The sequence below is a fragment of the Periophthalmus magnuspinnatus genome, chromosome 20 (genome assembly GCF_009829125.3).
Source record: "Periophthalmus magnuspinnatus isolate fPerMag1 chromosome 20, fPerMag1.2.pri, whole genome shotgun sequence".
Taxonomy (NCBI): domain Eukaryota; kingdom Metazoa; phylum Chordata; class Actinopteri; order Gobiiformes; family Gobiidae; genus Periophthalmus; species Periophthalmus magnuspinnatus.
In genome coordinates, this window is record NC_047145.1 from 2,264,254 (window position 1) to 2,336,342 (window position 72,089).

Consider the following 72,089-nt stretch of genomic DNA (forward strand, 5'->3'; position numbering starts at 1 on the left):
TTTAAAGTCCTGCCTGGAGGCGATAATGACAAAAATGAATATCTTGACTATTGCAATAATGAACTTTGATTATAATTGTGTGATCCATCAGTAGTAAGCAAAAACATCTCAACCTCAGTTTTGACACCAGGAAAACATTAGATATGTGACACAAATGTTGGAACCGCTATTATTAAAAAAATTAAAAAGAAAAAAAGAAAAATTCATCTTTGGAAAATGTTGGCAGACTTTATATTGTCAGCGTGTGTTCAAAACGAAGTGCTACCTCTACTTGAACTTGGGGTCGGTGTTAGATCAAAAGTCCAGGTTTCATGACGCTAGATTCTACTTCATAACATTTTGCTTGAATAAGATGAAACTTAAAGTGGGATTTCATGCAGTTTTTTTCAGGGACGACAGTACTGGCACAAAACTGCAGCACTTTACCCAAAGACTGTAGACTTGGCAGGACAACGTGCCTAACTTCTCATGGCATTTTTCCACTCTCCACAACATGGGATAAATGTCAAACCTTATTTGTCAACAAAGCAGATTTTTCCTTTTTCTACTCTAGCTTTGGATATGAGAATACGGTCACAAGTGTTTGGCTTTATACAAAAATACTTTAATCTTATTTGCAGTTATTTGTGTACAATTGAAGTGGGAGTGTGAGCGACAGTAGCTCAGTAGATAGTGACAGTGTTCATCTTCTGATATGGTTTGAATCCCGCTCTTGACATTTAAAAAAAAGCAAAACAAAACATCATTGGTAAAGCGGTCAAATCCACTGACCCACAGGTTAGCGGTGTGAATCTAGCTCCCACAGATGAATGCTGTTGACGTGTCCTTGGGCAAGAGACTTAACCTACCTCGCCCTTAGTGTCTGTGTGCACTGGTGTATGAATGGATAAGTGGTTCCTTGATGTAAAGCGCTTTGAGTGACTTGAAGGTGGAAAAGTGCTATATAAAAATGTGACCATTGACCAAATATGAGTAAAATATAAGTGTCTGACTCTCGAGCAGATTAAGTATTTGAAATATAGAGTCACCTTCAGGCATTTTTAATTATAATCTGCAAATTATCACTGCTAAATAAATGTCAAGTTTTAAACATTTTTATAATTAGTGGGCAGTATTTCTAACGGAGATGCTGCTTGCTTGTTATCATAAAGATGTCATCGCTTTGCCTGAAATGTTCCACAGAATGGCATTGAGCTTATCTATCTACATGGAGACAAGCAGATGCCACCATGCTAGGGTGCAGATCAGATCTATGAAGACGCGACTCTGCTAACAGTAATGAAGTGCATGTTTTTCAAGGTATTTTAGAGCAAAAGAAACAACTTTTAACCAATATGAAAAAGCAACCCCCAACCCCCAACTAGAAAAGTTCCATAGTGCACCTTTAAGCTACAGGTATCATTTCAATTGTTGTTCAACCTTCACTCAGTCACTCAGAGCATGACAGAGGCTGGCCCATAGGAGAAGTAGGTGGGGCAAAGTAGATTGTTGAAGGTGTGCTTTGTAACATTTCTGGTAGTGAGTCCGCCACCTGCTTGTATCCATAGAGATGTAAATACTTTTGCCATGAATGTTTCACAGTATTGCAGTAAACAAATTTATTTTTATCTTGCATTTAATCAATTGCATGTATTTTTATTGGGGATACACAGAAATGGATATGTTTAATGAAAATACCAGGTGGCAGACTGTCCATCAGATTCCAGTGCAGCATCATTTTATTTCCTTTAAACAATAATTCAATAAGACAGAGCTGATCGAAATGTGTTATGTAACTGTTATTTATATCTTAATCAACTGCTGAACAACTTTGTATAAATAAACATTCAATCATGAGACTTTCTGGGCTGACTACGATCAGTATATGGTCTTATTACATCAGTTTATATGTCCAACCAGGATATCGACAAGACCGATATCTGATTCAGCATTTTTCAGTATCTGCGACAATATCTGATATCAGTATCGTATCGCTGCATCTATAAAAAGTTCCACAGTGTATGTTTAAACCTGTCATAGTCTAATAACTTCCTTTAGTGCAGGTTTTTGATGGAGGTCAAATATGCATGAAATTTGAAGCAGCAGGGCTTCAATGACAGGACCTTTTCATCTGAAGCAGGCAGAAGCAGTGGGGTTTCTGTGGCACTTCAACAGGGGCCTGCTGAGAGCACAAGGAAAACATGCAATTTATGTAATTTATCTGAGAATTATTATGCAAAAAGTAGAGGCCGGATATGGCAGGAGGATAAAAGAAAATATTGTTTTTTCATTTTGCCCAGTAATTACATATCCATTGGGGGCACAACCTTTTTTTTTAATTTCATCCACTCAAAACAATTTTAATTTTAATTCAAGTACCCTCGTTGATAAATGTATGCATTAGGGATGCACCAATACTACTATTTCCTAAATGAGTACGAGTACTTCATTTTGAGTGGGTTCTGTTACAACTGTGAATCTAATTTGTTTCATAGTTTTATAGTAGTCTTCAGCCTACCTTTTCACTAGAATACTTATTTGAGGAGCTGTTTTAAATTTCTACTAAAATCACCATGTGATTCCAATATAATTTAGAGAAGTACCTTTAGAATTTACTACTTCGTCTTTGCATATTGCATTCTGTGTCACATACGATTAAAGATGAGCTTAATGTGCACCACATTGAATGTGCTTCTTTATGTTCACCTCCTCTCTGCTCAGGACTCACCACTCAGAGCTCAGAGCTCACTGTTCAGAGGTCACTTTTCAGAGCTCACTGTTCAGAGCTGACAGGCGAGTTGTGAGTGTCAAATTTAGACACAGTGCAGATATAGAGGTATTAGACACATAAGAGTACTAGCACCTGGTATTGGTCGAAGTTGGTAAAGTTTTCAGACATTGTGACCTATGTTGATCAGAAACACTGTATACATTAAATATAAAATGTGGTCTTTTAATGTTTTTATTTTGCCCTTGTCTGCAACTGCATTTCTTACATAGTGAATTCATTTATAGTCATTTCAGATGTTTTTTTTTTGTGTTTTTTTTTTTTATAGTTAGTTAGATGCCTTACATCAATTGACAGAACATTCAGAAACAAACAATTTTGCAAATGGCTGTAAAAATCCAATTATAATTGTTATTGTAAACAAACAAAGCCTTTATGTCCATCCTGATGGCGCTGTCCTCTCAAACCTGGAACAATGTCTCTCATCCACAGCGGCTTTCAAACATGAATCACAAAACATTACAGATACATGATAATAAGTCTATTCTTCCTCAGGTCAGCGCTCAACAGAAATAATGTTTTTCAAATCATTACAATTTTGGGCTTAGAAATCACAATTATTTGAAAACGGTTTCATTTTCCTTCATGCGTACTTTCAGTGTGTATTAGTGTTGTCAAGAATCAATACCAACATTTGAAACTCAATTTTGATACTACAGAATAGACTCGATATTTGTTACAGATTTTGATAACCATATTTAAAAAAAGCTCTTTTTTTAGACAATATTGTACTTTTCAACACAAAATAATAGTATTTGTATATTACACCACATTTTAGCGGAAAAACTAAGTCCAGAGGCATGAAATATCTCTTAAATAGTGAAACAAATATGATTCCTGCTGTGACACTCCTCTGTGAGTTTATGGATTAAACAACAGTGTGGAGCAGCGAGGACAACAGGAGACGAGGCTTAAAACTTCTGTCTGTCACAGTCCAACTGAAGGTGAGCGTGGAGTTGTGCAGCAGAGTTCATTCACTTGTCCTCTTATCCTCTATTCTCTCTGCACGCAAGACAGGGCTCGTAAACACAAATCATGTGTGTACATGAGCAACCGTGCCGTGCTTTGGCCCATCTGCTCCAACCGGGGTGAGTCCCACTCACACTGGACAAACGTACTGTGCTTTAGGGACTATCTGTGCTTGGGCATGGTTCGATTGGGCCACTGAGCACAGTCTTGGAAGTGATGTGCTCTTTGTGTGTGTTTGTAACTCAATAAAAAGCAGAGGAGTTTAGCACAGGGCCAGAGCAGACTTTGAAATCAGTGGCATCAAATTAAATGTGAAAGTGTAAATCATGTCTTTTTCCCCCACATCATCTACAAGTTTAATGTAACAACACTGTTATGTTTAGTTTATCTTATTCATAAAATGGAGATGGTTTTCCCCCGATGGCCACTGAGTTAAATATCACCACTTTTCATTACAATATAACATCACAGTCTTTAGCTGTTTGTAGTTAAAAGGAGTTTACTATTCACTACACTTGCCTGTAGTTTGCAGAACATTTTTAGTAGAGAGGGGGAAAATATCGAAAATAGAGTTGTTGTTTTTTTAGAAAAATGTCATGAGGCACGTATTATCTGCCTCTCTTGTGTCTCCCTGTGTGTTTTCCCCCTCCCACACCTGCCTGAGTCCGGAGCGGGGCGGAGTTGCTGGCTCCTCCTGCGCACCTGGAGTGCATCAGCGCAATCACCTCCACCTGCTGTGGAGCTTAAGATGGAAGAGCACTCGGTGCCAGACCGTCCGTGTGTCAACGTATATGCCTCAGTCTAGCTTTGTATTGGTGTTGCCTGTCCGCCCGTTACTTACCAGATTTCTGCTACCTTCCAGATTCCTGCTCTCGCTCGTCCCTGCTCCTGCTTCCACGCTCCAGCCCCGGTACAGTCCTCCTCACTGCCTTCCTCCTGCCCCGTCTTGGTCTCCGGCTTGCTTCCCGTCTCCGGCCCTGTCTCCCGCTCTCTGGACTATCCCTGCTGGATCTTCCCTGGCCCTGCTCCTGGTCCCCTCGTGCTCCGGCCCTGGCTGTCTTCGTGCCCGCTCTGGACATCTCTGCCTAGCGTGCTCTGCTCTCACCCTGAACCTGTCCTCGTCTCGGTCCTGGTTTCCCATCCCTGCTCGGCACCACTCCCGTCTGGTTTGCCTCCCGCTCCCCGCTCCCTGTGTGTGTGTTACATGAACTATTAAGACTGAACCTTTCACTAACTGTAAATAAATCACTGTAAACCTGTCCCGAGTCCTGCACGTCTTTGGTCTGCTACACCCACCGTTACGACAGAACGGTCCGGCCAAAAATGGACCAAGCAGACTCAGGACCGGATCAGGCGCTGCGCTACGCCTTTACCCACCACAAAGTGATTATTGGGCAGCACGACCAGTCCCTCCGGACTCTGTTGGACTATAACCAGATTCTTACTCAACAAGTGTCCCAGCTGACCGGTCAAGTCGCGGCTCTGCCCGCCACCTCGCCTCCGACCCCGCCTCCCGCTGCTGCCGCCGTCGGAACTGTGCCGCTGCCACGTTCCCCGGAGTCGAGGGGCACGGACCCTGACCCCTACTCTGGTCAGCCCGGCCTATTCCGGCGATTTTTATTCCAGTGTACGTTTTTGTTCCAGCAGTGCCCTGCCTGTTTTGACTCTGACGCCGCTAAAATACGATACATACGATGTCGCCGGCTGGCGGGGGAGTGTCTCTACTGTGGTGAGCGGGGACATTTCATTGCTGGTTGCCCGGTTCGGCCAAAAGGGGGAGCCCGCCAGTAGCACTGGGAGTACTGGTGGGTCAGTCTCACATCCCAGAAAGGAACAATAGACTTTTGTTGAACGCCTGTTGTAGCCCTCTTTGATTCTGGGTCCGAGGAGGATTTTATTGACAAACAGCTTGCGGAGCAGTGTGGAATTAAACTGGAGGTCCTGGAACACCCCCTCGATGCACGGGCACTAGATGGACGCTTCCTCGCCCGCGTGACTCAGGTCACCGTGCCTATAACACTCGTCTTATCTGGGAATCACCGCGAGGTTTGCCTGGAGCCCCACTTGCCACGCCCAGTGTCTGCACTCAGCCCTGTCACCCGGAGGGAGGGCCAACTCTACTTCCAGTCCCGCCTCGGACGTCCCAAATCTCTCAGCTGTTCCAGTGGAGTACCATGACCTCCAGGAGGTGTTTAGTAAAAGTAGGGCGCTCTCGTTGCCTCCACACCGGCCTTATGACTGTTCTATTGATCTCCTGCCAGGTGCCCCCTTACCGTCTAGTCGCCTATATAATTTGTCCAAACCCGAACGCAAAACTATGGAAGAATATATACGGAATTCACTGGCCGCTGGTATCATCCGCCCATCCTCCTCCCCCAACTAAAAAGGACAAGACACTACGTCCTTGCATAGACTATAGGGGGCTTAACAACATCACAGTAAAAAACAAATGCCCACTTCCTCTCTTGGACGCCGCATTCACACCCGTCCACGGAGCAACCATCTTTTCCAAGCTCGACCTACGGAATGCGTATCACCTGGTGCGCATAAGAGAGGGGGATGAGTGGATGACTGCTTTTAAGACCCCCCTCGGCCACTTGGAATATCTAGTCATGCCCTTCGGCCTAAGTAACGCCCCTGCTGTATTCCAGGCCCTCATTAATGACGTGCTCCGGGACTTTCTTAACCAGTTTGTTTTTGTATATCTTGATGATATTTTAATCTTTTCTAAATCTCCGCAGGAACACCGGCATCATGTCCGCCAGGTCCTCCAACGCCTACTGGAAAATAAACTGTATGTTAAGGCTGAGAAATGCGAATTCCATTCTGAGGAGGTTAGTTTTTTGGGGTTCATCGTGGGGCGAGGCCAGGTGAAAGTGGACACTGAGAAGATCCAGGCTGTCGCTAATTGGCCTATTCCCGCCAACCGCAAGCAACTACAACGGTTCATCGGCTTTGCCAATTTCTATAGACAGTTCATCTGCGACTTCAGCTGAGTCGTCTCCCGTCCCTGCTCGGCACCACTCCCGTCTGGTTCGCCTCCCGCTCCCCGCTCCCTGTGTGTGTGTTACATGAACTATTAAGACTGAACCTTTCACTAACTGTAAATAAAACACTGTAAACCTGTCCCGAGTCCTGCACGTCTTTGGTCCGCTACACCCACCGTTACGACAAAAAAATCATCAGTTTTATTTTCAAGTCTTTTAGTATTGATTATTATCTGATATTTTATACTTTTGACAACCTTATTTTGTAAGTTTGTACTAAGATTAGGACAAAATCCACCTATTTGTTAAGTGAGAAAACCAGGAAGCAGATATGAAATACACAAGTTTTCAGTTTCAAAAGTAATACAATAGGCCACATTTACACAGGCAACATGTACAAGAGAATACATTCTTTTAATTACCTCCTCCAAAGGCAGGGCACCCCGCTGCTTGTGTTTACACTGCACCACTCACTATTATCTACAATCCAACCCCCCTTTGTTATGTAAATAAATAAAACATGAATCCACTACCTTATAAAAGGGACGTGGTTTTCATATCTGCATTTCAGACAGTCCTCTATCACAGACAGAAGAGCAGATCTCCAGGTTCCTGACAGTTACAGCCAAATGGACTCAAATTCTTCTGATTAAACCTGCTGACACCTGCAGTAATGAAATATAAGGCAATGCTGTTTGAAAAATGGCTTTGAATTTTTTCCAAAGGATTTTTATAGAACGTTTCAAGTGAGCTACTGCAGCGGAAAAGACTTAGCTGGCACAGAACGCATTATTAGTGTTTCTTCTTCTAAACGTCATAGTTCTACAAAGAGGGAAAAAGACATCCTTTTCTTAGACTACAGTTTAAAGGAGCACTTTGTAACTTTATTGGTGGAGCAGCCAGTACCTGCTTAGCCTGGAATGTTCCACAGTGAGATTATCTTTAGTGCATTCATTCAATAATATGTTTTTATTGCTCAAACCTTGTGCAAATCATCAGTTTTTAGGCAAAGTCCTTGAAAAAGTTGTTTACCAACAGCTTACAGACTTTCTCCAAATGAAGAACTCTTTTGATGTTTTCCAGTCAGGTTTCAGACTGATAAGAGCACTGAGACTGCTCTTAAGTGACAAATGACATCCGCATGAACACTGATGAAAGTCTCAGTCTTGATCCTGTTAGATCTGAGTGCTGCTTTTGACACTGTGGATCATGGGATCCTCTTACAAAGACTAGAGGACTGGGAGGGCATCTCTGGTACGGCACTAAACTGGTTCATGTCCTATCTAGAAAACAGGGAGTTCTTTGTTGAAATTGGAAAATGTGTCTCAGATAAAATGTTCCTGACCTGTGGGGTGCCCCAGGGGTCAATGCTGGGACCCCTTGAACACCTTCAATCTCTACATCAGGGGTCTCAGACTCGCGGCCCGGACTTCTCTTCCGTGCCTGGCTGGCTGCCTCGTTTCTATTGGGCACACGCGGACATTTGTCCCAGCATGCTGCATTTACAACACTTTTTTTTAAAAATTGTTTTAAGTTGCTGCCGAGCGGGACATTATACATATATAAATGTATATAAATATATACATATATTTATACACACACGTCAGTGGCACTTAGAATCAGAATCAGAAGACTTTTATTGCCATCGTCTATGAACATAGTTCACAAACTAGGAACTTGCTTCGGTGATAAAGTGCAACATAAAGCACACTGAATAAATACAAATACAAATAAGGGCATGCACAAAGTTATAAAAAGATATTCTTACAAAAAATAAAATACTTTTAGGTAGAAAATATATACAACAGTGCAAACATGACTTATTAAAGTGACCGGTATTACATAGTGTCCAGTTTTGTGCAAATAATATAAAGTGTTCATGAGACAAACAGCAGAGGGGAAGAAACTGTTCTTATGATGAGAGGTTCTGGTCCTAATGGACCGTAGCCTCCTGCCAGAGGGAAGTGGCTCAAATAGTCCATGTCCAGGGTGAGAAGTGTCAGCTGCTATACGGCCTGCTCACCCTCGAGTCTTGGAGACGTACAGGTCCTGTAGAGATGGAAGGAGGCAGCCAATCACCTTCTCAGCAGAGCACACAATGCGCTGCAGTCTCTGTCTGTCCCTGGCAGTGGCCCCAGCGAACCACACAGTGATGGAGGAGGTGAGGGTGGACTCAATGATGGCCGTGTAAAACTGCACCATCATCTGGACCGGCAGCTTGTGTTTCCTCAGCTGCCGCAGGTAGAACATCCTGTTCTGGACTTTCTTGATGAGGGAGCTGATGGTCGGCTCCCACTTGAGATCCTGGGTGATGCAGGTGCCCAGGAAGCGGAAAGAGTCCACAGTGGTGATGGGGGAGTCCGTCAGGGTGAGGGGAGGCAGGGGGGCTGTGACTTTCCTGAAGTCCACGATCATCTCCACTGTCTTCTGGGCATTAAGCTCCAGGTTGTTGCTGCTGCACCAAGACACCAGCTGGGCCACCTCCTGTAGGCAGATTGTAGGCAGAGAGTTAATATGAGGTAATGAACTCAATGCAGCCTAATGTAGTCCAAAGTCACATAGTGACACCTGTCCATCGGCAATAACAGTCCCCGGTAACCCGGGACAATTATAAGGTCGCACTGTTAGTTGTGGATTATTGGCCGTGTCCCAATTCATCAAATGAACGTTCAAAGCTCTCTTCGATGTACCGTTTGAAGTGCCATTCAAAGTACCCGACCGACGAAGGGTAATCCTCTGCCTTCGTGCCGAAATGGAACACAGAGGTAGTCTGCAGTCACATAGCGAGACCTATCCTTTGGCAATAACAGTCCCCCGTAACCCGGACCCAAAGCCATATGTGGTTCGGTTATGTGACAGGAAGCGCTGCCAGGTCTCTAACAGCAAGGAGAGGGAAAGAGAAGCCATATCCAGAACAGTTCATGTTCCATTCATGTTCAGGACAATTCATGTTATTTATTACTGATTGATTGATTTGTTTTCTTATTCATTCTTAATTTGTTTATTTATTTAAAAAAAATAATAATAAAGAGATTTGAGAAGGTTGGATTTTTTTTTAACAAAGCTTTTCTTGTTGAAAACTTGAGGCAGCCCAGTCTCACCCAGACTCTGCCTTCTGCAGCCCCCAGGTAAATTGAGTTTGAGACCCCTGCTCTACATGCTGCTGTTAGGCCAGTTAATACGCAGCAGTAATGTGTCCTACCACAACTATGCAAATAACACTATATGATCTATGTCTCACTGGTAGCCGGTGAATATGGACCAGTGGATTCACTCTGCCACTGCATCCAACAGATCAGTGTGTGGATGCAAAACAACTTTCTCCAGCTAAACTCAGACAAGACTGAAGTCATCATCTTTGGTCCACGGAAACAAAGAGAAATTGTCAGCAGTCACCTCCAGTCTCTCTCTCTAAAACTTTCAAATCAGGAGGGATATAATGGTAATAATTGATTTAGATTTGACCTTTAACAGTCACATCAAATCAATAAGATCTGCAGCTTTTTACCATTTAAAAAAAACATAGAAATATCAAAGGTATACTGTCAAATCCAGACTTAGAGAGACTTATCCTGCATTTTTTCTCCAGTAGGTTAGACAACTGTAACGTCCTGCACACTGGCCTCTCCAAATGAGCCTTAACTTGTACAAACATCCACAGTGTCCTCGGTCGCGTACTTCTTTTGTTTTGTCCGTTTCGTCATATTTAAAACGCAAAACTGCTGCAAAACAGTGCGTAACAGTGCGCCCGAGGGCGGGCCGTCGGAACGTTAAGGGGATAAACACTTAGCATCATTAGCATCATTAGCGAGTCTTCACTCCACATCGGCTAAAACTCTGGTAGCGGGACATGAGGAGCCTGTCAATGACGTGGATAAGCTGCGCAAATACGTGTGTGAATCACATAATTGGCTGGAGCAGCTCGTCCCCGGTCACACTCACTGAATCACATTTAAAAATAGCGCAGAATGAATCGTTGTGTGTTTATTTTATTTTCAATTCCGGTTCGATTTGTTTGTGCGCAGCACAGATTTTCTGTGCGAGGAGACCGTGTCAGCAGTGCGCCATTGCGCACGCGCGCAGTTTAGAGGGAACAGTGGTCACAGCTCTAATCCTCTTATCATTCACTCTATGGTACTATTATTCCTGATTTATGTTTATTTATTATCCTTATTATATTTATTCCATTCTAGGGCATGTATCTGCGCCACTTTCACTTGGGCCTACTGGAGCAAAGAGCAGTAGTCTAGATGAAAGTGGACTAGAAGCAGTTAGTAGTGACAGTAATCCTGTGATAACTAAATGAAATCTTAGTTTGGTTAAAAAAAACAAAAACCGCTAAATCGCTAGATCATATTTTACAGGCTGTTATAGATGATGCAAAGATGCGCGCGTGCTGACGTCAGTGCGCACATGCGTGTTGTTGTTGCCAAGCACGTGTTTCTAACACTCTCGTATCTATGCAAACATTGCAAACCGGCTGCGACCAGAAAACTGTTTTTACGAACTTTTTTCGACATTTTCTTCGGAAAGAGAGATAACTTTTGAACATTTTCACCTACACTTCTGAACATTTTCACCTAGACTTCTAGACTACAAGACTTCTGGGAGAAAAAAACGTGAGGTTTGTGACTTTCCACATTCACGTTCGGGGTAGTTATTTCACAGTGCTTTTCTAGCAGCATACTTTTACTTTTACTTTACCTATTATTGAAGTAACAGTACTCTTACTTGAGTGAAAGTTTTGGCTACTTTATCTTCTCACTGTGAGTAAGATTACAAGCTTTTGTTGACAGTACTACATTATTTGAACATTTGTGTTTCTTGCAGTACTCTTTAAGATATGATTTCGTTGTGCTATTTTTGTGGTCTGTCATTTGAAAATACCACTTTTTATGCATTATTCAGTATTTTATCTTTTAAAAAAACAAACAAAACTATTAACCTTCTGGATTTAACCTTAGACTACCAGAAGACTATATGTTTTCACCTACTGCTTTTTGCATTGTTGCCTTTCAGCAGCTGAGAATACAGTGTTGTACAGGACACTTTAGAGCAGGGGTCACCAACACTGTGCCCGCGGGCGCCATGTCGCCCCCAAGCCCCACATGAGTCGCCCACAGACCGGTTCTAAAAATAGCACAACTCACTAATGAGCTGCATCTAAAATTTAATTTTATTCTGTTGCTATTTTTTTAATCACCCTTGCGTTTATATAGATTTAAAAATGACAATATCTTAAACATATGTTCATTATACGTGAAGTTTAGATAAGTTAAGGTGAACTTTGACCTACTCACTTCAAAGGTCAGTATTGTGCACGTGACAAAACCAGTGCTCCGCTCGCGAGCGCTGTGAGGATGCGCTGAATGCAGTTTCTTTGCAGGTACTGGGTACCCCTGTGCATAAAAGCACTGTAACATGTCTTCACTCTGCAAATATAGTTGACCTAAAACATGACAAATTCACTATATTAGTTCAGGGTAATACATTAGAGTTAGATAAATAATCAAAATACTGTTGATCAAAATCACTGTTGATCTAGTACTGCAGACATGTTAGACACTGAGAGGCCAGAATAACTGGGTTAAGCCAACTACCAATGTATTATTTCAAAACATTCACATGCATTTGGGTTTATTAAAACATAACAAAACAGTATCTTCTAATTTAACATGTATGCAAAGAGCTCAACAATTGCTGTTTTGCCATGTGCGTTCAGCTTTTGGCATAAACTGAAATTTTAGAAACGAACATGAGAAGCGTTTTGGTCTCTACAGTTTTGTCATTTTGGTTCCTTCTGTTGGGTTTGCTGTATTCTTGTATGTTTGTAGCATCAGTGTCTGACACAAATGTTTCTCTCCACAGATCTGTGTGAGACAAAGCCCAGCTCTGCTCCGGACGTCCAGACCTCCTGCACACGTCCTCACATCAGGAGCTAAGTCCTCACACACTCTTGCACATACAGACATACACATTTACACAAATACACACACACGCCTCCGCCTTGCCTACCCCCGCCGTGTCCCTCCTTGCTACCCTCGCTATGCCCCTACCCGCCACTTCCGCTATGACCCTCCCCGCTACCCCCGCCATGCCCACCTCTGCTGCCCCCGCCATGCCCCTTCCCACCGCTACGGCTACGCCCCTCCGTGCTGCTCGTGCTATGCGCCTCTCTACTCGTGCTAAGCTGCGCCGTATACGTCTTGCTGAGGCCCGCGTTGCTCCACATGCTAAGATCCACCCTGCTCCTTCTGCGATGCCCCTCCCTGCTCATCTTGCTAAGCTGCTCCGTATTCGTCTTGCTAAGGCCCCCGTTGCTCCTCCTGCTAAGGTCCTCCCTGCTCATCGTGCTAAGATATTCTCTGCTCATTGTGCTAAGGTCCTTTCTGCTCATCGTGATATGGTCCTCTCTGCTCATTGTGCTATGCCCCTCCCTGCTGCTCAGGTGATCCGTATTCATGTTGCTAAACCCCGTGTTGCTCCCCCTCCTGAGGTCTTCCCTGTTAGTCCTGCTATGCTCCTCCCCGCCGCTCCCGCCATGCCCACCTCTGCTGCCCCCGCCATGCCCCTTCCCACCGCTACGGCTACGCCCCTCCGTGCTGCTCGTGCTATGCGCCTCTCTACTCGTGCTAAGCTGCGCCGTATACGTCTTGCTGAGGCCCGCGTTGCTCCACATGCTAAGAGCCACCCTGCTCCTTCTGCGATGCCCCTCCCTGCTCATCTTGCTAAGCTGCTCCGTATTCGTCTTGCTAAGGCCCCCGTTGCTCCTCCTGCTAAGGTCCTCCTTGCTCATCATGCTAAGATCTTCTCTGCTCATTGTGCTAAGGTCCTCTCTGCTCATCGTGATATGGTCCTCTCTGCTCATTGTGCCACACCCCTCCCCGCTGCTCCCGCCATGCCCACCCCGTCCGCTCCCGCCATGCCCACCCCCATTGCCCCTGCCATGCCCTTCCCTGCTGCCCCCTCCATTCCCCTCCCTGCTCCTCCCTCTAAGCCCCTCCGTATTCGTCTTTGTGAGGCCCGCCCTGTTCCTTATGCTAAACCCCGCGTTGCTCCTCCTGCTAAGGCCCTCTCTGCTCCTCCTGCTAAGGCTCTCCTTGCTCCCTTTGCTACGCTTGCGGCTGCTACTGCAGGGGCCCTCAGATCATCCATGTCCCGTTTTCTGTCATTTCTGACTCCACAGATGCCAACTAACTATGACATATGACTGACTAACTATGACACTGTATCATAATATACATAAGTGTTTTGTTGTAAATAGTGTGATTCTTGTGTTCCGTGTGAAACAAAAAAAAAAAAAAATAATTAAGAAATCTGCAAAAATATGCCTGATGTTAAATTAAGTATAGTGTTGTGTGTATTACTGATCATTCTGTGATTTATGTTGTAAATAGCATGTAAATAGTGTGTGTTTAGTTCTTGTGTTTTAGTGTGAAGCAATCAAACAAAAAACATATAAATAAAATGTTAGGTATAAGATATTTTGTTTTCTGCTCCCCCTCTTCTTGTGTCGTGTGTTTGTTCCCACAGAGCTGGTGGTGACGAGGGCTCCTCCTGCAGCAGACCAGACCAACCCCTCTTCTCTGTTTTTGTGTTTTTGTGTTTGGGCAGCACGGTGGCAACTCTCATGCCTCACAGGAAGGCCTGTGTGGAATTTATCATGTTTCTCCCCGTGTCTGGATGGGTTTCCTCCGGGTACTCCGGTTTCCCCCATCAACTAAAACATGACACCCCCCCCCACCCCCCTTTCAAATCTTTCAAATAATATAATATTCTTAAAGCATACATGTTGTTTTTGTGATTCTTGTCAAATGCCAATTGAGTGTTTTTGTCCTTTGTGTTCAATGCACTTTGTTCAGTGGAATAGTTCTTGTGAAATATATATAACAGTTACAAACTAATAATACATTAACTTCCAGTACCTGGTTTTCATGATTAAGAGGTCACTATTGTAGCATTTGTGTACACTGCACATAGAGCTTTTATGTGTGGAGTTTGCATGTTTCTGCCTGTGTCTTGGTGGATTTCAATGAGCAACACACTAAACTTTGAGGTGAGAGAATTTTCCTTGTGTTCAAATTGATAGGTGACCAATGAGCAACTTTGTTTCAAGCATCACTAAAATAAACAAATCTGATTGCACAGTAGCCTACTGTTTGGCTCGAGACATAACAAGGGAGTGGTGCCAGGTAGAGACCGATATCCTGTTTAAAAATACAGAGGTATTTAGTGTGGATTTGCCAGGTGACTAGTTAATAGTAATTCCATAGTTTCCATAGTCCCCCCCTGTGTGTGTGTGTGTTTGTTTGGGTGTGTGGGTGTGTGTGTGGGTGGGAGGTCTGCACAACATCTTCATGAGTTCAGGTGCATTCCATAGGTGTGCGCCCCCTGGTGGCATGTGTCATTTACCTTCGCATTAGTAAATCAAGCTTGATTTACTAAGTTTGATGTAGTGCTGTACTGCTAGAAAATACCTTACAAAAATAAAATGAAATAAACTGGCACGGCATAGAAGGTAAACAGCGCCCACTACTGGTATTAAAGTGGTTTAGCCACAGATCAAATTGAACCTTCCCAAATACCGAATCATAAACTACAATATCCCACTTTATGTACAACTAATCAGTGTTCTCTGGTTTATAGACTATGAATGTAAAAATGACATTGTTACCTCTGTCTCTGTTATTACGTTTTCACAAGGTATATTTTGTTAAAGTTATGAAGTAGCTACAATTGAGAAAAACTCACCTTGAATGTTATATTTGCCTATTGATATTCAATCTAAACAGAAATAAACGGCTGTGACGAAAAAATAAAAAATAACGTACGTAATGCACGTAACGAACGCGCAAAAACACCGATGGAAGTATGGTCCGTGGTGTAGGCATGTCCCATTTCGACAAGATACACTACACTGAGGAGTACACATTTTTGACCGGGTACTTCGATTGGTACTTAGGGGAGTACTTCGAAGGGTACCTTTGAACGGTGCATTTGGCGAATTGAGACACAGCCTCTGACACAACTCTCTTCACCTGTACCCCTGTTTACCATGCACCTGGCAGTCTAAACCCAGGACTCATTGTCACACAGTTCTCCTCACCTGTGCCCTGTTTTTTTGACCAATCACCTGGCAGTCCAAACTCAGGGCACACTCTGACACAGCTCTCCTCACCTGTGCCAAACCTGTACCCCTGTTTACAATGCGCCTGGCAGTCCAAACTCAGGGCACACTCTGACACGCCTCTGGCACCTGCCTCACTCACTCAAGGTTACTTTTTGATTTTAACGGTGATGCATTTTTAAAGAGAGCAGGAGTCTGTGTGCAGCGGCGCCCCCTAGTCCATCTCTGTCAGCGGTGCGGGTGTTGGTGCGTGTCTGAGCGACAGTCCGGTAACTCTTTTTCAGTATATGACACGATCATTTGATTTTTACAACTCATAAACTAGTGACAGTATCAATGACCAACACACACTGAGGGGAATCTGTATCTGCACAGCTGCTCTATTACTGTACATTTACATAACATATCAAAACACAATATAAAATGTGTATTTGTATATTTGGATATAAAATATAGTCAAAACGAGTGGTATGGGTCAAAATAAATATATATTTACAAACCACACACTGCAAACAGTGAACAAACACACACACACTTCAAAATGTGTGCTAATGATTACGCGTGATATATTTGACCCACAATTAAGTCAATAGCAGAATAAACCACACTTACCGATCAGGAACAGCATCCAGTCCATCAGCACATAAGGTCCTCTGCTCCTGAGTCCACCATGAGATCTTCACTCGGTTCCACGAACCGCTCCGGGTCCGAGATGCCTCTAGTTTAAGACAGAACAGTACATCCAGAACACTGCTGCTCGGGTCCTGACTAGAACCAGGAAGTACTTCACACATGTGTCCTGTGCTCAGGTCTCTGGCTCCTGTGGCTCAGAGACTTTAAAGCAGCTCTGTGTGAACAAGTCTCTCCATGGACCAGCACCAAAGAACATCTCCCACATGTTAGAGCCACATGAACCATCTCACACTCTGAGGACTTCAGGGACCGGCCTCCTGCTGGTTCCAGAGTCAGGACTAAACCAGGACTAAACCAGGGCTAAACCAGGACTAAACCAGGACTAAACCAGGACTAAATCAGGGCTAAACCAGGGCTAAACCAGGACTAAACCAGGACTAAACCAGAACTAAACCAGGACAAAACCAGGGCTAAACCAGGACTAAACCAGGGCTAAACCAGGGCTAAACCAGAACTAAACCAGGACTAAACCAGTCCTAAACCAGGGCTAAACCAGGGCTAAACCAGAACTAAACCAGGACTAAACCAGTCCTAAACCAGGCCTAAACCAGGACTAAACCAGGACTAAACCAGGACTAACCCAGGGCTAAGCCAGGACTAAACCAGGACTAAACCAGGACTAAACCAGGACTAAACCAGGGCTAAACCGGGACTAAACATGGGGAATCAGCGTTTCAATTTTCTGCAGCTAAAACCTGGAAGTGTCTTTCTGAAGATGTGAGACAGGCCACGACTTTGACAATGTTTAAATCCAGGCTCAAAACAGTTCTGTTTATCTATGCATACGACTGAAAGGGTTTTATTCTTCTCATAAAATGTTAATTTTATGATTATTTGTTTTGATTTGTTTCATTGTGATTTTCTTTCTTATTCTGTAAAGCACTTTAAATTACTTTATGTACGAATTGTGCTATAAAAATAAACTTGCCTTGCCTAACCAATGTTTTTACCATCTGTGAGCAGAGACACCACAAATCTGGCTGCTGACTTTGTCTGGTGCTGTGTTTGGCTCCATGGAAATGAGTTAATCATGAAACCAAGCATTTGGCAGGCTGGAAAAGTTACATTGTGCACCTTTAAGCAAATGAAAGGTTTTTATCCAAAAATACTGTTTAAAAAAAAAAAAAAAAAAGAATAAAGAAAGAAAGAAAGAAAGAAAGCCAAAAACTGGTCAAGCACGCACCTTTATATTGACTTAAATATTTACAGTGACTGGTCACATCCACCTGGCATCAAGCATGACATAGGCTGACCAATAGATCACTGTTTTCTATTATGCTGGCTGTTATCAATTTAGTGGATTTTTTAAAGAAAATGACCATTGTTAATATGATAAGTTGGCTGGAGAAATAAAAAGCAGTTAAAGACTTCCAACTGTCACTAATAAAAACAATTAAGTTGAATTTTGTAGATGCTGCCCCCTTCTGACAGCCTGGTGTCTTGACATCTGCACGTTCTATCATCTGAAAACAACCAAAACGGAAATGTTTGAGTTTTGAAGAGATGCCCAAGTGCACTCTATTTTGTTCAAATAGTGGTCAGTTTAAAATTTTAATCCAATTAAAAGTAATAGCTGCATCCTACTTGACATGTAGGAAAGTTGAAGTTTGTGCTTGTTATAAAGGCACTAGAAATGCGAGACTTATCTGTGAATAACTCAAGTCCAAGTTCTGGTTTTATCTTCTTCTCCAACACTTGAGTCGCTCGGGGTGCCAGATCAGACCTCCTGCTGGGGTTTGACTGGATTCAGAAATCTGTCCTCATGATTAAAAAGCTTTTTCTCTCTGGCAACAAGCACAAACCAAGCCTGCTATGTTGTTTCAGAGAAGAAAAATAATTATGCTTTAACTTTGCTTGAAAAATTACGCAGTTTGCCCATTTTTATACTGAATCAATTTGACAACCTCACAGCAGCAAATCAGTGTGTAAATTGGTGCTATTGTTTTTGGACAAATTTTCAATCTGAATTTTAAATCGATCGTGGTACATTTTTATATTGTGTGTTTCTTTGAACTCCTGATTGTAATTATAAAGTCACTGCTCCGCGCTGGCTGAATTCACAAAAGACACAGTTTGTTCCTTATTTCCTAAAGTAACAGTAAAAGGTGATACCCGTTTAGTTGGTAAAGAAAGAAAATTATAAGTTATACACTACCAGTCAAAAGTTTGGACACACCCCCTCATTCAATGTTTTTTTTTTTTGTTTTTTTTTACTACATTTCAACATTTTATATACATGTGGAAGAGGTCATACGTATGAATAAAAAAATAGGTATAGCTCAACTAAATATGTTTTTTTTGTTGTTTTTTTTTTAATTAATATTCAAGTCATCAAAGTAGTTACCCTTTGTTTTGTCGACAGCCCTGCAAACCCTTGACTAGCCCTGTCACAATAATCACTATATCAACTTACTGTTCAGTATATTAAAGCTGGAACAATATATTTTTGGGGTCAGTATTTATTGTGTGGACTTTTTCTTTGCAAAACTGGAACATTTTTTGACTATATGATAAGATTTATGCCATAAAGGTTGAATTAATACATTACAGATGCGAACTAATGACTAAAGTGTTTCATTTGTTGTGGATCATGCTTTGTTTCATTGTGTTTCCATGCTTTTGTTATTGCCTTATTTCTACAGTCACTATGTTTTAATTTGAATGTGTCCTGTGTGCTTGTATTCTTGAGTTTTACTTTGTGTCATAGCCTCATGTTTCCCCATGTCGTAGTATTATTTTGCCATTTTTGATCACCTCCATGTGACATAATTTTGCTGTTTATTTATTGCAACTCTTTTCGTTTTTGTGTCAGTGGCATAAATTATCGTTTGCCGTCTATATTTACTTCAACAATATATCGAACTTCAAAATTTAATATCACGGCAGGCCTACCCTTGTTCTTCTCTCAGTGAGCTTCATGAAGTCTCCTGAAACGGTTTTCGGTTCACAGCTGTGCCTTGTCAGGGTCAAACCAGGGATCATGGCAAAGGGTGGCAAGTTGGATTTTTTTTTTTTTTTTTGTAATTCTCATTTTCTCATTTTCCTGACACCACATAGTGAACATAAAACAAATCATGACATAAGTTAAACACAAACACAGACTGTAGTTTTGATGTGTTCAGTGAGAATGTTCTAGGGAACGAGTCGGTTCTTTTAAATGTTTCCTTAAGTTTGGAATCGGATCTCAGTTTTTAAACGCACTAAATATTTTTCTTTCATTTTTTTAAGCATGTTTATACAGATTAACCAAAACAAGAATCAGCACAGAAGCAGAGCAGCCGAAAAGAGGGAGAGATTTGAGCACAAAAAAAAACAAATTTGGCATTGTAATAACTGTAAAATTATTATTGTAGTGCAACATTTTATTTCGATTCTGCATAATTCCAAAGCGTAAACTCACTCTCACTCTCAGATTGAACCATTTCAAACAGATCGAAGCCTTGGTCGTTTCTCTCAGTGATTACTTTGTTGTTAAAATGAGTTATCACATTTGCTTCTGTCATATAAATAAACAGTACAAGAGCCAGTCTTTTGAACGGCTCTTTGAAAAGAATGGATCCAAAAGATTCAGATCCCATCCTATTACTAGAATGTATAATGCAATAATCATGGAAATAAAGAAGAAAAATAAATGAAAAGTGTGTCCAAATGTCATTCTGATGCCACAAAATAGTTCTTAAGTGCAGAGCTAAACCAGGACTATAGCAGGATTAGAATGGGCCAAAATAAGTCTAAATTAGGACTAGATCATTCTCTCACCAACACCAATAATATAATACATAAAGTGAGTCTATCCTGGTTTTGTTTGCTCGTTTCACAGACTGAATCAGAGGTCTCTAGTGTTTCAAATGTTGTGTAACTTGTGTGTGTGTGTGTGTGTGTGTGTGTGTGTTTGTGTGTGTGTGTGTGTGTGTGTGTGTGTGGGGGTGTGTGTGTGTGTGTGTGTGTGTGTGTGTTGTTCTGCTCCTATTTAAAACCGTCTGCTCAGTCAAAGACCAACATGGCTCTTTGAATCCACCATTACTCACACAATGGAGACAATGGTGACTCATGGAGAAACATCAACATGAAGACTTGAGATTTGCAGACAGGAACTTGAAAACACAAACTAGAGATGGACCAATAGGGTTTTTTAATGGCCGATGGCAGAGAAACCAGTGGCCGAGATGCTCTACCGATATTTTTAGGTTAGATATGTAGGGCCGATTTAGATTATTTTCCCCAAAGTACATAATTTTAATTTATTACAAACTCACCCACGACCCTGTTTCAATACAAACTGGATAAGAGAGCAGTGTAGTCACATTTTGTGGAGTGTCCTCTTTGGACTAAAGTGTTCAAATGAAGCTTTATACATTTTTTAGTTAGTTGATGAGAACCAACCAAATATCAGCCTCTGGTGGAGATTTAAGCCGATATTCGAAATGCTAAAAGTGCAAATATCGGTCCAGTCTATCTCTAATGCAAATAGAAAATCCAAAGACCTTTCCTGACCGGCCAGTCCTTCGTGGCATGACAAACGACAAACTTAGTTGGGGCGGTCCAATCAAGCCACACATTTGTACCAATGGAAGACTCCTCTTGAATATTCTTGAATAACATTCAGAACAAAATTTATATTTACCTGAGATACACAAGAGTTCAGAGGTACACTTCTCTGAATGGTCAATACCCATCCAAAATTGAGGAGACAAGATACGGCTCCTGTCCCACACGTGTTGTGCTTTAAAGTGTGTGGTTTATGTTTGCCAGGCAACCAAAGACCTATTCTATTATTGTGAGATTAATTTCCCAGTTTCAACAATGACTCTTGCTATAATTGTAACAGAACCAATTTAGCAGCTCACTTCTAGCATAAAAATTTCTTTCAACTATATTAATTTAGACAGATGCCTTGTTTTGGAAATTACTGATCACAAAAAGGCACTATACAGCAAGTGTATATGTAATTCTGTATATTCTAAAATGTATTCTCACCTAGCTCTGTCACAGTAATCCGACATATCCTTCAATATATATTCAAAGGAACAAGAATTTTTTGGGATCAGTATTTATCATGGGACCTTTTTCTTTGTACCAGTGGGGAACTTTTTGTTATTTTTCTGTACTAGGTACATATTTGAGCTGTAGAGGATCAAATACGTAACTTCTATGACTCATTATAGATACAAAAGTACTTACATATTTAATTAATTAATTTGTTTATTGCAGTTTGTGTTTGTGTTAGTTTTCTTGGGATAATCCTGCTTTAGGAGGATTATGTCATAGTTTCAATATTACTGTTTACTTACTTCAGCCATACATCACACTTCAAAATGTGTGATTGTGACAGTCCTATTCTCACAAATTTAGCATAGATTGGTGGTTATGTGTCTGCATGGATAACAGTATCAGCATTTAGCGGTGAAATGTCTCCAGTGCACACCAAACATGTGTGAATCACCCTCTGGTCAGTAGGCGAAAGCGTAACCAACTGCACCACTCCTGCTGCATCATAAAGTAGCTTGGAGAAAATCCAGCCCAGCATCTGTACGCCCAAACGAAAAGTATTCTAACTTATAAACGTAACTTGAACCATGCATCAAATCAGTCAAGAATAACTGATAAAAATGCAGCGTAGCAGAGGGACTTGAAGCCTCCAAGGACACGAGGAAATGAGTGAAAACACTGCTGACTCTGCCTCTCCCATCAATCAACATGAATGAGGGATTTGGACCATTGATTGAGGGTTCCCGTAGGAGCCCATTCTTTGTGCTGATGTCAGAAACGCTTGTTATTGGCTGTGTAAACATCTTAGAGAGACACAGGAAGGTTAACAGCTCTGGTAACAACAATGTACAAAAGTCTTCCATGAATCAAAATGCAGAAATAACACGCGCTGACTTTTACATATTATTCCCAAACCGGATCACTGAGTTCCTGACAGTTTCTAAGATTTGATAAGAAAAAAATATTAATAGATCTCTCTCAAGTTCACTCAGGGAAAGTAGCTGCTTTGCCGTTTCAAATGTAATACTTCACTGCACCCTGTTGGCTCGTATAGAAAGTGCAGGAGCGTGTATCCCAAAGTGAACCCAGGAACAAGGAACACATATTATTTGAATAGCTTTGAGGCGTTCATAATTAGACATACAAATAAAAGTACTGCTGACCGCGGGCACCTTTTTACAATTACTACTTCACACTAGCTTCATGGTCATTTTATCACATTCAACCCGGGGATGTTTACATGAGAAATGGCCAGCCACATCTCATCAGCATATTTACTGATCAAATAAATACAAATGAAAAATGATAGTTTCCAAGCACAATCATTACAAAGAGAGAAGTCGGGGTCATATTTTGTATTGTTTAATAAACTTCATTGTAGAAGGGTGAATATGGTCCAGGTAATAATTTAACATTAGCATTTTGTCAACATTTAGAACAGACAATTTGATCATATTTGACAGAGCAACTTGAAAAAATACCATTAATTCTGCAATTGCATCTGGAAAAGAGTGACTGCTTCTAGTAATTTGTCAACTAAGATGTATTCAAAACAATTATGCAAAAAAACTATAGATTTGTATAATGCCACACATCATAGCAGTATTCATTCACTCTACGCTGGTGTTTTAACTTAAGTAGCCACAGCTGCCCTGGGGTAGACTGACAAAAACAGGGCTGCCAATCTGTGCCGTCGGCCCTTCAACCGCCACCAATCACTCACATGTCCAAGAGGGGTTTAGTGTCATGCAGCACTGTTGTTGAGTGAGTGGATGAACAGTATAAACACTCGAATCTAGTCTTAAGAAAACTTCTCTTCTCTCAAGTGTGTCCAACAGATACTTAAATCTGCATTACGTAACTTTTGTGATGAGTGCGCCACCTGCTTGTCTCCATAGAGATTTCACTGCTTTGCCTAAAATGTTCCACTGAATTGTATTAAACTTCTGTAGCTTACAGTTTCATATGTTTTTAATTGAAAAAAAAAATGCCTTGAGTAACATGTATTTTTACTGGAAGCATTGTCGCCTTTCCACAGATCTGACCTAGCATGGCATGGTCATAGCACCAATGACTTGTCTCCAGCAAGATATGGAACTTTAAAGGCATTTTTTCAATTAAGGCTGAGTTCTTCTCTCAAACAGAAAATACTCTGTTCCGCCTTGTGATGTCATGTGATAATACAGGAAGTGCTGCACTGTGACTTTAAGCTCCATACACCTTCACTAGAATCATTTAGATGATTTCAGACCTAGAATTGCCCATCTCTACTAAACAAAAGGTTAACTTGAAAACTATAACTACATGACATCACAATGTAGGACAGAGTGTTTTGAGCTTTACAGATGAGATGTAGCCTCCACAAACTAATGATGGAATGAGACAAAACACAACTCCGGGTATGTTTTTGAGGAAGTAACGACATTCGAACATGTCTACAAGCTCAAAAGAATCTATTTTGTATAATATCTCCACAGTTTCTCCACCTTTAACTAAATGAGACTTTCAACATTGACATAACCTTCTTTAACAGATGTGAGGCTTAGATTGCAGATTGAGAAAGAAAAAATAACTTGTTTAGACCCCAAATGGAGGTGTACATGTGGAGCAGCTGTGGAGCTCTGATCAATAACCCTGAGTAGTTAGACTGAGCAGCTTGTCTATGGGCTGTAAAAGTGTGCGGTGAATAAACCATGAGGAGACGGAGCCAAAACTCATTCAGTCTGAAAACGCCAGACATTTGTGCACTGGTGCTTTAAACCGAAAGGCCGTGCTGTGGCAAGAATTAAACAGCTCTCCTCCTCCAGAGTCTAACCAGCGCTATCACCTTCATTTGACCCCGATTCAACATTACGAGATTCAAATACTAAGAATTCAAAGCAGTGAAAAATAGCTTACCTGCGATCAATCAACATACATAAAGGAGAAGCCAGTGGGTCAGTACAGCAGAAGCACAATTTCACAAAGGCCAATAACAAATCAAGCTGTCAACATGGCCAGCCCAGCCTATAAGTGGACTAAGCGGCCGCTTAGGACACCGAGGACACAAGAGGGCCCCCAATGTGGCTACCCACATTGCAGTTTGTGTGTTAAACATGTGTGAATGAAACAAAACACAACTCCAGGTCTGTTTGTGATGAGGAAACAACATTATAACAGATCTGAATCTAGTGTCATACGGGGCCTTTAACACTAGGCCTAATTCAAATCATATGGTTACAAACACGACATTTGACTGTTATTAACAACAGCATACAAAATACTGACCAGTCACTTGAATATTTGAAGGATGCTTCTTACCAGAGCAGCTTGAGCTGAGATAAAGGCAGGTCTGAGCTGGAACATGGGCTGGAGGAGAGTGTGTGATATCTGCAAACACAAACCAAGCAGTCAGGATCTCTCCATGTGTCACCCAAGAACTTATATCACACCCCCAAGTACTTATATCACACCCCAAGTACTTATATCACACCCCCAAGTACTTATATCACACCCCAAGTACTTATATCACACCCCCAAGTACTTATATCACACCCCAAGTACTTATATCACACCCCCAAGTACTTATATCACACCCACAAGTACTTATATCACACCCACAAGTACTTATATCACACCCCCAAGTACTTATATCACACCCACAAGTACTTATATCACACCCACAAGTACTTATATCACACCCACAAGTACTTATATCACTCATTCAAAGTCCAAACACCCCCACAAGACTCACTCAAACTCCAAACTGGAGCCACACTGCTGGGGCCGTGCACACTGCTGGGGCTGGGGCTGTGCACACTGCTGAGGCTGGGGCCGTGCACACTGATGGGGCCGTGCACACTGCTGGGGCTGGGGCCGTGCACACTGATGGGGCCGTGCACACTGCTGGGGCTGGGGCCGTGCACACTGCTGGGGCTGGTGGAGCTGTATCTGTATGTGTATGTGAGGCCTCTGTGAGAGGACCAGTCTGACCCAGGACCTGAAACAAACAGGACAGAGCGCAGAGGGTTCACAATCTGTAATGCACGTTTAACCAGATCAAATACTCATGTTACTGTGATTGGGTAGATGTTTGGAGTACTTTATATTTTGCAGCAACATTACGCAGGGGGTGTTTTATACGTATCTCTATGGTTGAATGTTCAGCAGTTACTATGGTGATACTATGCACACATTAGCAAACACTGTCAAAAAAGTTTTAAGGTTATCTGACAACTCATGAAAAAACACAATCTCCATAAAATTTTCAGCAGCCTGTGATGAATACAAGTGTTCATGGTCCTGTTTAGGAGTTTGATTTTTAACAAAAAGGTGAGAGGACCTAACTGAAAAACTGTTGGCAGATCCTAGGAAGTTTATGACGGTAACTCTACATGTGAGAGACTTGTTTCACAGAACAAATCAGCTCATCTGTTGTAGTTCCATCTAAACTATCTTTTTTGGTCAGATTTTGTTCAAATTAAGTCTAACAAGCCTCAAACAGAGCAGTGCCTACTGTTAGCATCACACCATCAGGGAATGTTGATGACATCAGCTGCACAGTATCATTTGTTCTTAGTTGAGTAGATGTTTAAACCTGTACCTGTACTTATTAGTCAAGTAACTTAGCTTACTTGAATACAGTTTTTCTGTTCAATTTCTACCTATGTAGGGCTGAACAAATTGGGGATTTTTTTTATGTTTTAATAATATAAATCTGTTCAAAGTTCATATTTTAAACACATCCAGAGGAACTGACAAAAAGACAGAAATCTGAACTGACAAACTAATACAAGAATCACATTTCAGAACATGTAAGCTATATCATTGGCCTGATTGTAGACAGCAGAGGATTAAGCCACAAAATGAAGCTATTCCCTGAATCTCTGATCAGACAGACAGAATATTCAAAGGCTCAAGACTCATTAAAACACATTATTTGCGCTCTTGAGTATTAGCATAGCATAAAGCTCCAACAGAGGCCAATATTTAGTTTAGGCTCAATAATAATGTCCAGTTGCAGATGTGATCTAAACGTCCCTCTACTGCAGTACCACGGGCGACCAGTGTGCGGCAGCAACACGCCACCGGTAGCACCGGAAATAGCTAGTTTTTACCAAGACAACCAGCTAGGAGGGAAAAGAGAGAGAAAACAGAAAAAGTGACAAAACCAAACGGTTTGTAAAATGTCCAGAGGCCAAAATCTGAGAGCTTTGGTGGAGGAGCGTCTGACTGCGGCTGCTGAAGACATATATGTGCTGTTTGAAAGAATCACAACAGAATATGAGGAGGAACTGTGTCGCTGCAAACAGGAGAACGAGAGAAAGCAACGGCTCCTGGACTCGACTCTGAGCCCGAGAGTCGTGCTGACCAGAGCCGGTAAGTCTAATGTGTCCAAGCCACGTGTTAAAGCGTCTCTGTGAAATGAGGAGAAAAAGGAAATGTCTATATGAACAGAACTTGTAGAACTTTAGAGCTCGGGAAGTTAAAAACAACACAAATGTGCCGTACGTCCATAGACACGCATTAGCAACAACAATACAAGTATAAAAGAGCCGTGTAACAGCCCGATAAGCTGCTGCTAAACACATCCATCACATTATAGTATGTGAACACTTTTGAATGAACGCTAAGGTTTGTATTTAGCATCTTCAAACCTCCATTGGTTTAACATTAGGGGAACTGAATGGGAAACTGATTCAATGACCTAGTCATACTTGTATACAGTATTACTGAAGTTATTTTATTTCCTATGGTAATATTTTATATCTTATGTGAAAATGAAAGTGAATGTGTTGGGAATGTAATTTACCAATTTAAATGTCATGGGAATTGCAAAGATAGCTAGACTAGCTAGAGGCTTGATGTTCAAAAATAATAAAACACACATTAATATAGCAATTATGAAGGAGCTGTTCAGTGTCTGTTTACCTCATTTTCATGCTTTGTTCTGTAATGCCTGAGCACTGAGGAGGTGCTTTTATTGATCTATGACAGCTCTGTTGAACAGATGTGGCATTTAACCTGCATAAAATGAAATAATTTATACTGAGTCACATTGCTGTTTGTTTTTGTTTTTTTTTTATTCTGATAGCTCAAGTGGAAACAAGGAAATACAGTTACCTTATTTGCTGTTAAAAGATCAAAATGATCCCACACAGAGGAATTTTGTTGACATAGAAGGGGAAGGTTTTTTTTTTTTTATTTCTTTGGAAGGGTCATTTTCTTTTTTTTTTTTTTTTTTAATAGTGATTCACCCCATTGACAGATGCAGATGCTTTTAAACACAGTTTGGCGAGTCGGAGACGAGCGAAACAGCAGCAATAGCAGACTTATTCTTAAAGCAACACGCACATTGGGGCTTTGCTCTATAAGCTCTATAAGCTGTTGCTGGATCCATCACTATTATGTGTAATCCTCATCTTTGTTTGCCCATTGTCTCCTGCAGGTGTCCACATGTCCTCTCTTAGTCCTGGTTTCACTCTGAAACAGGAAATCCCAGAGACTCCACAGATTAAAGAGGAGACAGAAGAAGAGCACATCAAACAGGAGGAAGAGGAGCTGCACATGTGAGTCCCATCACTTTCAATATGGTTTATTATAAAATATGATCTGATTAAAAATACGTCTGAATTCAGGGACATTTAAGAATAGCCAGAAGTATAAAGTGCTGATTGAATCCCATATACAGGGTTAGCAGGTTTTATACATAAGAATACTTTATGTAGACACAGAGACTGACTTGTCCTCAGAGGGCAATTGTTCCAAACGTTCTGTTTTTGATTTATGAAGATTTTATTTGATTTTATTCAGGTCTGTCCCTGAGTCCAATGATGGCTGTGTGAAAACAGAAGAGTCCTCACTGCCTCAACGAAAAGAAACTGATCACAGAGCGGACATGCAGGGAGAGGACATCAACTCAGAGACATGTGTCTACAGAGAGAACACGCAGGGAGAGGACATCAATTCAGAGACATGTGTCCACAGAGAGGACACACAGGGAGAAAATATCAGCTCAGAGACACTTGTTCACAGAGAGGGGACACAGGGAAAGGGCATCGGCTCAGAGACACATGTCCACCCCGAGACTGAAGGAGACAGGGAGCAGCACTCTTCTGACATTGACCGTGATGAAGACTGGCGTGCTCCAATCGACTTTTCAGCTGCACAGATGGAGACAGAGGCAGATGGAGACCTCTACAACCACGTCCAGATCAGAGCAAAAAGCACCACTGCACCAAACTCAGGTCTATTCCCCAAACACAAGTCTGCACCAGAGACCAGAGCCACAGTGGACAATGGGGACATGTCAGGAACAGCCGAAAGACCTGCAGGGGAGAAACACCAGTTCTCTGTTGGTAAAAAGAGATTTGACTTAAAAAACAATTTAGAAAGAGTTGATAGAAGAGAGAAACCTTACAGCTGTTCTGTCTGTGAGAAAGCATTTACTCAAAAGATTCATCTGACACTACACATGAGAACACACACAGGAGACAAACCTTACAGCTGTTCTGTCTGTGAGAAAGCATTTACTCAAAAGATTACTCTCACACTACACATGAGAACACACACAGGAGACAAACCTTACAGCTGTTCTATTTGTGAAAAAGCATTTACTCGAAAGAATCGTCTCACAGGCCACATGAGAACACACACAGGCGACAAACCTTACAGCTGTTCTGTCTGTGTGAAAACATTTAATCTAAAGAGTAATCTCATAAAACACATGAGAACTCACACGGGTGACAAACCTTACAACTGTTCTGTTTGTGAAACAGCATTTACTCAAAAGAGTCATCTCACAGACCACATGAGAACACACACAACAGACAAACCTTACAGCTGTTCTGTTTGTAAAAAATCATTTACTCAAAAGATTCATCTCACACAGCACTTGAGAACACACACAGGAGACAAACCTTACAGCTGTTCTGTCTGTGAGAAAGCATTTTCTCAAAAGATTCATCTCACACAACACTTTAGAACACACACAGGAGACAAACCTTACAGCTGTTCTGTCTGTGAGAAAGCATTTACTCAAAAGATTACTCTTACACTACACATGAGAACACACACTGGAGACAAACCTTACAGCTGTTCTGTCTGTGAGAAAGCATTTACTCTTAAGGGTCATCTCAGAGACCACATGAGAACACACACGGGAGACAAACCATACAGCTGTTCTGTCTGTGAGAAAGCATTTACTCGAAAGAGTTATCTCCCAAAGCACATGAGAACACACACAGGAGACAAGCCTTACAGCTGTTCTGTCTGTGAGAAAGCATTTAGTCTAAAGTGTACTCTCAGAAATCACATGAGAACACACACAGGAGACAAACCTTACAGTTGTTCTGTCTGTAATAAACAATTTACCTACAGCAGTGTTCTGAAAAAACATATGAGAACTCACTCACAAGAGAAATAGGTTGAACAGAGGGTGACTGAAAATGAGAATGATATTCTGCTATAGTTATAATGCTATAGTATATTGTACTGTTAAGAAAATAAATGTTTGTGCTTAATATCTGTGTAATGACTGAGCCTATTCACTTTAAACTGAAGCACCTTATGTAATATTGTTATGTTTGTGGAGCCACGGTTGACCAACAACTACATTTCTAGTTTGAAATGTGTATAGTTTATATCCATTATACTCTCTTTCTCTCTCTCTCTTCCACTCTCATGGCACACACTCAAATACGGGCATAAAACTTTCCCTCTCTCTTAAAAAGGGGGAAAGCTGAGGATCCATCCTGAACAGATGCCACTTCAGCTCCTCTCGATGTGGGAGATCTACTCTGAGCTCCTCCTGTGTGACCGAGCTCCTCAGCCTGTTTCTAAGGCCAAATGACATGCTGGAAGTTTTCATCTAGTCACACGTGGGCAGAGGTGTAGAGTATCCAAAACATGTAAGTAAGAGTAACGTTACTTCAAAATAATATTACTCAAGTAGAAGTACCAAGTAGTAGTAAGAGGAGAAAAGTATCTGAGAAAATGACTACTCAAGTAAAAGTAACTGACAAAACATTAAATAAAATACAAAATCTGGAATTTCAATGGACAGAAACAAAAATAAGACAAACTAAATCATGTCTGAAGGAGCTGCAAGAAACTTGTGGAATTTCCAATAGTAAAACCTTTAAAAAGTGCAAAATCAACAGAGAAGTTGTCTTGAATCAAAGAGTCTGATAATTGTGCACAAATGAGTCAATAAACCAAACAGCTGATGTCCCTAATAGTGTCGTCTCGCCCTCAGCTCACAAATGAACATATAGTGTATTTATACCATCAAAACAAAAGTACCAGTTTAGTCTAGTCCAAGTGGCTCAAGGCCGCTCTACGCAGCCAACAAGAGATAAACCCGTGCATAACAAGATGTGGTATTACGAAGGTTGGGTTAAAGAGATCCATAACAATACAAGAGGAACAAGAGACTGAAACATAAAGTCAAAAGGGTTTAGTGAGTTCCACACAGGTAAAATGAACAATGAAGCAACTGACTCTCTGGAAAGGACAGGTGGAACGCCCTGAGACGTGCCTGGTGACAGTTTTTATAGTGTCTCCCAATGTGTTTGTGTGTGTGTGTGTGTGTGTGTATGTGTGCTTCTTCTGGTCTGCACAGCGCCCTTGTAAGATCCACGCTGGTCTGCACAACATCTTCATGAGTTCCGGTGCATTCCATAGGTCTGCAGCCCCCTGGTGGCACGTGTCATTTACCTTAGCGTTAGTAAATCAAGGTAACAGTTTGATGTAGAGCTGCACTGATACAAAATACCTTACACCTCCATCCATCCATCCATCCTCTTGATAATAATAAATCAGTTATTTTTAATCAACTCAATTCAAATCTTTACTTAAAAATTAACAATGAGAATCAATCAGTTTTGATTACCACTCTTCCTCGTGGCTTATGTTCGCTGGAACCCACCAGACCTGCCAAAGGGTCTGGCCCATCAGTGTTGGGACAGCGTTAGAGCAGCGTGTCCCTTCACCGGCCGTAGGGTGGAGGCAACGTTAGACCCTACCCCTTGTTGCTCAGGAACAGTGGAGGGAGCAGCATCTACGCGTACCCCTTGTTGTGTAGAAGCAGAGGTGGGAGTAGAGTTTAAGCGTACCCCTTGTTGCTTGAGAGCGGTGATGCAGCCCTCATCAGGGTTGAGGGTTCCTTTGAGCAGAGGAGGGACAATCCGGCAGTGGGATGCGTGAATCCAGGTGCCTCACTGTGTAACTTTCACAGTGGTATCAGTGATGAGGAGAACCTCATACGGCCTCGCCCAGTGCTGCGAGTGCCTGTGCCTGGACCGAGTCTCCCACTTTGATGTCGTGGGGACTGCCTCAGCTGCCTTTGGCAGGGCAGCTTTAACTTGCCCTCCTGCTTCACAGCCTCACTGCTTCATTTAGACCACAGCACAATTTCAGAGGGTGTTGAGAAGCTCTGCATCGCTGATAAGGATGAAGAAATGTCAACATTAGTGAGTGAGGAGGCAACACACAGAGTCGGATAAGAAGCAGCTTTCACAGCTGCATCTGCTCGCCTCTTACCTAAAGAAGTAGGATCAGTGAGATAAGTGTGAGCTTGATATTTGCAAATAGCAGTTTCAGATGGCAGTAGAATTGCCTCCAGGAGGTCAGCAACCTGTAGATCATTTAAAATAGGTTTAGATTTCAAAAACTTGCAGTGTCTCCACAGATCCGCCCAATCATGGCACACAAAAAGCATAACGTGAGTCGGTGTAGATGGTCACAGATTGTCCAGCTGAAAATTCACAAGTTTTAGTTAGTGCCACCAATTCCACAGTTTATGCAGAAAAGTGGGAGGGCTAGGGTCACGAAACCACTGTGTCGTGGTAGGAAAACACACCGGAGACCCTGTCCTATTTCTGCCAGTGTTTGAGTCTCGGGATGCAGAACCATTGTTAGGATAAATAACTGTGCTCAGCTATTCTGCATAACCACTGCCATAGTTTGTTATTGTATTGCTATAGTTCATTATTGTACCAGTGCTCACATGAAGACGAGGACTAGATTACAGCTGTGTGACGCAGATACATGTTCAGGACATGTACAAGATATTCTACATCTATCTAATCAAATAACCAAGCAGGGCAATGACTTATTGATAGGCTTGTGCTGACTCATGACTCATCACCCTGGTTAAGTCAGCAAATTATGCTTCAGCAATCAGAACAAGGATGCTCGTCACAGTCTGATAAGACTGTGCAACCTGCCAAGAGGCCTGGCCGGTGCACCAACGAAGAGCAGTAAGTCTGAAACATGGTTGCCTGCCACTATAGTATGCGTATAAAAACTCATTGTATAGGCGTAAACATTCAGTCTCTGCCTGGGAATGTCAGTTGCAGACACTCCGTGTACAAGTATTGCTCTTCACTGGTTGATGGAGTAAATTCTTCTTTGAATTTTATCTCTGGTTCAAGGTTAATCTTAGTCTTAGCAGAAACTAATGAACACAAGAGGAAAAGGCTGAATTCCTCAACACCATCTACATAGAAAAACAAATCAGGGTTAGTTAGAGGCACTTCCGCAGGTCAAAGCCAGAAGCACATACCAAATCTATCCCTGACACACAGCAGTGTGGCTTGCCATCACCTTCGATGGGTAACAGAGTTGTGGGGTTTAGTTGAGTACACCTTTGAACTTTGACATTTGGCAAAATGTTCTAAAAGAACTGTATTGTACCTCAAGCAGTGTGAAGTGAGAAGTCTTCTGTTCAAGAAGATCAGAGAAACAGCATGTGGTACCAACAGGGTGAGGTCAGGTGATGCCAGAACAGTCTTCTCAGCTGCTGCAACAGCACGTAAACAATGGGGCAGATCAACAGTAACAGGGTCAATCTTAGCAGAAAAGCAAGTGACAGGGCTGTAGGGTGCATCAGAAGGAGAACAGAAACCATACATCTGTCACGTTCGTCACTGACTGAGTGAAAGGTGGAGTCGAGTCGGGTAGACCCAGAGTGGGAGATGTCTGTAAGGCTAGTTTCATGTCACAGAAAGATTTTTCTGCGGCCTCCGTCCAAGTTATTTTGTGTTTTGTGTGCGTAGATGCTGACCATGGATGAGTGCACTCAGACAATCAATGACATGAGCTGTTTTTTAGTTTGTTAGCTTTGGAATGTTTTGGATGGCTGCAGCGCTTTTGATAGAAATACTTTTGCCTTTTGCAGAGATCACGTGACTCAGGAAGGCGACTTCCTCTTTAACAAATTGGAATTTGTAAAGGCTATCCTTGTGGCCATCAGCATGGAGGTGTTTCAGGAGTGACACTGTGTCACGTTTACACTGCTCCTCAGTAGGAGTGCACAAAAGGATGTCGTCAACATTACAATACACTGTGTTCCAAATTATTATGCAAATCGTGTTATAGAGTCATGAAGGTAAATGTTTTTGTTTTCCAGTGAAACTCATGGATGGCATCTCAGGGCTCTTTTGGTCAATAAATCCATCTCAGCCACATGTGCCAGGTAAGTTCAATTAAAGGAAACACAACTTGAGGACGTTCCACATTATTAAGCAGACCACCATTTTCAAGCAATCTGGGAAAGAAAAAGGATCTCTCTCAAGTGCTGAAAAGCATGAAATAGTTGAATACCTTGGACAAGGTATGAAAACCTTAGCTGTTTCACGAAAACCTAAGTGTGATCATCGTACTTGTAGGCAAGGCAAGGCAAGTGTATTTGTATAGCACAATTTGTACACAAAGTATTTCAAAATGCTTTATAGAATAAGAAAGACATTAAAATCACACAAATCAAAACATAAATAATCACAAATAATCATCATAAAATTAACATTAAAACAGAAGAGTGCAGAATAAAAACCTTTCAGTCATGCACAATGTCAAAGTAGAGGCCTGTCTCACATCTTCAGGAAGATTGTTATTTGTACTTGATTTGTATCTGATTCAGATCACACACGGATTTGTGCAGATAAAGGCTGTGACAAAGTGGGCCTTTGTCCCTTTTTAATAGTATTATGATTTGGTTTTTGCACATCTTTGTTTATTTTCAATAACTTCAATACTCAACGAAATAGAACTATCCCGGGTTTGTTTTGTTTTGTTGTAATCAGTTTAAAGCACCACACATTTGTTAGTTAAATATATTTTATTTAGTTAAATGCGTCTATTCAGTTCAGTCAATAATCATCTTACCTGCATCTCCACATGGTCCAGACAAAGAGGGGGCGTGCCCTATGTCGGCCATTTTATAGGCTTGAGTGGGGTCGTGGTCCGGACCATGTGGAGGGGGAAAAACTGGCTTAAGTTTGTTTATTTTTTTGTGTTAATGTCTTGTATATTTTCATTTCTGGAATTAAGTGTTTATAGTTTGTTTAGTTGAACACTTTTGGTAAAGGGACTCAGGCCCGAGAGATGTTTTTATGCAATATAGTGTTTATGATACTCCCACCGCCCCCTGGACAAGAAATGGAGTAGACCGGGGGAGGGGCTTCCAGTACAGGGAAGTATATTAGTCTGGCCAATTAGCCAGATAGGGAACACCTGTGTAGCCAGAGTACACGTGGCTTTTGTTTCAGTTGCTTAAGTTTGGTTGCTTAGTTTTTTGTTGAGCACCATTCATTTTTGTACATATGTAATATTTTTGTTTGTCCACGGTGTACCACTGCACGGGTAATAAATGTGTTTAATGGGACTTCTTTTGAGTCTGCCTCCTATTTTGATCACTCGGGCCAGCTTCCTCACAAAGGCACAATGAGGAAGGTTTCTGCCAGACAAGTGGGCCTAGAAATACATGAACACTAATGTTCTTGTTCACTGATGAGTGCCGTGCAACCCTGGATGGTCCAGATGGACGGAGTGGTGGATGGAGTGGTGGACGGCTGAGGGATGTCCCAACTAGGGATGGGATGATATTAAAATTTAGGCTCATGATTAGTTTGACAAAATCATGATAATCATTAAATCAAGGTTTACAGTTTTTTAAAAAGTCAATAAAACGTCAATTACTGTACAATTTGTGTCTGAGCGATTACCTTTTTTTTAAGTGAAAATAACAATGAATGAATAATAAATGTGTCAATTATATAACTCTGAACTATAAAAAATACATGGACCAACCTGAGAGAGCTCCCAGAAAAAGGATATGATAAAGGATATGCTGGCATCACAGCCATCAGCTGTGCAAAATGCTCTTTAGCAAGCGCTGACCTAATGATAGCAAAATCGACACAAACACGTACCATTATTCATACAAATCTAACACAAACTACATTTAACAGTTTATTTCACATGGAATGTTGCTTACAATGGTTATTTTTGGCTCAAGTTTGTCAAACAATGCAGGATGGTCGTCTTACAAATGTGCATGACCGATACTGGTGTTTGGCTTCAGGGCCGCAACTTTTTTTCGGCAGGCTCTGCAGATTGGTGGCTTGTTGGTCTTATTTTTCAAAGCCATAATAATTCCAGACATCAGACTTCACCTTTTTGAGTGGAGAATATAAATGTGCACCGTCATTGGGATCCAGATCCACTATCGTGTGACCGAGCTCCTCACCCTATCTCTAAGGGAGCGCCCAGCCCCCCTGCGGAGGAATCTCATTTCAGCCGCTTATATCTGCGATCTTGTGCTTTCGGTCATTACCCAAAGCTCATGACCAGAGGTGAGGGTGGGAAAGTAGATTGACCGGTAAATCGAGAGCTTTGCCTTCCGGCTCAGCTCCTTCTTTACCACAATGGTCCGATACAGCGACCGCATCACTGCAGACGCTGCACCGATCCGTCTGTCAATCTCACGCTCCATTCGTCCCTCACTCGTGAACAAGACCCCGAGATACTTGAACTCCTCCACTTGAGGCAGAGACTCACCACCCACCCGGAGAGAGCAAACCACCTTTTTCCGGTCAAGAACCATGGCCTCGGATTTGGAGGTGTTGATTTTCATCCCAGCCGCTTCACACTCAGCTGCAAACCGCCCCAGTGCTGCAGGTCCTGGTTCGATGAAGCCATCAGGACAACATCATCTGCAAACAGCAGAGATGAGATTCTGTGGTTCCCGAACTGGACCCCCTCCGGCCCCTGGCTGTGCCTAGAAATTCTGTCCATAAATATAATGAACAGAATCGGTGACAAAGGGCAGCCCTGGCGGAGTCCAACATGCACCGGGAACAGGTCTGACTTACTGCTGGCAATTGTTAGGCATGTTCTATCAAAATGACGACTGGATTTGGTCAATTCAAATCTCAAAAGTTTATTTCCCTGACAGTTACAATCTAATACAGCACTTGGGGTCATATGATCTATCCCTTGAATGTGCAGCAGGCGGTCCGTCTGCCTTTCCCTGGCCCCAAAGATAAAAATGTAACATGCAACATGAATATGCAAATATTATGTTGAGAAGGTAGACGCCTTGATCCCTCCTTCCGGCCTCGTTCACCTCTCCGGGCTGCACCGGTCTGTTTTTCGGCCTTGAGTCCGCTCCGGCCGCCTTATCTCTCACAATGTTGCCTTTAAAGTAGGACTGTTATAATGAGTGAATAATTTCAGTGTTAGAATATAGTGCTTGTTAGGCATACTTCAAAAGGATACAACATTAATGAACAGTTTCAGTGTTAGAATATAGAACCAGTGCTCAAACTTTAGTATAAAAAATAGTGCTTGTTAAACAACCTTCAAAAGGATACAATACTCAAAGGATATATGAATTCAGTATAAAAATGATGTTTTCATGACAATATTCAAAAGATATATGAATTCAGTATAAAAAGATATATATGTATATGTAATGCACCTAAAAACTTTAATCGGACTAATATTCAGTCAATATTTTGATATATGTATATGTGATGCAACTAAGAAGCTTTATTACTTGACATACCCTTCACAATGCACAGCTCCTGTGGCTGCCCTCAAAGGGCCAGATGTACTACTTTTTGAACTTGTTAATTAACTGTTTCTGTATTTATTACTTATTCAAATTACAAATATTGCATATGCATTTGCCTAGATGTAAAAAATATGGCTGTGTAACTGTATCTCCTGATAAAATGACATTTTAAGACTATCATACCTTTTCATTTACCCTGTTGAGGGCCACATAAAATGATGTGGAGGGCCACATTGGGCCCCCGGCCTCGACTTTGACACATGTGATCTAAACCATCTTTTTTTGGTCAGATTTTGTTCAAATTAAGTCTAACAAGCCTCAAACAGAGCAGTGCTTACTGTTAGCATCACACCATCAGGGAATGTTGATGACATCAGCTGCACAGTATCATTTGTTCTTAGTTGAGTAGATGTTTAAACCTGTACTTGTACTTATTAGTTAAGTAACTTAGCTTACTTGAATACAGTTTTTCTGTTCAATTTCTACCTATGTAAGGCTGAACAAATTGGGGATTTTTATGTTTTAATAATATAAATGTGTTCAAAGTTCATATTTTAAACACATCCAGAGGAACTGACAAAAAGACAGAAATCTGAAATGACAAACTAATACAAGAATCACATTTCAGAACATGTAAGCTATATCATTGGCCTGATTGTAGACAGCAGAGGATTAAGCCACAAAATGAAGCTATTCCCTGAATCTCTGATCAGACAGACAGAATATTCAAAGGCTCAAGACTCATTAAAACACATTATTTGCGCTCTTGAGTATTAGCATAGCATAAAGCTCCAACAGAGGCCAATATTTAGTTTAGGCTCAATAATAATGTCCAGTTGCAGATGTGATCTAAACGTCCCTCTACTGCAGTACCACGGGCGACCAGTGTGCGGCAGCAACACGCCACCGGTAGCACCGGAAATAGCTAGTTTTTACCAAGACAACCAGCTAGGAGGGAAAAGAGAGAGAAAACAGAAAAAGTGACAAAACCAAACGGTTTGTAAAATGTCCAGAGGCCAAAATCTGAGAGCTTTGGTGCAGGAGCGTCTGACTGCGGCTGCTGAAGACATATATGTGCTGTTTGAAAGAATCACAACAGAATATGAGGAGGAACTGTGTCGCTGCAAACAGGAGAACGAGAGAAAGCAACGGCTCCTGGACTCGACTCTGAGCCCGAGAGTCGTGCTGACCAGAGCCGGTAAGTCTAATGTGTCCAAGCCACGTGTTAAAGCGTCTCTGTGAAATGAGGAGAAAAAGCAAATGTCCATATGAACAGAACTTGTAGAACTTTAGAGCTCGGGAAGTTAAAAACCACACAAATGTGCCGTACGTCCATAGACACGCATTAGCAACAACAATACAAGTATAAAAGAGCCGTGTAACAGCCCGATAAGCTGCTGCTAAACACATCCATCACATTATAGTATGTGAACACTTTTGAATGAACGCTAAGGTTTGTATTTAGCATCTTCAAATCTCCATTGGTTTAACATTAGGGGAACTGAATATTCTGTGTGACGACACAATCCTGATCTCAAAAGGTTTGGATTTGGATTAAATGGACAACTTGGACAAATAATATGTATGTTTGTGTATGTGTTAGTGATGAGGCCTCGTTTCGGCACATTCCCTAAACTGTATTGATACTGTGCCTTACTGTGTTGCTGTGCTCTATACTGACACCTGTTGGATCTTAAGGTGTACATCATTGCAGGCAAGACACACTGATTCAATGACCTAGTCATACTTGTATACAGAATATTATTGAAGTTATTTTATTTCCTATGGTAATATTTTATATCTTATGTGAAAATTTAAGTGAAAGTGTTGGGAATGTAATTTACCAATTTAAATGTGATGAAAATTGCAAAGATAGCTAGACTAGCTAGAGGCGTGATGTTCAAAAATAATAAAACACACATTAATATAGCAATTATGAAGGAGCTGTTCAATGTCTGTTTACCTCATTTTCATGCTTTGTTCTGTAATGCCTGAGCACTGAGGAGGTGCTTTTATTGATCTATGACAGCTCTGTTGAACAGATGTGGCATTTAACCTGCATAAAATGAAATAATTTATACTGAGAGTCACATTGCTTTTTTAATTCTGATAACTCAAGTGGAAACAAGGAAACACAGTTACCTTCTTTGCAGTTACAAGATTAAAATGATCCCACACAGTGGAATTTTGTAGAAGGGGAAGGTTTGTTTTTTTTTATTTCTTTGGAAGGGTCATTTTCTTTTTTTTTCTTTTTTTTACAGTGATTCACCCCATTGGCAGATGCAGATGCTTTTAAACACAGTTTGGCGAGTCGGAGACGAGCGAAACAGCAGCAATAGCAGACTTATTCTTAAAGCAACACGCACATCGGGGCTTTGCTCTATAAGCTCTATAAGCTGTTGCTGGATCCATCACTATTATGTGTAATCCTCATCTTTGTTTGCCCATTGTCTCCTGCAGGTGTCCACATGTCCTCTCTGAGTCCTGGTCTTGCTCTGAAACAGAAAATCCCAGAGACTCCACAGATTAAAGAGGAGACAGAAGAAGAGCACATCAAACAGGAGGAAGAGGAGCTGCACATGTGAGTCCCATCACTTTCAATATGGTTTATTATAAAATATGATCTGATTAAAAATACGTCTGAATTCAAGGACATTTAAGAATAGCCAGAAGTATAAAGTGCTGATTGAATCCCACGTACAGGGTTAGCAGGTTTTATACATAAGAATACTTTATGTAGACACAGAGACTGACTTGTCCTCAGAGGGCAATTGTTCCAAACGTTCTGTTTTTGATTTATGAAGATTTTATTTGATTTTATTCAGGTCTGTCCCTGAGTCCAATGATGACTGTGTGAAGACAGAAGAGTCCTCACTGCCTCAACGAAAAGAAACTGATCACAGAAGGGACACGCAGAGAGAGGACATCAGCTCAGAGACATGGGTCCACAGAGAGGACACACAGGGAGAGGACATCAGCTCAGAGACATGTGTCCACAGAGAGGACACACAGGGAGAGGACATCAGCTCACAGACACGTGTCAACAGAGCGGACACACAGGGAAAGGACACACAGGGAAAGGACACACAGGGAAAGGACACACAGGGAGAGGACATCGGCTCAGAGACACATGTCCACCTTGAGACTGAAGGAGACAGGGAGCACTCTTCTGACATTGACCGTGATGAAGACTGGCGTGCTCCAATCGACTTTTCAGCTGCACAGATGGAGACAGAGGCGGATGGAGACCACCACAACCAAGTCCAGATCCGAGCAAAAAGCACCACTGCACCAAACCCAGGTCTATCTCCTAAATACAAGTCTGCACCAGAGACTAGAGCCACAGTGGACAATGGGGACATGTCAGGAACAGCCGAGGGAGCTGCAGGGGAAAAACACCAGTGCTCTGTTGGTAAAAAGAGATTTGACTTAAAAAACAATTTAGAAAGAGTTGACAGAAGAGAGAAACCTTACAGCTGTTCTGTCTGTGAGAAAGCATTTACTCAAAAGATTCATCTCACACTACACATGAGAACACACACAGGAGACAAACCTTACAGCTGTTCTGTATGTGAGAAAACCTTTAATCTAAAGAGTAATCTCATAAAACACATGAGAACTCACACAGGTGACAAGCCTTACAGCTGTTCTGTTTGTGAAACAGCATTTACTCAAAAGATTCATCTCACACAACACATGAGAACACACACAGGAGACAAACCTTACAGCTGTCCTGTCTGTGAGAAAGCATTTACTGTAAAGAGTTATCTCACACTACACATGAGAACACACACAGGAGATGAGCCTCACAGCTGTTCTGTCTGTGAGAAAGCATTTACTCATAAGGGTCATCTCACAGACCACATGAGAACACACACAGGAGACAAACCTTACAGCTGTACTGTCTGTGAGAAAGCATTTACTCGAAAGTGTACTCTAAGAAAACACATGAGAGCACACACAGGAGACAAACTTGTTCTGTCTGTAATAAACGATTTACCTACAGCAGTGGTCTGAAAACACATATGAGAACTCACTCAGAAGAGAAATAGGTTGAACAGAGGGTGACTGAAAATGAGAGGCAGCGTTAGACCCTACCCCTTGTAGCTTGGGAACAGAGGAGGGAGCAGCATCTACGCGTACCCCTTGTTGTGTAGAAGCAGAGGTGGGAGTAGAGTTTAAGCGTACCCCTTGTTGCTTGAGAGCACCTTGTTGTTTAAACACAATGAAATTCAAGGACCTGGTAGATTATAGAACTGCACAATTTATGTATAAAATTAAGAATAAACAATTACCATTTCATATCCAAGATCTGTTTAAAAATCAAGATTGTGCTTATAATCTTAGAGGACATGATGTATTTAAAAAACCAAGTGTCAGAACAAATGTAAAACAGCACTGCATTTCAACTGTTGGAGTAAATGTTTGGAACAGGTTAGATGACAATGTCAAAGACTGCAGAACCTTGAGCCGTTTTAAAAGTTTGTACAAAAAGAAAATCATAAACTCGTATGCTGAATGCTGAATTGCTTACTTGTTCTTTTTTTGTTTTTGTTCATATTGTATATACTGTTGAATATAACAGCTCTTTACGTTTAGTACAAAAGGTGTAGGCGTCATAAGCTTAGGCTTCTGCCTATTCCTTTTTCAGACTTTGTGTACTTTGATTTGCTTTTGTGGACTCAAGACAGAAATGTCTGAAACAAATAAAGATGATGATGATGATGATGATGATGATGATGGTGATGCAGCCCTCATCAGGGTTGAGGGTTCCTTTGAGCAGAGGAGGGACAATCCGGCAGTGGGATGCGTGAATCAAGGTGCCTCACTGTGTAACTTTCACAGTGGTATCAGTGATGAGGAGAACCTCATACGGCCTCGCCCAGTGCTGCGAGTGCCTGTGCCTGGACCGAGTCTCCCACTTTGATGTCATGGGGACTGCCTCAGCTGCCTTTGGCAGGGCAGCTTTAACTTGCCCTCCTGCTTCACAGCCTCACTGCTTCATTTAGACCACAGCACAATTTCAGAGGGTGTTGAGAAGCTCTGCATCGCTGATAAGGATGAAGAAATGTCAACATTAGTGAGTGAGGAGGCAACACACAGAGAGTCGGATAAGAAGCAGCCTTCACAGCTGCATCTGCTCGCCTCTTACCTAAAGAAGTAGGATCAGCTTGATATTTGGAAATAGCAGAAGGTCAGCAACCTGTAGATCATTTAAAATAGGTTTAGATTTCAAAAACTTGCAGTGTCTCCACAGATCCGCCCAATCATGGCACACAAAAAGCATAACGTGAGTCGGTGTAGATGGTCACAGATTGTCCAGCTGCAAATTCACAAGTTTTAGTTAGTGCCACCAATTCCACAGTTTATGCAGAAAAGTGGGAGGGCTAGGGTCACGAAACCACTGTGTCGTGGTCGGAAAACACACCGGAGACCCTGTCCTATTTCTGCCAGTGTTTGAGTCTCGGGATGCAGAACCATTGTTAAGATAAATAACTGTGCTCAGCTATTCTGCATAACCACTGCCATAGTTTGTTATTGTATTGCTATAGTTCATTATTGTACCAGTGCTCACATGAAGACGAGGACTAGATTACAGCTGTGTGACGCAGATACATGTTCAGGACATGTACAAGATATTCTACATCTATCTAATCAAATAACCAAGCAGGGCAATGACTTATTGATAGGCTTGTGCTGACTCATGACTCATCACCCTGGTTAAGTCAGCAAATTATGCTTCAGCAATCAGAACAAGGATGCTCGTCACAGTCTGATAAGACTGTGCAACCTGCCAAGAGGCCTGGCCGGTGCACCAACGAAGAGCAGTAAGTCTGAAACATGGTTGCCTGCCACTATAGTATGCGTATAAAAACTCATTGTATAGGCGTAAACATTCAGTCTCTGCCTGGGAATGTCAGTTGCAGACACTCCGTGTACAAGTATTGCTCTTCACTGGTTGATGGAGTAAATTCTTCTTTGAATTTTATCTCTGGTTCAAGGTTAATCTTAGTCTTAGCAGAAACTAATGAACACAAGAGGAAAAGGCTGAATTCCTCAACACCATCTACATAGAAAAACAAATCAGGGTTAGTTAGAGGCACTTCCGCAGGTCAAAGCCAGAAGCACATACCAAATCTATCCCTGACACACAGCAGTGTGGCTTGCCATCCCCTTCGATGGGTAACAGAGTTGTGGGGTTTAGTTGAGTACACCTTTGAACTTTGACATTTGGCAAAATGTTCTAAAAGAACTGTATTGTACCTCAAGCAGTGTGAAGTGAGAAGTCTTCTGTTCAAGAAGATCAGAGAAACAGCATGTGGTACCAACAGGGTGAGGTCAGGTGATGCCAGAACAGTCTTCTCAGCTGCTGCAACAGCACGTAAACAATGGGGCAGATCAACAGTAACAGGGTCAATCTTAGCAGAAAAGCAAGTGACAGGCCTGTAGGGTGCATCAGAAGGAGAACAGAAACCATACATCTGTCACGTTCGTCACTGACTGAGTGAAAGGTGGAGTCGAGTCGGGTAGACCCAGAGTGGGAGATGTCTGTAAGGCTAGTTTCATGTCACAGAAAGATTTTTCTGCGGCCTCCGTCCAAGTTATTTTGTGTTTTGTGTGCGTAGATGCTGACCATGGATGAGTGCACTCAGACAATCAATGACATGAGCTGTTTTTTAGTTTGAGGCTTTGGAATGTTTTGGATGGCTGCAGCGCTTTTGATAGAAATACTTTTGCCTTTTGCAGAGATCACGTGACTCAGGAAGGCGACTTCCTCTTTAACAAATTGGAATTTGTAAAGGCTATCCTTGTGGCCATCAGCATGGAGGTGTTTCAGGAGTGACACTGTGTCACGTTTACACTGCTCCTCAGTAGGAGTGCACAAAAGGATGTCGTCAACATTACAATACACTGTGTTCCAAATTATTATGCAAATCGTGTTATAGAGTCATGAAGGTAAATGTTTTTGTTTTCCAGTGAAACTCATGGATGGCATCTCAGGGCTCTTTTGGTCAATAAATCCATCTCAGCCACATGTGCCAGGTAAGTTCAATTAAAGGAAACACAACTTGAGGAGGACGTTCCACATTATTAAGCAGACCACCATTTTCAAGCAATATGGGAAAGAAAAAGGATCTCTCTCAAGTGCTGAAAAGCATGAAATAGTTGAATACCTTGGACAAGGTATGAAAACCTTAGCTGTTTCACGAAAACCTAAGTGTGATCATCATATTTGTAGGCAAGGCAAGGCAAGTGTATTTGTATAGCACAATTTGTACACAAAGTATTTCAAAATGCTTTATAGAATAAGAAAGACATTAAAATCACACAAATCCAAACATAAATAATCACAAACAATTATCATAAAATTAACGTTAAAACAGAAGAGTGCAGAATAAAAACCTTTCAGTCATGCACAATGTCAAAGTAGAGGCCTGTCTCACATCTTCAGGAAGATTGTTATTTGTACTTGATTTGTAGCTGATTCAGATCACACACGGATTTGTGCAGATAAAGGCACAATGAGGAAGGTTTCTGCCAGACAAGTGGGCCTAGAAATACATGAACACTAATGTTCTTGTTCACTGATGAGTGCCGTGCAACCCTGGATGGTCCAGATGGATGGAGTGGTGGATGGAGTGGTGGATGGTTGGTGGACGGCTGATGGATGTCCCAACTAGGGATGGGATGATATTAAAATTTAGGCTCATGATTAGTTTGACAAAATCATGATAATCATTAAATCAAGGTTTACAGTTTTTTAAAAAGTCAATAAAACATCAATTACTGTACAATTTGTGTCTGAGCGATTACCTTTTTTTTTAAGTGAAATTAACAATGAATGAATAATAAATGTGTCAATTATATAACTCTGAACTATAAAAAATACATGGACCAACCTGAGAGAGCTCCCAGAAAAAGGATATGATAAAGGATATGCTGGCATCACAGCCATCAGCTGTGCAAAATGCTCTTTAGCAAGCGCTGACCTAATGATAGCAAAATCGACACAAACACGTACCATTATTCATACAAATCTAACACAAACTACATTTAATAGTTTATTTCACATGGAATGTTGCTTACAATGGTTATTTTTGGCTCAAGTTTGTCAAACAATGCAGGATGGTCGTCTTACAAATGTGCATGAACGATACTGGTGTTTGGCTTCAGGGCCACCAATCTGCAGGCTCTGCAGATTGGTGGCTTGTTGGTCTTATTTTTCAAAGCCATAATAATTCCAGACATCAGACTTCACCTTTTTGAGTGGAGAATATAAATGTGCACCGTCATTGGGATCCAGATCCACTATCGTGTGACCGAGCTCCTCACCCTATGAATACCCTTTCTTCAGCCCTACCTATGTAGGGCTGAACAAATTGGGGATTTTTTATGTTTTAATAATATAAATGTGTTCAAAGTTCATATTTTAAACACATCCAGAGGAACTGACAAAAAGACAGAAATCTGAACTGACAAACTAATACAAGAATCACATTTCAGAACATGCAAGCTATATCATTGGCCTGATTGTAGACAGCAGAGGATTAAGCCACAAAATGAAGCTATTCCCTGAATCTCTGATCAGACAGACAGAATATTCAAAGGCTCAAGGCTCAAATAACATATATAATGTTTTATAACATACCAAAACATGTATGTATGGTGTATAATAATTGCAATATTAGAATTATAAGTTCTTATAATTTGGGCTCCAGAGCCCCATCTTCGACCCTTGTTCAGAGCACTGACTGCGAATCACTCATTTTGCACTGGCTCCTGTAAATGCAAATGCAGATACTTCACACCTCTCCTCCCTCCCAGCATCTGGGAGTGTTTCTTTACCTGCGCCACACCCCCGGAAGCCATTGTTGTAGTCCACTAGATAACGCAATTAGATTACTTTTTAACTACGGATTAAAAATGGCACAAGAAGAACTTTACATTCAACCCTACATGTTTGAACTAGAATCTGACCCGGAGCATGAAGATGTTGAACAAGACAAAGCTTTGGAGTCTAGAATGAATGAACTTCAGTGGTTACTGGGTTAACTTGTAATTGTATACTAACAAAGATGCATTTATAACCAGCTCAAAATAAATGGTTTAGTTTTAAAATACAACTGAGCCTAGTGCATGAAAGAACGATGTATGGACGATGCATGTTCTTACAAAAGAAATCGTCTGTGTTTGCTCATGTGTTTAAGCCTATTTACATGCTTGTCTTCTATGAGAAAGAAATTACACAAAAATATAGTTTGCTTGGCTATATAATACTGTTAAATCAAATACAACTAAAAGTGATACATTTATAAAACTCCTCCATGAACCACATGTGCATACAGTTTCTTTACAAGTGTGTATCTCACCGCACAGCCTTCAGAATGTGGAAACATAACATTTGATCTCATGTGCGGATCAAGCATGTGGTTTTGGCTCATGTGTGCAATTGCTGTAGTTCATTTTGTTAATATCGTGTCTTTAGGTGTGACACGTGTGATAACTGCACTACAATCTGAAACTCAAGTGGAAAATAGAAGCGGTCAAGAAACCCCTAAAGTGAGTTCACTTTACAAAAGCTTGTTTTCATTTCCTGTATATTATGTACACTCACGTTGTTGATAATATATTTGGTAGGTGTGAGCCAGAATGGAAGAAGTCCCCAGCCACTCTACATGCATGGTGGACCTAACAGGATTCGAGCCTGTGCGTCTCAATATATACTCCCTTCAAAATGCCATTAACCTGTTCAAAGCAAAGCTTGGCCCACTACAGTCAATAAGAATGGTACGGTAAGTTGACTTTTTGATTATGATGCTAATTTATTGTTAAACAAATGCTAAAAGTCACATTGGAAATTCTTAGTTTGAAGTACTTTACTGACACTGCAGAAGGTTCATGTCACGGTGCTGGGGATGGTTGGGTCAGAGTTTGCGTAGTTCTGCCATCTTGTGTCGTCCTCCAAAGAGTCCTCCAAGAGTTCCCAGATGAAGAGGGGCAGTATGTGGACTTCAGAACAGTGCTGGATTAAAGTGTGAGGTAAAAGCGGAGATGACAGTTGCCTTGTCTGGACGGGGGTGCTGAGACTGAAACTGGAAACACTTTTCAAAGATCAGCTCCAAAATGTCATCAACATAATCTGCAATAATGGACAGTGATTTGTTACTTTCAATAAACAGCAAAACAGTTTTAAATATTCTATTTATAATGTGTCTGTGTTTTTCTTTATTCTATTTTTGGAGTTAATATTATACAGGTTAATTGTATTTGTGATATAGAGATTTTTTGTTACTACTTTATAAGTTATTTGTGATGTTTGACAGTTGTTGTTTTGCACAGCTGTCATTAAAATACAGCAGATATGGGAGAATACTGAATAGTCTGTGGTGGTAATTTTTTGCATGCGAAATAGTTGTAAACAGAGCAATTACTTACAAAAAGGTAGCCTCAGTTTTGATGGGCCTTGCGACGCTTTCTCCCTTTTTAAACATCCTGTACATGAGCCCTCCAGTTGATTTTGTAGCTTGTGAACATCCGGTGTTCTCATTGAAATGCATAGCTGCCAGATACAGTCTCAAAAACAAAACGAAACAGCAGTACAATTACTACATAATTAAAATAATGACAAAGTACTTTAAAAATACTTGTCTACTTGCAAAGCATTCCCAGGAAAGGAAAAGCAGCACTTTTTGACGTAAAGTGCACAATCACACTGTGAAATGATTCCACTGCAGAAGTCTGCAAGTGTGGGCTCATCTTCTCTACATCCTTGAGGATCCTCTTGCCTACACAAAGCTGGTGTAGCTTTGATCAAAAAATAAAAGATACATTTGTTAAATGGGTAATGCAATACACAGTATGCAGAACAATATATATAATTAGGTCACCTGGTTTCAAACATTTGCTTTTGTCCCTTGTCGTCTGCTGTGGTTGTAAACACAGAGGAAATGCAGTATCATCGTGAGTGTAGATCTTGGACAGAGTTGATGACTAATATTCCTTTTGTTAATCTTTCCTCTGGTGTTGTAGAACCTGTCCAGTAGATGTGGTTCTTCAAGCTTCAAACCCACTTGTTTTGTTCTGTGCAGTCTTTGTTTTTGGAGATACCTGAAGAACAAAACTATTATATAAAACAACCAAACAGAAACTGAATAACAAAATTCAGTTTATACTAACATACCTTTCTCATTGTGCCGCACATCATATTGATGACTGATGTTCTCCTCCCTCAGGTATTTTTGGATTTGCACATGTTTATTTTAGGGACAAGTGGTGCAAATTAGCTGCGGCTGTAAGTATTATGATGCATGCATCGGGCTGCTGTGCTACAATTATTCATTTTTGTATTTGTCCCTATTCAAATAAACCAAATACATTTTTACTCACCTGAACCAGCTGCAAATCAATGATCCTCTGACTTCTCAGATCCATCATAGATTAACTCCCAAACTTTGTAAAATGTCCTAAAAGTAATCAGTGATTACCTGGAGTGTCACCCTTCACGTCTCCACCAAGGATTACATTTAATTTAAATCCTCCAATATGGCCCCTTGTGTTGACTGCCACTTGTGTATAATGGCAGGTTCAGTGAAACTCCTGGCATGTCTTTGGAATGTGTTGTACTGAAATACTTTGATCCTCATTGCCCGGAATATCTGAGAAAACGAAATAACGGAAAACATTACATTACTAGACAAGCATTTATTGTAAAAGAATATTTTTGAATCTTTGATGAAACAGCCACCATTAGTATATACTGGAAATTACCCGCTGGTGTCCTTCCTAGAATAGGCTGACATATTTGTATACAACTATTCTTTTAAAAGATTAGTAACTGGAACTTTGACTTACCTCTCCTGACAAAATAGTAAGTAATAGTAGTAGTATAATAAGTCAAATTAATATTATAATCCTGTGTATCTGATGGAACATGCATAGTTGAGCTGCCTTCTAAGGGGTCCTCTGCTATGACCCCTTCAAGACGGGGTCTTTTCAGCTTTTTTATTGGTGTTATCTCTTCACAAATGTCACCCAAGCTTGGCCTTGTCACAGGTGTCGATGTGACTGTCTACACACAACAGCAACATCTGTGCACTGTGGGGCAGTGTTGGGCATCTTACTTCAACAATGTAATTAGATATAGTTACAAGTTACTTCTCCCAAAAAGTAACTGAGTTAGCAACTCAGTTACTTTTTGGGAGAAGTAACTATTTACTATGCCGTTACTTACTATGTTAAAACAATAAACACAACAGATGTGAACCTTTAATATTTATTTCACTTTAACAGATTATATTGCATTTGTTTACAAGTAAATTACAGAATGTATCTAAAATTAAAAAATATATATAAAAAAAATTGATCTGTAGCGCAAATAAATCAACATGTCACAACTGTACTTCAAGTATTTTCTTCATTAAAATAAACAATAACAATAGAGTGCTTTCAGTATAATACTGAAAAAATTCATTGCCATGTATTGCAAAACTAAGGCATTCAAATGTAAACCTCTTTGGAGAGAACACAGTCACGTTTCTGATCAAAAGACAACTCTGACCCAATCAGCTGTCAGAGCACGTGTGGACACTAGTTTTCATCTGTTGTCCGTTGCCATGATGTACAGATGGCTCCTTGCAAATTTAAATAATCTACAGAGGACACATAGAATAAAATAAAAATAAATGTGCATTTACAGGTGTCTTGAGCAGTGAATCATAGCGAAGACAAACGAAATAATTAAAACAGACAGGTTATTAAAAACAGCTTGCAATTAATAACAATAAAAGATTATGTTAAAAAAGCACAAGAAAATAAACAAAGGGGCAATAAAAAGATTTGTTAAAGCAGAATTACAGAGACGCACATGCAAAGGACAAACACTAGATGGCAGCAGCAGGAGTTTGGTGTTGACAGGTCTGATTTGTTAAAAGCCAACGTTTAAATTGGGACTTAAAGGAGCTGTATGTGGAGCTCTCCCTGATAGTTGTAGGGATGCTGTTCCATCCTTTAGAAGTTCTAACAGATTGACCAAATGCTGTCTTTCTGAATGGAATCAGACAGTCTCCTCTTGAGGCTCCTCTAGTGATGCGGTTTGAGCTTGATCTTAGGTTAACAAAGTCATTGAGCGGTGGAGGGGCGAGTCCATGTAAGATTTTATAAACAAGGCAGGCATCTGTGAATTTAATCAGATTCTCCCAACTTAAAATATTAAATTTAGATAAAATGCTGCAGTGATGGAAGTGGCATGTTTTTTTGTCTAGAACTTTGAGTGTCTGTTTATACAGTGATTGTAGTGGTCTGAGTGTGGTATGATTGGCCTGGGACAAGCTCGTCAGGCAGTAAGTCAGGTGCGAGAAAATCATGGCGTGCATGTAAATATTGGCTGCTTGGGTGGACATAGAATTTCGGATGAATCTGAAATTTGATAAATTGAATTTGACCCTTTTGATGGTTTGTTTAACATGTGACTTAAAATTAATATGTGAATTGATTACGATGTCAAGGTACTTACATTCTTCAACCAATTGTAGTTTTTCACCAGATACAAATATGTCAGGGTTTGTGATCGTCAGATCAAGTCGGTGGTATCTTGGACACAAAACTAACCGGCATACACCGCGCACCGATCGACGGCGTGTATCTACGCCCGCCTCATCTCAAACAAGCCTTTTCTCTCACCCCAGCCTCTTCTTTCACCAAAGAAACACAACAGCGTTGCAGCTCCTCGGCTGAGAGACTCTGATGAAGAGCAGAGTGAACTCAATTAAAAGTAACGCGCCACATTTTATTGTCAGTAACAGTAACGGCTTTGGGACGCTGGGAAAAGTAATTAGTTAGATTACTCCATTAATGAAAAAACAACGCAATTAGTAACGCCCTTATAGTTTAACTCCGTTATTCCCAACACTGCTGTGGGGTTGTCTGATTTCCTATGAAAAAAAACAACAACAAACAAACAAAGAAGCTGACATGAGCCTTACAGATCTTTCAGCCCAGGGTCTATACTCCAAACTCACATAAGAAAACATGGTACTATTAACCTATGCCCTGGCATCCACATATATGGACAACAAATTTTCACACATTTTTTTTTTCTTTACAAGATCCTGGTGTCCACATATGATTATTATACTGCCACTTAGTGGTGAAGGAAGAGTTTAACACATTATAGTTTAGATTCAAGGTGGACTTTGTTGAAGGGATATGTCTTCCTGCACCTGTCAGCAGCACTTCAAATGAACCACATTTTTCCAAGAGGCACAGTTGTCGTTTCTCATTTTGTTTTTACATATTGCTGTGTTCAGGCATCTATTAAATTGTTTTTGCAAATCATTATTTAAATGTGACTTTATTCTGTTCTATCAAAATTATTAAAATGTAGAACGAATGTCCTCAGATGTATGTAAAAAGATAATTCTTTGTTTTTACACTCATCAGGTCCCACTCAGCCCAAATAACAAAGAGAAATTAATAAAGCATGTCATGCAAGAGTGGGGTCCTAGGAGGTTAACCTCTTTATGGTATTTGCATTTTGTACAAAAGTTTACATATCTATACTCCTAAAATGAGGCTGGAGGGTTTTGACAGAGCTGTGTCCCTGTTGTGCACATTATTATTATTTCTGTGTGGCAGCCTGTTGTAGCAGACATGACTGGTGTGCACTGGAAGTCCCTAAACAATGACATGTTAATTGTGCAATATATAATTAATAAGCAACAATCCTTTAGTAGCCATTAGATATTCTGCTTTACAGTGAGTAGATAAGTGTTACTTATCTACTATATTTAAGTAAACACATAGAACATTGCTTATCTATATTATTATTATTATTATTATTATTATTATTATTATTATTATTATTATTATTATTATTAGACACTAAACGAGACTCCGAGCTAAATAAAGTATTTGAGCTAAACATTTGATATAGCAGCTTATGTCTTCTTCCAGCTCGTGAGGGCGAAGGTCATTTGCAAAGACACAACAGGAATATTTACACGTTTGTGTGGCTCCTGTAGCATCACCATCCCCTCCATTGAAAATGCATCGGATGTTTTCCACCTGTGAAAAGAGACTGGCTCCTGAAGACCACAGTGTTTATTCTTCCTAGTGGTTTGAACATAACGTTACACAATAAAACTAGTTTGAAATAAGAAATACTTCCCAAATCTACCTGAGACCAACAAGCAGCCTTCCGCATGAAAACAAATGATTAGCCTGGTGAGCTACAAGAGACTTTTAGTGTTGTAGTGAAACTGCACTGCGGATGTCTAAAATAACTGCTTTACGTGTTATTTATGTGCTTACCTTTCTTTTTTTTTTTTTAAATCAACCAGATCGACATCTCAATATAGTACAGTACTGGACGTTCTTTTGTCTATATCAATAATAATGTCCAGATAAGATAAACGTCCCTCTACTGCAGTACCACGGGCGACCAGTGTGCGGCAGCAACACGCCACGCGGCCACAGCGAGTAGCGCCGGAAGGAGCTAGTTTTTACCAAGACAGCTAGGAAGGAAAAGAGAGAGAAAACAGAAGAAAGTGACCAAACCAAACGGTTTGTAAAATGTCCAGAGGCCAAAATCTGAGAGGTTTGGTGCAGGAGCGTCTGACTGCGGCTGCTGAAGATATATATGTGCTGTTTGAAAGAATCACAGCAGAATATGAGGAGGAACTGTGTCGCTGCAAACAGGAGAACGAGAGAAAGCAACGGCTCCTGGACTCGACTCTGAGCCCGAGAGTCGTGCTGACCAGAGCCGGTAAGTCTAATGTGTCCAAGCCACGTGTTAAAGCGTCTCTGTGAAATGAGGAGAAAAAGCAAATGTCTATATGAACAGAACTTGTAGAACGTTAGAGCTCGGGAAGTTAAAAACCACACAAATGTGCCGTACGTCCATAGACACGCATTAGCAACAACAATACAAGTATAAAAGAGCCGTGTAACAGCCCGATAAGCTGCTGCTAAACACATCCATCACATTATAGTATGTGAACACTTTTGAATGAACGCTAAGGTTTGTATTTAGCATCTTCAAATCTCCATTGGTTTAACATTAGGGGAACTGAATGGGAAACTGATTCAATGACCTAGTCATACTTGTATACAGTATTACTGAAGTTATTTTATTTCCTATGGTAATATTTTATATCTTATGTGAAAATGAAAGTGAATGTGTTGGGAATGTAATTTACCAATTTAAATGTCATGGAAATTGCAAAGATAGCTAGACTAGCTAGAGGCTTGATGTTCAAAAATAATAAAATAATAAAACACACATTAATATAGCAATTATGAAGGAGCTGTTCAGTGTCTGTTTACCTCATTTTCATGCTTTGTTCTGTAATGCCTGAGCACTGAGGAGGTGCTTTTATTGATCTATGACAGCTCTGTTGAACAGATGTGGCATTTAACCTGCATAAAATGAAATAATTTATACTGAGAGTCACATTGCTGTTTGTTTTTTTTTTTTTTTTATTCTGATAGCTCAAGTGGAAACAAGGAAATACAGTTACCTTATTTGCTGTTAAAAGATCAAAATGATCCCACACAGTGGAATTTTGTTGACGTAGAAGGGGAAGGGTTTTTTTTTTTTTTTTCTTTGAAAGGGTAATTTTCTTCTTTTTTTAAAAAACAGTGATTCACCCCATTGACAGATGCAGATGCTTTTAAACACAGTTTGACGCGTCGGAGACGAGTGAAACAGCAGCAGTAGCAGACTTATTCTTAAAGCAACACGCACATCGGGGCTTTGCTCTATAAGCTCTATAAGCTGTTGCTGGATCCATCACTATTATGTGTAATATGTGTAATCCTCATCTTTGTTTGCCCATTGTCTCCTGCAGGTGTCCACATGTCCTCTCTTAGTCCTGGTTTCACTCTGAAACAGGAAATCCCAGAGACTCCACAGATTAAAGAGGAGACAGAAGAAGAGCACGCCAAACAGGAGGAAGAGGAGCTGCACATGTGAGTCCCATCACTTTCAATATGGTTTATTATAAAATATGATCTGATTAAAAATACGTCTGAATTCAAGGACATTTAAGAATAGCCAGAAGTATAAAGTGCTGATTGAATCCCATGTACAGGGTTAGCAGGTTTTATACATAAGAATACTTTATGTAGACACAGAGACTGACTTGTCCGCAGAGGACAATTGTTCCAAACTTTCTGGTTTTGATTTATGTAGATTTAATTTGATTTTATTCAGGTCTGTCCCTGAGTCCAATGATGGCTGTGTGAAAACAGAAGAGTCCTCACTGCCTCAGCGAAAAGAAACTGATCACAGAGAGGACACACAGGGAGAGGACATCAGCTCAGAGACATGTGTCCACAGAGAGGACACGCAGGGAGAGGACATCAGCTCAGAGACACATGTCCACAGAGAGGACACACAGGGAGATGACATCAGCTCAGAGACACGTGTCCAGAGAGAGGACACACAGGGAGAGGACATCAATTCAGAGACACGTGTCTACAGAGAGGACATGCAGGGAGAGGACATCGGCTCAGAGACACATGTCCACCCCGAGACTGAAGGAGACACGGAGCACTCTTCTGACATTGACAGTGATGAAGACTGGCGTGCTCCAATCGACTTTACAGCTGCACAGGTGGAGACAGAGGCAGATGGAGACCACCACAACCAAGTTCAGATCAGAGCAAAAAGCACCACTGTACCAAACTCAGGTCTATCCCCCAAATACAAGTCTGCACCAGAGACCAGATCCACAGTGGACAATGGGGACATGTCAGGATCAGCCGAAGGAGCTGCAGGGGAGAAACACCAGTGCTCTGTTGGTAAAAAGAGATTTGACTTAAAAAACTATTTAGAAAGAGTTGACAGAAGAGAGAAACCTTACAGCTGTTCTGTCTGTGAGAAAGCATTTACTCGAAAGATTCATCTCACACTACACATGAGAACACACACAGGAGACAAACCTTACAGCTGTTGTCTTTGTGAAAAAGCATTTACTCAAAAGAGTCATCTCACAGACCACATGAGAACACACACAGGAGACAAGCCTTACAGCTGTTCTGTCTGTGAGAAAGCATTTTCTCAAAAGATTACTCTTACACTACACATGAGAACACACACAGGAGACAAACCTTACAGCTGTTCTGTCTGTGAGAAAGCATTTACTCAAAAGATTACTCTTACACTACATATGAGAACACACACTGGAGACAAACCTTACAGCTGTTCTGTCTGTGAGAAAGCATTTACTGTAAAGAGTTATCTCACGCTACACATGAGAACACACACAGGAGACGGGACTTACAGCTGTTCTGTCTGTGAGAAAGCATTTACTCGAAAGAGTTATCTCCCAAAACACATGAGAACACACACAGGTGACAAACCTTACAGTTGTTCTGTCTGTGAGAAAGCATTTAGTCTAAAGTGTACTCTCAGAAAACACATGAGAACACACACAGGAGACAAACCTTACAGTTGTTCTGTCTGTAATAAACGATTTACCTTCAGCAGTGGTCTGAAAACACATATGAGAACTCACTCAGAAGAGAAATAGGTTGAACAGGGTGACTGAAAATGAGAATGATATTCTGTTATCGTTATAATGTTATAGTATATTGTACTGTTAAGAAAATAAATGTTTGTGCTTAATATCTGTGTAATGACTGAGCCTACCCACTTTAAACTAAAGCACCTTATGTAATATTGTTATGTTTGTGGAGCCACGGTTGACCAACAACTACATTTCTAGTTTGAAATCTCTCTCTCTCTCTCTCTCTCTCTCTCTCTCTCTCTCTCTCTCTCTCTATCTCTCTCTCTCTATCTATCTATCTATCTATATCTATATATATATATATATATATATATATATATATATATACATACACACATATATACATACACACATATATACATACACACACACACACACACAGTGACGACGATAATAATAAGAGCACCAAGAGACTGAAACATAAAGTCAGAAGGGTTTATTGAGTTCCACACAGGTAAAGTGAACAATGAAGCTTGTCTGGCTTCAGTGAGACCATGAAAGATTAAACTGATTTACATAATGAATCAAGTTCCTTGGATGCTCTAATCTCTTTGTCAGTTTGTTTACAGGATTTAAAAGAAAAACACAGGGGCCCTCAGTGCTCCCCCTGCTCGTCCAGCCTTACCCTCTGCAGTTATGCCTCCTCAAAGCTCCTCCCAGCCTCAGTCTTTGCAGTCTGTTCCACCCACTGAAGAAACCAGGCAGGTGGGTCAGACCGCCTATTTCCTGCCGAGCACCAGAGGAGAATCAGCTTGTGTCGGACCACAATAGATGCACTATCAACTCCACTCTCCTCTGGTTGCCTTCGATCAGTCTTCTGGTCTTCAGTCCCCCTTCACTAAAAAATATTTTGCAATCTTTTTGCGTTGTCTGTATCTGGGTCTAGATGATACATTGTGACAGTACAAACTGGCCACTATCGACCCAGCAGACGGTGAACTACCAGTCGAACCAGTTGTTTGAACGATCATCAACCAAGGGTCCATAAACAAATCTGGCTTCTACTCAACCCCTGGACTCAGCTAACCTACCTCCAACCCAGCAATGCAGAGAAGTTCATATTCCTGATCAAGAGCACCACTCGGGTGATGTGGGGAAGTGTGGAGTTAATATGATTAACTGAGCCCAAGCCTATCCCAACAACACCGTGTATCTCCGCTCCTTGGACCGCTCCCTCCACCCTGTATCCTGAACCGACTGGGCTAACCACCTGAGACAGAGCCCCCATCCTGAGTCTCTACCCACCCTCCACATCTGTCCATATCATCAATAAATCTTTACTATTGTTGCGATGTGGTCCTTGCTAGTGAATATCATCTTGGTTACAAATATTGGCATAGTTGTTTTTTTGTTTTTTTTAAAGGGCAACTGTTAAGTATTTAAAACAAAATTTAGTGTTACTCTCGTGCCTATAGAATTATTTTTTTCCAAATTGGTCTATATGAGCCAAAGCACACTATTTCTTTTTTTTATAAATATTTATTCTGAAAAGCTGTTTTGTATTACCCACACCCACATTTTGGTGTCTTTGTATTTGGTCCATGTATTGAGGCTTAAAGCGTTATTTAAAATGTTTAAATGAGACTTTGTTCTGTATCCAAGAGTATTTTTATGATCATTTTCATGGGAGAGTGTATATTCATTATGCAGTCTGTTTACTTCAGGTAGCAAACCTTTGAAGTTACTGATGTGTGGACACCTCACTGTGTGATGTGTGGAACCATAACTGATGAGCCATTTGCAGTTTCACTGTACCGGCCGTGTGTACTTAGACTTGCATGGCTTAATCTTTGAGACGAGCATATGCTACTGGCAGGATCGACATCGCTTCACCGTTAACAAACAAAATGGCAGCTTGTCTTTTTTTTTTATATTAATCAGATATTTTACAAAACATTAAACATCAAACTAGAACTCCTAAAAATGTACAGTACTAGTACTAGACATGTACTTGTATTCTGGATGTAACGTGACCATATCATGTGGAGATTGAACATTCACTGTTGAGCTCCACTTTTCTGAAAAAGGTCTAACACAGAACACAGGAGCTGATACACTGATGCATCACTTGGTCTTCCATACAGATTTTCTGTTGTTGAAAATGTTTGAACCAAATAAAATGAGCTGCTATTCTACTGAAAACCTTTATTAAAGTGTCTAAAAGTGCCTGAAGCAGAATGAGAATATCTCTGTGTATATATGATACAGTACGCTGTATAATGTTTTGTTTGTTGATATGTTTCTCTTATTATGCATGCCATCAAACTAGCTTTGCCATTGTATAATTCAATGAATTTTCTTATCAGACTAAAACAATAGTGGAAACACTTATGACATTATAGAATAAACAGAGTAATTCATCATTCATGTAAATGCAGGTGAAATGTTATGTTTTTAGACTTGTAAAAATATGATTCTACATTACATATTCGTGCACATCTGCAGCAAAATACATTTTGTTTGCTTAGTGATAAGCCGATTTGATCTAAATATGTGCAAAAATCGGACGTGCACCTGCAGGGTTGGAGATCAAGTGTGAGTAAACTGTTCCTTGTTGGTCCAGACCTCCTCCTTTCCTTCACTCATGTTTGGACTGTGTTTGTGGATGGAATTAGGTAGTCCCAATTAAAGTTGAGGCTGCAGTGAAGCTTAGGCCTACAGAAGATGTTAATGCAGTCTGGTGTTTTTAAAGTTTGTGACTGACTTTCTGCTGTTACTGGAGCTTATGACATTTTCAGTTGTAAAAATGTGTCTCTATTGGTTTGTTATGGGACCTAATATTCACAATTATTGTACTGTAACTTTAAAAAATATATATATTTTTGTTTTGTTTTAAAATTACTCAAATAATTACATAAAGCCCAGATGAGAATCACTCCTCTATTTTGTTTGTTACACTTCTACATGTGCTTCAGGTTGGATTCTCAAGTACTTGTGGGCTTGTTTCAGTTTGTATAAATGTCATTGTGAATTAAGCTCTGTCAGTGTCATATTCACTTGTTCATGTCTTGTTTCAACAGTAAATGTCAGAATAAAAATATTGGCATCAGCAACTTATTTTAACATACTAGCCTATATTTCTGCATATTAACTCCTCAGTGATAGGAAGAATGTTATTAAATGTATTTAGTAACAGAATACCTGCTTCACAATGTTCTGTTACATGGCACATTCAGTGTAGCCTACAGCATTCTTTCTTCCCAATTCTGTGTTTGAAGCCTAAACTGTAATGCTAATAATTCATTGAATACTATTTTCACATTTCCTAGCCTGTATAATACTGTAATGGCCTGTATTCACAGGTAAGAAGCAAACGCCTCGTTCTGTTCAAATGTGTTCATTACAGACTGGTGGTTTTCGAGCTGCTGTTAAAGCCACAGCTCACGCTCACTCTTTATAAAACCTCAGACCTCAGACTTCAGCCCTGCTTCTACATTAAACCAATTACACTACTAGGTAAGTAAGAGAAACCATGTTCTGAACAACAGTTCATGTTCTTCAATTTGTTCCATTCATGTTCAGCACAATTCATGTTGAGGTTAAAGGTTAAAGAACTGTTAATACAGACATTTGAATCTGAATACAGCAGATATAGAAGACTGAAGAAATCACATATAGTTGCTGACTAGAGAAATATTATTATTATTATTGTTATTATTATTATTATTATTATTATTTACTGATTTATTTATTTTCTTATTAATTCTTTTTCTTTTTTTTAATTTATTTTTTCATCTTATTTTGTGTAAAAAAAAATAAATAAAAATAAAGAGATTTGAGAAGATTGGAATTTTTTTAACAAAGCTTTTCTTGTGGAAAAAAAATGATGTGGACCAGCCTCACCCAGACTCTGCCTCCAGCGGCCCCCAGGTAAATTGAGTTTGAAACCCTTGCTCTAAAGAGTACTCTCACATTCCACATGAGAACACACACAGGAGACAAACCTTACAGCTGTTCTGTCTGTAATAAATGATTTACCCACAGCAGTGTTCTGAAAAAACTCACTCACAAGAGAAATAGGTTGAACAGAGCGTGACTAAAGATTTTGGGCTATGTTTGTGTTACAATAAAAGCCACCTGTTCAAAATGAACATGAGATTCTGTTATAGTTATAATGTTATAGTATATTGTACCGTTAAGAAAATAAATGTTTGTGCTTAATATCTGTGTAATTACTCAGCCTACCGACTTTAAATTAAAGCACCTTATGTAATATTGTTATGTTTGTGGAGCCACGGTTGACCAACAACTACATTTCTAGTTTGAAATGTGTATAGTTTATATCCATTATACTCTCTTTCTCTCTCTCTCTCTTCCACTCTCATGGCACACACTCAAATACGTGCATGAAACTTTCCCTCTCGCTTAAAAAGGGGGAAAGCTGAGGATCCATCCTGAACAGATGCCACTTCAGCTCCTCTCGATGTGGGAGATCTACTCTGAGCTCCTCCTGTGTGACCGAGGTCCTCAGCCTGTTTCTAATGCCAAATGACATGCTGGTCATCTAGTCACATGTGGGCAGAGGTGTAGAGTATCCAAAATATGTAAGTAAGAGTAACGTTACTTCAAAATAATATTACTCAAGTAGAAGTACCAAGTAGTGGTAAGAGGAGAAAAGTATCTGAGAAAATGACTACTCAAGTAAAAGTATCTGACAAAACTGTAAATAAAGTACAAAATCTGGTATTTTCAATAGACAGACACAAAAATAAGAAAAACTAAATCATATCTGAAGGAGCTGCAAGAAACTGCTGTGGAATTTCTCATAGCAAAACCTTTAAAAATATAAAATCAAAAGAGAAGTTGTCTTGAATCAGAGAGTCTGGTTTATTCAATCAGTTGTGCACAATTTTAGTTTGGTCAGACCACAGTACATGTCTCCATAAATGAAGGTCTTTGTCCCTGTGTGCATTTGCAAACTGCAAACTGTTTTTTTAATGTTTCTTTTGGAGTAATGGCCTCTTCCTGCAGAGTGTCCTTTCAGCCCATGTCGGTATCGTACTCGTTTCACTGTGGATAATGACACGCTCTTACCAGCTTCAGCAGCATCTTCACAAAGTATTTAGATTTTATTATTGGGTTGTGTATGGGCCAGTGGCCCTGGGATTTAAATCCTAAAAAACAAGATGTGTCAAGGGGGTGTTCTATAGTTCTGTAGATTATAAATGAAGGTGAATAACAATCAATTTAGGGTTAGTTGTTAGTAGTTAGTTGTTAAATCGAAGAACCTTCTGTTCTTCGATTTAAGAAAGAAAGAGAGAGATGGAAGATATACAAAAGGCAAAAGTTAACTGTCAAGATAAACTAACCATATTCTCATGTAAGAAGTTCACCGATCTACGAAAAGGCAGTTGAAACCAGAGAATCACATATACAACTTCCATTGGTGAAAGCAGAAGGCTCTTATCAAATGTAAGATGATGACCAGCAAACAACTGAAACAGGCCAAACAGTGACTACAATGGAATTATACCCACTTCTGAAAAGCAAGAAGTCAGCGGTTTTGAAAGGACTGGGTTGGAAGTATAAGAGAATGGAATTGAGAGATGAAGAACAATACAGGATGGAAGAGGCCAGAGGTGGCTATGACCCCTAAGATCAAAAAAATGCTTGCAAGTGCAGAAAAGAAAGAAAATAAAACACCAAAGAAACCAAATTACCGAAAACAAAACCTCGATGAAAGTGAAACCGATAGTGAAGAATCAAACAAAAACCTTGAACAAGAATGCAAATATTCCTTGACTTCTGTAATCAGACGCTCTAGGGAGGAATCAGAGAGTGAAGAAGCTGTAGATGAAGTCGAAGATGAAGTACCACCCACCACAAATATGAAATGACATTCAAGAAAGGTCAAGTCAGCTGACAAGACGTGTCCCATAGTTGTGAAAGGACAAGTTTTGGAATATAGACCATTGAAGAGTACATATATGTTCGACATCCTGGAGAAATGACCACTCCTTCAAGATGGAGTGCATCCGTGAATAGCTAAATTGGAAGAAATGCTCATCAGGACACAACCCGCCATGGGAGATATTAAGAGACTGTTTTTCTCTAGTGAGAATTGATACCATGAAGGACATTTTACAGTGGGCTGGATTGGATCGATATATCAACACAGGAGTAAATGACTGAAAGATTGATACCCAGCGAACCTTCATCCAGACAGTATTCTGTCATGATCCGCACTGTCCGCTCCTGGTTTTCCTCCCTGTGTGCTCTTCCCCCTCCCTCACCTGCTTGTACCTGGAGCTGGGCGGAGCTCTCGGCTCCTCCCGCGCACACCTGCTCTCCATCTGGCTAATCACCACACCTGCCATGGATAAAAGGAGCTGGGAGAAGACACTCAGGGCGAGATCATTGTCGTGTCACTTCTTTCCTGCCTGCGTTCCTGTCGTCCCTGTGTTCTTGTTGTGCTCCGGTCCTGGATGTCTCCTGCCCGCTCTGCCCTACGCCCGTCTGGTCTGCCTGTCGTCCTGTGGTCTCTTCATGTCCCCGGTCCCTGTTTCCTGTGTTCCTGCTCACCTGCTCACCTCCAGATCACCCTCTGTTTGTACTTGTCCCATTTCTACAATAAATCCTGTAAATATTTCCCGAGTCTGCATCCTTTGGTCCGCTACACTCACCCGTTACGACATATTCTGATAGAACCAATGGGTCAACAAGAGAATCCTTGAGCATATATCTCAAGAGTGTTTCAAACTTGGCGTAATATCACAGGACAGGATCCAGATGTCAATCGGACCCTATTTGCTTGAACAAACTGACTATTTTACTGGCAAATGTGTTATCTCTCTAAAGAACAACCAGCCTGTCTCTAGTGGCTACATTCCATCTCTGACAGGTCCCATGCAGGAGTTAGTAATCAATTTTGTTGATATGATTTGACCAGTAGAAGGTGAAAGGTACATGATAGTGATCATTGATAGATTTTCAATCTATGAACAAAAGCCTGTCCAACCCAGCGAAAAGACGTCCACTCTGTTGTCAGTTTTTTGTGTCGAGAAGTTGTCACTCAATGGGAACTTTCTGATAGAATTTCAACTGATGATTGGAGAGAATTTGTGGATAAAACGGTTCGACAAATTTTGCAAAAATTAGGCATTAAACAACGTCTTTGATTGGTTTATGACCCAAAAAATTTAGGGTATTTGCGAGAGAATGAATGGCGTTTTGAAAGGTCGCATTGTTTAAGTCTGTCAGCATACCGCGTTGAATTGGGTTACATAAGAAATTAAGATAAGATAAGATATGATATGATATGCCTTTATTAGTCCCACAGTGGGGAAATTCCAGTATTGCACCGCACATTTAAAGAACAGAAGGAAAATGGTACATGCGATAGAACAAGATAATAGATAAATAGTTTAAAATAATTTTAAAAATATACTTAAAAATAAACTAAAAATAGACTCTAATATAACATCTTCGTAAATATCTACACCTTCGTAATTATCTACATATCTACAATGATGAATCTGAAGGCCGCAGTTCTACTCCAGGCGGCCCTGGAGAGCTGGCTAGACCAAGCCAGTTAGGCCAGTTTGAGAAAGAATAAGACCTAGTCAGTATTGAGACTAAAGTGGAAGTAACTTTGGGAAAAGCAGCTTTACTTCCATGGCTGTGTACTGAAGAGAACACAAGTGAAAACCGACTTCGACCACTATGGGAAGGTCCTCTTGGTAAAACTTTGGACTTGTGGGGTACATTTGGAATAGGGAAATATATGTCGTTAAATGAAAGAAGGAGATTGTAGTCTTACATACTCCAATCACTAATTGAAGATCAAGGACAGTATAAATGTCTGTCCCATGACTCACAACTAGCAATTGAAAATGAGTGTGGTGAATGGTCAGATACAATTTTTAGGACAAAAGTTGTATTGTAATCTTGGTGGTGATGGATTCAGGAGAAACCATACCAGCAGGAGGTGTCAATGACACAACGGAAGTGGTCACTTCTAGGCTAGCAGTAGAGGTAACAGATCAGAAACCTACTACTCCACCTTTGGTCATATTTTACCACAGTCAACCCTCAGTCTACTACTTTGTTTGAAACTGTTTCAGTGGTTCATGACTTAGTGGGAGCTACAGCATTTCTTAAATGCTGGTGTTCCCACTGGTATCGCGGAGATAAGGTTGAATGGATTAACAATTTGGGTAAAAATCTAGTGTTGACCAGGTTTGAAATAAGGGGGGTCTTTTGAGGGCCCAACAAAATATATTTAATTATTTAATGATTTGAAATTGGATCCAACTATGGGCAAATGTTAACTAGTGGTAAGAAATATTTCACGGGATGATCAAGGAAATTTCATTTGCAAACATTACAGACATGGCATGAGCGTGTGCCGGAGAGTAATCGTTGGTTACCGGGGTACAAAGCACATAAAGTAACCCTAGTTGTGACTGATTTTGTTTCTGATCTGTTGTCTGAAAGTGAGTTAGCGCAATTACCTATTAAACCCAACTCTAAAGATGTAAAGGTAATTAGTACTGCTTTAAGCCGGCAAGTGACTACTTCGACTGTGAAGTTGGATAATCTTATATGCAGTACTGTTAAGTTGAGTAATACATTATTGGCTGCCAATACTACAACCATGTCAACTATTATAACCTCCACAACTATGTTAACTACTATGACTCCTGCGACTACAACAAATATAAGTTTAGAAAATTCTACTGATAAAATGAAGATGACGACACTAAAACATTCATCCTCGAATGAAACATCGAACATTATGTTGACAACTGTACTATGCAAAATCTATTTGGATATATATATATATATATATATATATATATATATATATATATATATATATATATATATATATATATTTTTATATATATATATATATATATATATATATATATATATATATATATATATATATATATATACACATGTGTGTGTGGGTGTGTGGGTGTGTGTGTGGGTGTGTGGGTGTGTATGTGTGTGTGTGTAATGGAAATAAATGGAGCTTTGAGCGAAACAAAGTTCGATGGACAGTGGAGAATTGAGGCATCGTGAAAGAGCTGCGATGTTTAAAGAACGGACTGTCAATGGGGTTTTTACATAATCAACATATATATTGTTGTGTGGTATAGGTTTTACAATTTTCTTGTATTTCTTTGTGTTTTCTACTATTTTCTACTATTTGTTTGCTTACTCATATACTGTTGTTTTTAACCTTTGCCTCTGTTAATTAGAATATGATTATTATGTAATACTGGAATGGGTCACCCTTACTTAGCTAAAATAGCATGGCCGCTGCAGCAGGGCCGGTGAGGAGTCTTTTTCCAGCGTAAGATTCCTGCTGCTACTGGTTTTCATCCTCACCATTATAGTTAAGAAGCTAAGAAATCAATTGATTGTCATTAATAGCGAGACTTTGGTCTCAAAGGGGGGAATATGTGGTTTCTGTCCTGCCATTTGTCATCAGATCCATGTGCTCCTTTTTAAGGGTCAGGGCACAGAGGTGACAAAGATCACAGGCTCACACTGAGAGATGTGCAACATCCTGTAATTAAGTCATGGGATTTAAAGCCTGAAAAACAAGATGTGTGAAGGGGGCGTTCTATAGTTCTGTAGACTATAAATATAGGTGAATCTCTTTGTTCGGGGCCTTTCTCACATTGGCTCAGAGAATACCCAGACTCTGTCTGTGATTGGCATATACTCTGTATTTGTAATAAATAGCATTACACTATCAGAGCTTGTCTTTTGGGTTATTTCCTGAACACATCCCACCCTGGACCACCGGGCTACTACTAAAGGTGAGCTGCTGTATGCAAATTAAACTACAGACACACCCGGGCACACCTAGTGAGACCATACAGGAAGCACAGTGCCGCACAGTGGCTGGAGGTGTAAACATCCTCAACATGGCTCTTACAGGTTGATATGCACATTTTTAACCAAACCACGTTTATTACACGTTCCTTGCACATTCATGCTTGGTCCCTAATAGTAATGAATATCTGTTTTTGGCGTCTTATTAAAATAAAATTTTCATAATACTGATGAACTATTTAACAGTACATGAGAAGTTGGAGTACGGATTAGTGCAACATTACTTGTAGCTAATACACCTGAAAGGACAGACTTAAGAGAATGTATTCACACATCTGAGTGTGTAGCATAAATTAGTGGAGCTGAAAAAAATCCTTCAACATGTTTGTACTGAGTCTGTGTATCATCCAGTCAGAATTAGTCATTTATTTGATCAAATAACAAGTTTATATAAATTCAAAAACTATGACATATGTGCTATATCATTGGCTTGATTGTAGACAGCAGAGGATTAAGCCACAAAATGAAGCTATTCCCTGACTCTCTGATCAGACAGACAGAATATTCAAAGGCTTAAGACTCATTAAAACACAGTTAGGCCTACTGATATTTGCGCTCTTGAGTATTAGCATAGCATAAAGCTCCAACAGAGGCCAATATTTAGTTTAGGCTCAATAATAATGTCGAGTTGCAGATGTGATCTAAAGTTTAGATTCTAAACGTCCCTCTACTGCAGTACCACGGGCGACCAGTGTGCGGCAGCAACACGCCACTGGTAGCACCGGAAAGAGCTAGTTTTTACCAAGACAACCAGCTAGGAGGGAAAAGAGAGAGAAAACAGAAAAAGTGACAAAACCAAACGGTTTGTAAAATGTCCAGAGGCCAAAATCTGAGAGCTTTGGTGGAGGAGCGTCTGACTGCGGCTGCTGAAGACATATATGTGCTGTTTGAAAGAATCACAACAGAATATGAGGAGGAACTGTGTCGCTGCAAACAGGAGAACGAGAGAAAGCAACGGCTCCTGGACTCGACTCTGAGCCCGAGAGTCGTGCTGACCAGAGCCGGTAAGTCTAATGTGTCCAAGCCACGTGTTAAAGCGTCTCTGTGAAATGAGGAGAAAAAGCAAATGTCTATATGAACAGAACTTGTAGAACTTTAGAGCTCGGGAAGTTAAAAACAACACAAATGTGCCGTACGTCCATAGACACGCATTAGCAACAACAATACAAGTATAAAAGAGCCGTGTAACAGCCCGATAAGCTGCTGCTAAACACATCCATCACATTATAGTATGTGAACACTTTTGAATGAACGCTAAGGTTTGTATTTAGCATCTTCAAATCTCCATTGGTTTAACATTAGGGGAACTGAATATTCTGTGTGACGACACAATCCTGATCTCAAAAGGTTTGGATTTGGATTAAATGGACAACTTGAACAAATAATATGTATGTTTGTGTATGTGTTAGTGATGAGGCCTCGTGAAGCATTTTGGCATATTCCCTAAACTGTATTGATATTGTGCCGTACAGTGTTGCTGTGCTCTATACTGATACCTTTTGGATCTTAAGGTGTAAAATAAGATAAAATATGCCTTTATTAATCCCACAGTGGGGAAATTCCAGTATTGCACCTCACAGTTCAAGAACCGCAGGAAAACATGCTATCGAACAAGACTAGACTAACATGGCACCAGTTTGTGTGGCCGGCTGTCTCTCTTTCTGACTGTTCATTGTGTTTTTCCTGTTTCTGGCTGTTCTCACACAAAAAGTAAACTCAGTGCTGGTCTATGATCGCCAAACCCTGCTTGATCTTCAGACATCGTTTCAAAATCTGGTGACTTATGACTTTAATGGGCAAAAGACATGCCCTCCTCACCTCTCTGATGTCCCAGCTTACCTGCTCCATGTGCCACCGGCTACAACTTTGCGCAGAGGATGCAAGCGCCGAGGAAAACGCAGTGGAAGGCTGGTTAAGCTAAAGGCCACTTCGCGCTGTCTCCGATGGACTTTCTGGAATATTTGGATCCGTCACTTCGCCGCCTTGTTTCTAGGCGCTCCTTGGACCCTATTAAACCATGCGTCATTCCGGTGGTCGGCGCCTCTCAACCAGACTGCCGTCCCAATGTTCACGTCTCCTGGCGCGGAGTAAACTTCCCAACCTACAGCTGCTTCTCCGAGCCCCAGGGACGACTAAAGCTACAGTGTGTGCTGCTAGGATAGCACTTGTGAATGCTACATTGCTAGCCAACAAAACATTCGTTTTAAAGGACTCCTTTATGTCAAACAAGTTGGACTTTCTATGTGTCACTTAAACCTGGATATCTGTTGGTGAGTCCAGCGCTCTTTGCGAGCTTTTGCCTTCTGGCTGCTTCTACTTTAATTCCCCTCGAACAACTGGCCGCGGGGGAGGAATTGTGACTGTGTACAGAACAAAATATACATGTAAACATGTCGCATGGCCAGACACTTACTCCAGCTTTGAGATGAACCTCTTTGAATTAGGTTCTGTCCAGCCAATGTTGTGGGCGGTTATATATAGATCGCCCAAATACAACAAACACTTTATGGGAGACTTTTCGGACTTCTTAGCTGGACTTATGCCTAAGCATGACCGTGTCTTGATCCTAGGTGATTGAAATGTCCATGTTTGTTGTCCAAATAATCCGCTGGCCGAGGATTTTTCAAACCTCATTGACTCGTTTAATCTTATACAATGTGTGACTGTTCCAACACAAGAACACGGACATAGCCTTGATTTGGTTTTAACACATGGTTTTACTCTCTTTAACCTAAATGTCCTCAATGCATCTTTTACTGATCACAATCCTGTCATTTTTTATATTGATTTATCGTGCCACATAGAGAAGTCGCGCGCTCCAGCCAAGCACTGTCGCATTGTAAAGTCCTCCACCGCTGCTGCATTTGGTGCTGCATTTAATCAAGTCGCGACTGGTCAACCGATATCAATTGGTTTTAATGCAGATGTGGACACTCTCTTGTTATGCTTCGACTCGAACTGTCAAACTGTACGCAACTGACTTTACGCATGCGGCTTGACGAGAAACTATGAAAGCTGAGCGCAAATGGAAACGTGACAAGTTAGAAGTGTAATTTCAGTTACTTAGAGACAGTTGGTGGTCTTACCAGAGAATAGTAAAATCTGCTAAAACAAAATATTTTTTAGATATTGTGTCCAACTGTAACAACCCTCGGGTTTTGTTTAAAACTGTAAACTGTGGCTGTGGAGCATTAAGTACAGTCTGTGTTGTGCCCACTGTTGAAATGTGGGACAGTTTCCTTAACTTCTTTGTCTGTAAAACACCAGAGCTCTTATTAGTCCTCCTCTGTATAATCCCCCTGCTCTTGTCATGCCTTCTGATGTTTTTGATCACTTTGAATGTGTTACTTTGTCAACTTTAAGAGAAACTGTTGATAGCTTGAAGCCTTCTGGGTCCCCCCATGATCCAATTCCATCTCGATTGTTTAAAGAGGTTTTTCGTATTGTTTCTCAGCATGTGCTCAATATAGTCAATTGCAGCCTATTAAAAGGGACGATACCTAGGAGTTTTAAGCTTGCTGTAGTGCAGCCTCTTCTTAAAAAACCTGGTCTTGATGCCACTGACATGGGAAATTTCAGGCCCATATCAATGCTTCCTTTTATTTTGAAAATCTTAGAAAAGATTGTCTACTGTCAGCTGAAAGATGATCTAGAGGGTCATGACATCCTGGAAGTGTTTCAGTCTGGCTTCAGATGAAGGCATAGTACTGAGGCCGCATTACTGAGGGTTTTTAATGACATTTTTGTGGCTACTGATTGTGGACATAGTGTCATTTTGGTACTTCTAGATCTGACTGCGGCGTTTGACACAGTAGACCACCAGATCCTCCTGTCACGACTGCAGCATTGTGTTGGTATACAAAGGCGTGCACTCGAATGGTTTAAGTCCTACCTAACAGATAGACAATTCTGTGTCCACATTGCATCCATTGAATCCTCTGCTGCTGCCCCTCTCACTTGAGTACCCCAAGGCTCCATTCTTGGGCCACAAGTGGCATTTCAATTTTTCACAAGCATGGCATTTAATTTAATTTTTATGCGGATGATACACAAATTTACATGCCGCTTAAGCAGAAAATTTCTACAGTGCCAAAACACTTAGAGACTGTGTTGATGAAATAAAAAATTGGATATCTTTTAAACTTGTTGTTCTTAAATGACAAAAAAAAGTGAAATTGTAGTGTTTGGGCCTAGTGAGGCAAACACCATAAGTACTGATCTTGGAGCTCTTGCTCAATATTTGAAACCTGTGGTGACAAATCTTGGTGTGAGGCTGGATAATGATTTAAAACTTGATGTCCAGATTAGCGCTGTTGTCAAAACTAGCTTTTTTCAAATTCGTCAACTCACGAAAGTCAAACCTGTCCTTTCACAGCATAATTTTGAGATTTTAATTCATGCTTTTATCACCAATCGTTTGGATTATTGTAATGCTCTTTATATTGGTCTTAACCAAACTTTAAAAAGCGGTGTTTTGTTATTGGACTTCTGTGCTAGTCACAGCTTGTCCATAACAAACACCATGTTCGAGCACAAGGGTGTCCATCGGTGCACATGGCACCAGGACACTCTAGGTCGGAGGTCGATGATCGACTTTGTTGTCATGCCATCTGACCTCCGACCGCGTGTCTTGGACACTCGGGTGAAGAGAGGGGCTGAGCTGTCAACTGATCACCACCTGGTGGTGAGTTGGATCCGCTGGCGGAGGAGGAAGCCGGACAGACCTGGCAGGCCCAAGCGCATTGTGAGGGTCTGCTGGGAACGTCTGGCGGAGCCCTCTGTCAGGGGGGTCTTCAACTCCCACCTCCGGGAGAGCTTCTCCCTGATCCCGGGGGAGGTTGGAGACATGGACTCCGAGTGGGCCATGTTCTCCACCTCTATTGTCGATGCGGCTGCTCGTAGCTGTGGTCGTAAGGTCTGTGGTGCTTGTCGCGGCGGCAATCCCCGAACCCGGTGGTGGACACCGGAAGTAAGGGATGCCGTCAAGCTGAAGAAGGAGTCCTATCGAGCCTTGTTGGCTCGTGGGACTCCTGAGGCAGCTGATGAGTACTGGCGGGCCAAGCGTGCCGCGGCTCGGGCAGTCACAGAGGCAAAAACTCGGGGTTGGGAGGAGTTCGGGGAGGCCATGGAGGAGGACTATCGGACGGCCTCAAAGAGATTCTGGCAAACCGTCCGACGCCTCAGGAGGGGAAAGCAGTGCTTCACCAACACTGTTTACAGTGCGGGTGGAGAGCTGCTGACTTCGACTGGGGATGTTGTCGGGCGGTGGAAGGAATACTTTGAGGATCTCCTCAATCCCACTGTCACGTCTTCCGAGGAGGAAGCAGAAACTGGGGACCCAGAGGCGGACTCGTCCATCACCCTGGCTGAAGTCACTGAGGTGGTTGGCAAGCTCCTCGATGGCAAGGCTCCGGGGGTGGACGAGATCCGTCCTGAGTACCTCAAGTCTCTGGATGTTGTGGGACTGTCTTGGCTGACATGTCTCTGCAACATCGCGTGGCGGTCGGGGACAGTACCTGTGGAATGGCAGACCGGGGTGGTGGTCCCTCTGTATAAGAAGGGGGACCGGAGGGTGTGTTCCAATTACAGGGGAATCACACTTCTCAGCCTTCCCGGTAAGGTCTATTCCAGGGTACTGGAGAGGAGAATCCGACCGATAGTCGAACCTCGGATTCAGGAGGAGCAGTGTGGTTTTCGTCCTGGTCGTGGAACACTGGACCAGCTCTATACTCTTCATCGGGTCCTTGAGGGTTCATGGGAGTTTGCCCAACCAGTCCACATGTGTTTTGTGGATCTGGAGAAGGCATTCGACCGTGTCCCTCGTGGTGTCCTTTGGGGGGTGCTCTGGGAGTATGGGGTCCGGGGCTCTTTGCTAAGGGCTGTCCGGTCCCTGTATGACCGGAGCAGGAGCTGTGTTCGCATTGCCGGCAGTAAGTCAGACCTGTTCCCAGTGCATGTTGGACTCCGCCAGGGCTGCCCTTTGTCACCGGTTCTGTTCATTATATTTATGGACAGAATTTCTAGGCGCAGCCAGGGGCCGGAGGGGGCCTGGTTTGGGAACCACAGGATTTCATCTCTGCTGTTTGCAGATGATGTTGTCCTGATGGCTTCTTCGAGCCAGGACCTGCAGCAGGCACTGGGGCGGTTTGCAGCCGAGTGTGAAGCGGCTGGGATGAGAATCAGCTCCTCCAAATCCGAGGCCAGGTGGTTTGCTCTCTCCGGGTGGGTGGTGAGTCTCTGCCCCAAGTGGAGGAGTTCAAGTATCTCGGGGTCTTGTTCACGAGTGAGGGAAGGATGGAGCGGGAGATTGACAGGCGGATCGGTGCAGCGTCTGCAG

At 41.1% G+C, this 72,089-nt stretch overlaps 2 protein-coding genes across 2 annotated transcripts; both read left to right on the forward strand.

Moving 5' to 3' along the window:
• Window positions 1-26,616: 26,616 nt before the first annotated feature.
• On the forward strand, window positions 26,617-30,031 carry LOC117388645 (zinc finger protein ZFP2-like). The gene is made up of 3 exons (XM_055230091.1): window positions 26,617-26,890; window positions 27,960-28,080; window positions 28,325-30,031. Exons 1-3 carry the CDS (start codon window positions 26,698-26,700, stop codon window positions 29,934-29,936), a joined length of 1,926 nt encoding a protein of 641 aa, XP_055086066.1. The 5' UTR covers window positions 26,617-26,697; the 3' UTR covers window positions 29,937-30,031.
• A 22,809-nt stretch (window positions 30,032-52,840) lies between these two features.
• LOC129457235 (zinc finger protein 391-like) lies at window positions 52,841-55,996 on the forward strand. The gene is made up of 3 exons (XM_055230094.1): window positions 52,841-53,133; window positions 54,218-54,338; window positions 54,583-55,996. Exons 1-3 carry the CDS (start codon window positions 52,941-52,943, stop codon window positions 55,901-55,903), a joined length of 1,635 nt encoding a protein of 544 aa, XP_055086069.1. The 5' UTR covers window positions 52,841-52,940; the 3' UTR covers window positions 55,904-55,996.
• The last annotated feature ends 16,093 nt before the right edge of the window (window positions 55,997-72,089 follow it).

Coding starts and splice junctions, on each gene's coding strand:
- LOC117388645 (XM_055230091.1), top strand. CDS start 26,698: ATGTCCAGAGGCCAAAATCTGAGAGCTTTGGTGGAGGAGCGTCTGACT. Junction 26,891..27,959: donor AGTCGTGCTGACCAGAGCCG/GTAAGTCTAATG, acceptor TGTCTCCTGCAG/GTGTCCACATGTCCTCTCTT. Junction 28,081..28,324: donor GAGGAAGAGGAGCTGCACAT/GTGAGTCCCATC, acceptor GATTTTATTCAG/GTCTGTCCCTGAGTCCAATG.
- LOC129457235 (XM_055230094.1), top strand. CDS start 52,941: ATGTCCAGAGGCCAAAATCTGAGAGGTTTGGTGCAGGAGCGTCTGACT. Junction 53,134..54,217: donor AGTCGTGCTGACCAGAGCCG/GTAAGTCTAATG, acceptor TGTCTCCTGCAG/GTGTCCACATGTCCTCTCTT. Junction 54,339..54,582: donor GAGGAAGAGGAGCTGCACAT/GTGAGTCCCATC, acceptor GATTTTATTCAG/GTCTGTCCCTGAGTCCAATG.